This window comes from Eucyclogobius newberryi, unplaced genomic scaffold (assembly GCF_026437365.1).
Source record: "Eucyclogobius newberryi isolate DKJ021-1_F unplaced genomic scaffold, fEucNew1.0.hap1 SCAF_9, whole genome shotgun sequence".
Taxonomy (NCBI): domain Eukaryota; kingdom Metazoa; phylum Chordata; class Actinopteri; order Gobiiformes; family Gobiidae; genus Eucyclogobius; species Eucyclogobius newberryi.
The window spans coordinates 19,528,825-19,600,913 of NW_027316532.1; the positions used below are offsets into that span (position 1 = coordinate 19,528,825).

General features: G+C 41.0%; 2 protein-coding genes across 4 annotated transcripts; both read left to right on the plus strand.

The window, feature by feature from the left end:
* Positions 1-4,112: 4,112 nt before the first annotated feature.
* On the plus strand, positions 4,113-19,473 carry tm4sf18 (transmembrane 4 L six family member 18). Its single transcript, XM_072439415.1, has 4 exons — positions 4,113-4,330; positions 13,649-13,717; positions 15,942-16,084; positions 17,033-19,473. The coding sequence occupies exons 1-4, from the start codon at positions 4,151-4,153 to the stop codon at positions 17,229-17,231; spliced, it is 591 nt and encodes a 196-aa protein (XP_072295516.1). The 5' UTR covers positions 4,113-4,150; the 3' UTR covers positions 17,232-19,473.
* Positions 19,474-21,609: 2,136 nt separating this feature from the next.
* On the plus strand, positions 21,610-54,847 carry cp (ceruloplasmin). Of its 3 annotated transcripts, XM_072439412.1 has the most exons (24): positions 21,610-21,810; positions 29,124-29,368; positions 31,521-31,733; positions 32,490-32,663; positions 32,731-32,822; positions 33,669-33,831; positions 33,982-34,120; positions 39,801-39,940; positions 40,808-40,948; positions 41,019-41,063; positions 42,465-42,679; positions 44,196-44,346; positions 45,347-45,559; positions 46,427-46,631; positions 46,735-46,874; positions 47,160-47,288; positions 48,064-48,170; positions 48,244-48,299; positions 49,162-49,233; positions 49,495-49,586; positions 49,734-49,873; positions 51,564-51,620; positions 54,225-54,330; positions 54,720-54,847. In XM_072439412.1, exons 1-24 carry the CDS (start codon positions 21,644-21,646, stop codon positions 54,743-54,745), a joined length of 3,228 nt encoding a protein of 1,075 aa, XP_072295513.1. In that variant the 5' UTR covers positions 21,610-21,643; the 3' UTR covers positions 54,746-54,847. The 3 variants fall into 3 exon arrangements, with proteins under 3 accessions (XP_072295513.1, XP_072295514.1, XP_072295515.1); XM_072439413.1 differs by lacking the exon at positions 41,019-41,063; XM_072439414.1 differs by lacking the exons at positions 21,610-21,810; positions 29,124-29,368 and adding an exon at positions 31,396-31,436.
* The last annotated feature ends 17,242 nt before the right edge of the window (positions 54,848-72,089 follow it).

Consider the following 72,089-nt stretch of genomic DNA (forward strand, 5'->3'; position numbering starts at 1 on the left):
TTTAAGAAAGATAGATATAAAATGATAAAATGACACAAACCGCACCAACGATCAAGGACTTGACAGACATCAGGCAAATGGAAAGACCGACATTTGCTTGTTTAATTTCGCTCTCTGGTCTTGGTTTTGTGTCTGTTCTGTGTTTCAAGTTTTAAACTTGAAAAAGATGATTCATGCTTGTGCCGTTGTGTCGTCCACAGTCATAATCCATTCATAAATGTGTAAAACAGACATTTGCTCTGAATGTGAAAAACACTCTTTCAGAGCTGGACTCACATCACCGCTTCGTCGTCGTCGTGTTTCGACTCTTTCGTCTGAAAAGCTTTTCCACATCCTCCTCAAGACGAACACAAACTCTTTCTTATTGAGACCAGTCACTGCAGATAAATATGATCTGTTTACATTTAGAGATATTTGAAACTGGCATGTAAAAAAGGTTTTTCATCATGTAACGTTTTCATTAATGTAGAGAAATTGCACATATTTGAGACAATCTGAAGAAGAAAGAAATATACAGACTCAGGTTTAATTTCTTGTATCATTTGTTGAACATTTACTGGATATTTTATTTAATGTTTGTTGAGTAAACTACATTTAAAATTGGCAAAATTGGTTGTGTTTGGTCCCGACTCTGGCACCAGCAGGAGGCCGGTCCATGTTAAGTCCTGACTCTGGCACCAGCAGGAGGCCGGTCCATGTTAAGTCCCGACTCTGGCACCAGCAGGAGGCCGGTCCATGTTTAGTCCTGACTCTGGCACCAGCAGGAGGCCGGTCCATGTTTAGTCCTGACTCTGGCACCAGCAGGAGGCTGGTCCATGTTTAGGCAAGGCAAGGCAAGGCAAGTTTATTTGTAGAGCACATTTCATACACAAGGCAATTCAAAGTGCTTCACACAGCAGGAAAAATGCATTCAAATCACAAAGAAATTACAGAAATACAATAAAATTAACTAAATTAAAAAATATCAATCCAACTGATTTTCTAAACTAATAAAATCACAAACAAAAGAGAAGAGTGCAAAGAAAAAATCCCTTCAGTCATATGCACAGCTAAACAAAACTGTTTTTAGCTTAGATTTGAACATTGTCAGAGTAGAAGCCTGTCTCACATCTTCAGGAAGACTGTTCCAGGTTTTAGCTGCATAAAACTGAAACGCAGATTCCCCATGTTTTGTCCTGACTCTGGCACCAGCAGGAGGCCGGTCCCTGAGGTCCTCAGAGTCCGAGATGGTTCATATGGCACTAACATATCCAAGATGTACTTTGGTGCTAGGCCATGGAGAGACTTGTACACAAGCAGAGCTGCTTTAAAGTCTTTTCTCTGAGCCACAGGGAGCCAGTGCAGAGACCTGAGAACAGGACTAATGTGATCATACTTCCTGGTTCTAGTCAGGACCCGAGCAGCAGCGTTCTGGATGTACTGCAGCTGTTTTACAGCTCGTTTGGAGAGGCCAGTGAGCGGGCCGTTACAGTAGTCTAATCTACTGGAGACAAACGCATGGATAAGTCTCTCTAAATCTGGTTTTGACACTATATTTTTGATTTTGGCAATGTTTTTTAGATGGTAAAAAGCTGCTGATGTTATTGATTTGACGTGGCTATTAAAGTTCAAGTCTGAGTCCATTATTACCCCCAGATTTCTAATTTGGTTTGTAGGTTTTAGAGCGAGACTCTGGAGGTGACCGCTAACACTTTCTCTTTGTTTCTGTGGGCCAAAAACGATTATTTCAGTCTTGTCTGAGTTCAGCTGGAGAAAGTTGTTTTGCATCCACAAACTGATCTGTTGGATGCAGTGACAGAGTGAATCTACTGGTCCATAATATTCACCTGCCGACAGTGAAACATAGATCTGAGTGTCGTCTGCATAATAGTAATAGGACACATTTTCACTGCGTATCAACTGACCTAACGGCAGCATGTAGAGGTTGAACAGAAGGGGACCCAGGACTGACCCTTGGGGCACTCCACAGGTCAGGGTCATGTGGTCTGAGACACAGCTACCAATTTCAACAAAGTACTTCCTGTCTTCCAGATAGGACCTTAACCAGTTTAGGGCAGTGCCAGTGATGCCCACCCAGTCCTCTAGTCTCTGTAAGAGGATCCCATGATCGACAGTGTCAAAAGCAGCACTCAGATCTAACAGAATTAAGACTGAGGCTTTGCCCGTGTCAGTGTTCAGGCGGATGTCATTTGTCACCTTGACAAGAGCAGTCTCAGTGCTGTGATGAGGTCTAAAACCTGACTGAAAAACATCAAATGAGTTGTTTATTAAGAGGAAATCTGTGAGCTGTTGGTAAACAACCTTTTCAAGGACTTTGCCCAAAAATGGCAGATTAGAGATGGGCCGGTAATGACTCAGTACTGCGGCATCAAGACTGCTCTTCTTTAGGAGAGGCTTTATGACCGCAGTTTTCAAAGACATTGGGAATGTTCCAGATTGAAGCGACATGTTAACTATGTGAGTGAATGGTGCTAACAAACTGTTCAGCACAGACTTTAGAAATTTGGTGGGTAACACATCAAGGCAGCATGTAGATGAACTCAGACTGGTGATGATCTCATGGACAGTTTTGTCAGTTACTGGTGCAAAGTGAGTTAGCTCTAAGTGTCTTGGTGGTTTTAGGGTAATTTTTTGCATTGTGGGATTTATAGCATTTTTAATGCCCTGAACTTTGTCATTAAAGAATAATGCAAACTCATTACACTTGGATGTGGAAATGAGTTCTAACGGCAGCTGAGCTGGAGGGTTTGTTAATCTGTTTACTGTGGCAAACAGGACACGCGAGTTGTTACTGCAGCTTCCAATTATTTCAGAAAAATATCTTTCCCTAGTTCTACATAAGATTAGGTTGTACATGTTCAGCTTTTCTTTGTAAATCTCTTTTTGAACCTGGAGCTTTGACTTGCGCCATTTCCGTTCGGCCCTGCGGCACTCCCTTTTCTGTGCCCTGACCGAATCATCATTTCTCCACGGCGCCTTCTGCTTATTTTTATTTTATTTTATTTTAGTCCTGACTCTGTCACCAGCAGGAGGCTGGCCCATGTTTAGTCCTGACTCTGGCACCAGCAGGAGGCCGGTCCATGTTTAGTCCTGACTCTGGCACCAGCAGGAGGCCGGTCCATGTTTAGTCCTGACTCTGGGCATCAGCAGGAGGCCGGTCCATGTTTAGTCCTGACACCAGCAGGAGGCCGGTCCATGTTTAGTCCTGACTCTGGCACCAGCAGGAGGCCGGTCCATGTTTAGTCCTGACTCTGGCACCAGCAGGAGGCCGGTCCATGTTTAGTCCTGACTCTGGCACCAGCAGGAGGCCGGTCCATGTTTAGTCCTGACTCTGGCACCAGCAGGAGGCCGGTCCATGTTTAGTCCTGACTCTGACACCAGCAGGAGGCCGGTCCATGTTTAGTCCTGACTCTAGCACCAGCAGCTGCTGATGTAATTGATTTGACGTGGCTGTTAAAGTTATATCACCCCCAGATTTCTAACTTGATTTGTTGGTCTTCTTTAGGAAGTATCTCCCTTCCAAGCATCAAAAATACTCCATTCTGAATTTCCCAGATTCGTAATGTCACAGGTCGAGCTCTGAGATTTTCTGTGCTGTGTTTAAGTCCATAAATCATAACAGAAATCACGATTATTACAACTGCGTGGCTGCATTAGCATTTATCTCAGCTGTTATCCCCTCTGCAGCCAGTAGATGGAGCTCAGAGTTAATTCCTGCTGTGTGAAACGCCAGAGTGTCGTTTTGGGTTTTATAAGTTCTAAATTACATAAAGCACTTTTAAAGGCCAACAACAACAACAACAACAACAACAACAACAACAACAACAACAACAACACCACCACAAAGAATGCCTCATATTTGTCCTTTAAGTTCAGATGGGACAATTCGGTCTTTTCCACTTTGAACGCTCTTATGCCGAGAGAGCAGAATGACCAAAACGCAAAAGGTTGAGAGATTTTTCCTGTAGTTCTCAGTTCCAGGACCTTAAGCTCTTTCTCAGACCCTCCACCCACTGGTCCTCCTCCTCCCCCTGTGCGTTTCCTGTCCGTGCACTGACGGGGGGGCTCCCTCACAAGACCTCCTCCACTCTCTCTCCACTCCCTCTCTTCTCCCCAGTGCTGGTCGACGCTGACTCGCGGCCCCCCAGACATGTGCTGCTCTGTGGGATTCGCGCGCTCCCTCGGCCTGGCCCTGGTGCCCCTGGCCCTGTGCTCTGTCCTGGCCAACCTGCTGCTGCTGTTTCCCATGGGGGACGTCGCCTACGTCCAGCAGGACCGCCTGGCGCAGTATGTCTGGTACTTCGGGGGGCTCGGCGGCGGCGGGGTGCTGGTGAGTGACAGTTGGTTCCATTCCTCGCCGTTTTCATATTCTCAAATCAATGCATTTATAGAGCCGTGACTTCCTTAGATATTGAAACATTTGACTCTTAAAAACATAATTCAAATAGAGATTCACTCAACTACTGTAAAATAAATAAAGTATGGATGAAGTACGTATATTTCGCACACATTCATTGCTCGTTTTGGACATTCTTTTCTGTTATATTGATGTTATACTGTTTTTAAATCGCTTAAATAAAATAGATATATATATTTTGGGTGTAGACAGGGCTGCAACAAACTAAAATGTTAGCTGTCGACGAATCAAATGATTATTTCTCATGTTTTAAAGTACATTTTCCACCAAATAAAAGGTTGAACTATGGAGAGTGGAGTCTTATAGATGGAGAATATTTACGATGAAGTGTATCACTGCAACAGATGATTCTTTTTCGTGACTGTCTTTGTTATAAAAGCTCTTTCCGTACACGTTTTAGAGTCTGTAAGGTCTGGAAAACGATGATCAACAATTGACTCATCACTGTCTTTATTATTTTGACATTTACTTGCTTCACTAAAATGACAGTATACATTTCAGGTTATTACTTCTGTTTATCGCAGTTACAAAGCAGTTTACGCCCTTTTTTGGTGAGAGAATGTGAATGAAAAGTTGCTGTAGACGTCGAGCATCCTGTTCTTCGCAAACTCGTATGACGTCGTCGTTTTCAGGATCTACTCTATATTTTCATTCCTTCTGCACAATCTTGCGTTTTACAATGTTTCACGCTTTACAAAGAAAGGCGGGAAATGGCCGAGCACAATGCTTTGGAGAAGGATGTCCTGCCGCTGTTAAGGCTGACGTAACTTACTGCTGGTAACGGCACCTGTACTGCTCTATGGTGGATTTAAATAACTTCCAACAGTTCCCAAACAAACACAAAAGAACCTTGAAGTGACGAACTGATGACTTAATGGTGACTAATCGCTTGTTTCTGCTTTAACGTGTGATGAATGAGGCGTGTATTTCTTTCACAGTGTGGGATTTACACGGCAATAAAAGGTTAAACGTCAAAAATACTAAATCAAATCAGTTTGGACTTCATATTTAGACAGACATGATATTAAAAATCCAATTAAACGAGGACTCAACCCAGAACTAACCACAGACAGGACAAAATATAGACTACATCAGACTTAAACTGGGCTCAAACGGGGATCAAACGAGTACAAAAAGAAAAAAGACATGGGTGTAAAAGAAGTCCTGCACGTTGCTAGATAATATAGTAGTAATAACACAAATATAATGCTTATGGTTGTGTACAAAATGGTGTCGGACATCTTAAACGTGACGAAATTAAAAGATTGACGCAGTGTAATCCGGAACAAATCACCAACTTTATGTTTATCGGACATAAAGTTGTGGACTTCAGCTCTGCTCGAGGACAAACTCTCTGAGCTCAGTCTTGGACCATCAGCACAGGTGTTCCACAGGGCTGTGTTCTTTCCCCTCCGCTCTTGTCCTCGTACACCAACTGCTCCTCCAGCCACGACTCCGCAAAACCGATCAAGTTTGCAGACGACGCCCGCATTGAGCTCATCTCTGACGGTGATGGGTCAGTGCTGGGAGATGAACCGGCCGGTGACCTGCTGACCTGGAGCTCCACGCTCAGAGGACCTCAGCAGTGGAGCTGATGGAGCAGTTCTACGCGACCATCATGGGGTCCATCCTCGACTCCGCCCTCAGACCACAGCAGACCCTTTTTCACCCTGGACACGGACCATCTGAGCCGCTCCACTCAAGCAGAAGATCAGGTCCATTCAGATCAGAACGTTCCACCACAAGTACACGTTCTTCCCCTCTTGCCTTTACAAGATTGGTGGATTTTTCAACCTTCAACATATAATAACAACGGCTGGGCTATGTTTACCCACACACCGGAGGGTACCTACTTCAAACCTCGCCAAGGGGAAGACTGTTGTTCTTGGGCTAGATACTAAACCCTCAAAAACTCAAAAATTAAAACAATACGAATAACCCAAAAGATGAATCACTGACAACAAAACACTCCTCCCTCAGCGGCGTGTCCATCTTTCTAAATATAATGCATGCAAATCGATCATTCCATAGCATTTCTGAGCATTTGAGAGCGTTCAGTGTGCAGTTTGCAGCTCCATGTCCAGTGACACGCTAACGCCAGTTTATCTTTGCCAGCATCAAAGAACTTTATTATGTAAATGATGTTTAGCGCACACTTCCGGAGTCCCTGTTCGCCCGTCCAGCGCCGCATTCTTGTTTTGTCACAGAGAAACTTCCCTCCCTGCAGCTGTACTTGTTTGTCGTCTGTGAACAAAGGCGATCTGTGTGCGTAATCTGCCCGTTCCACGCCGCAGAGCTAACGACCTTAAGCCCGGGCAGAGTGAGTTGGAGGCGCGTTAGATAATGAATCGAACGCTGTGTGCTTTGAGTGGCAGGAGTTAGATGCAGTGGCAGTAATGTGATGTGTGATTGATGTATTTGTGTTGTTAATGTATGTTTTCTTCATCAGGGCTGAAGTGTGTCTGTTTGTTAGAGCATTGATGTGGCTCGGGACAAAAGCACAAATACATGGGCAAATACAGTCATTGGGGCCAAAATCGGTCTAATAATAATAACAATAAATATAGCCGCAAGCGGCAATGATCGGCCCTCGCCACACCGCCGCCACGCCGCAAGAGGAGGGGGCGCTAACGCGCCCCAATTGTCCTTTTATTACGCCTACTGCTGAATCTGTGACGCTGTCACATCTTCTCCCCTTTGTTTTACCATCAAAAAGCTATTTTATTTTGAATTCTTGGCAAAATGTGCGGCTTTGCCGCACAGACACCGTGACTCTTTGAATGAAAATGTGGATAACTTTTGATGGTCCACCCCTGAAGATGAGTCTCACCAAATTTCAGGTTAATAGGGCTGACGCCCTGGGAGGAGTTTGTGAAAGTCTAAAGTATAAACATGTTCTGGCGATTTCCCCATTGGAATAACATGGAAGGTTTCGGTCATCGTTACGGCAACGCCATAACAATTATGACATGGGTCTCATTGACTTTTTTGATGGGGATGCTAAAATTGAGTTGTGTGTCAAATTTCATATAATTTCGCAAAACTAAACATTTAACCTCCATATAAAATCTGTAGGGGGCGCTGTGGCGCCAAATGAATTTATTTCACTTCAAGTAGGTTTAGGGCAAAGAGTTTAACAACTGATTCTAATTTGACGCAATTCGGACTTTATCTGCGCAAACGGCAGAAATTTTAAATATGGGAGATTTCTGAAATTCTAGCTACAGTTTGCGGCTTCGCCGCACAGAGACCGTGAGAGGTATCAATGTAATTTGGATAACTTTTGATGTCCCACTCCTCAGTAGCATTTTCACCAAATTTCAGCTTTTTAGGGCCAACGCCCTGGGAGGAGTTCGTAAAAGTACGACGTTTGGAAAAACTCCGAAGTCATGTTTAGCCATTTTTGAAGCAATATGGCCGACATTTGGTTGGGCGGACGGCGTTGCCGTAATAATATTTTTTACTTCTCTTGTCACCATCTACCTCGGCGCCAAATTTCATGATTCTAGGATCAGATTTTTTTTGGGTCATTTCCCATCTCTCAATGCATTTTTGGTACATTTGGGGGCGCTGACGCGCCAATTTTTTTTATTTTAGAAAAGGGAAATAGCCAGAATGTAGAGAGGCACGATTTTTAGAGGTGTGAACATTTTTGTGACTTTTCGTCAATGTTCACTGGGTGAAAAATAGGGGGGTTGGTCCCGAGAAGAAGAAGAAGAAAGAATAATATTCCGATGCGAAAACAATGTTTCCCATTTTTCAAATATCATAAACTATACATTTTCGGAAAGCGCTCGCGCTTTCCTACCTCATGGTGTGGGTCCCTGGTCACTGACGGGTACTTTCGTTAATTTTGAGTGGGCTCCGCCCACTTTGTGTTTTTGGCCCTCTATACAGTAATAATGTTCAATTTTTGCATTACATGCTTATATGCACGGAACATGCAAGAGATGGGGAACGTATTCGTGAGCTACTTAGCGCAAATGAGTGCTTTATATGGGGATGACGACCGCTTCGCGGTCGTCATCTCAATGTAAAGTGCTCGTTTAGTGCGCACTTTTGCACGGGCTTCGCCCGTTTACAACGGTAATGTTCCATTTTCCTACTACTAATTAGTATGCACGGGGCGTGCATGAGTGAAGGAGTGCGTTAGTGAGTGTTTGGAAGTGGGCGAGCGCTTCGCGCTCGATTTCGTGCGCACTACGTGCGCACTTTCGCAGCCGTGCTTCGCACGGCCTTACGATATTAATAGGCCTCTCGCCAGCTTGTGGCGCTCGGGCCTAATAATAATTACATAATAAAAAATTTGATAATAACAAAAAAATACATAATAAAAATACATAATAAAAAATGAATACATAATTAAAAAAAACACAATACATAAATGAATAAATAAAAGCATAAAAAATGTTTTTTATGTTTTGTTTTTTAAATTAAAAAAACGTAATAAATAAAAATAAATACACGATAAATAGAACAATTAATAAATAAAATAAATAAAATAAATAAAATAAATAAAATAAATAAAATAAATAAAATAAATAAAATAAATAAAATAAATAAAATAAATAATAGTGCATTTGATTTATAGACATCTTTTGAGACTCTTAATGTCACCTTGAAGACATACAAAAAACAATACAAAAAAACAACAGTTGGAGATGGGCTCCTCCTGACAGGTCGCCCCAGCGGCATTGTGGGTCAAATGTGGGTCAAATATCCCATTGGTAGCCTAACCGTGACCTGAAACACGTGTAACAACATTTAAGACCGTTGTTTTTCATAACTGTGCTCCAATATTTTTATTATACATTTGAAAAATGTGGGGGAAAAAGGGCAGTGAGAGAAAGAGTGAGTGAGTGAGTGAGAGCCAGAGAGACAGAGAACAGGAAATGTCCAAACCAGGACCTCCCGTCACCAAGGGAACAACTCAGAACATGGAAAATGCAGGTGTTTTCTGAGTCTTCTGGTTGTTAGCTCTCCAGACTTCGTGGCATATTCTTGTTTTACGACACTTTGGGTTTTTGTGTTATGTTTTTCATATTTGAGGGAAGTTGTCCAAATGATTTAGTGTCAAAGAGAGATCCTTGGGGAAATCTATCTTTAGTTTTTCCCCTTCTTTTCCCCCTTTTGGTCTCCTCCCTAATGCTCTCTTCTCTCCTCTCCTCCTCCCTTTCCCTTATTCTCTTAATGCTGTACATTCTCTCATCCTCTTCTTTCTCTCCTCTCTTCCTCCACTTTCTTTCTCTTCCTCACCTTCTCCTTGCTTTCTCTCCTTGCCTCCTTCCCCCCTCTCCTCCTTTAGTTTCGTTTCCTTTCCACCTCAACTCCCTCCGTCCCTCTCGTCCTCATCCCCTCGTCCACTCCTTTCCTTCCCTCCTCCATCCCGTCCTTGTCCCCTCTTCTCCTCCCTCCCTCCATCCCTCCCTCTCGTCCTCATCCCCTCGTCCCCTCCTTTCCTTTCCTTCCCTCCTCTTCTCCTCCCTCCCTCTCGTCCTCATCCCCTCGTCCCCTCCTTTCCTTCCCTCCCTCCCGTCCTCGTCCCCTCTTCTCCTCCCTCCCTCCATCCCTCCCTCTCGTCCTCATCCCCTCGTCCCCTCCTTTCCTTCTCCTCCCTCCCTCCCTCCTTCTCGTCCTGTGCTTTATGATGTGGTGGACGCAGACAGGATGTGAGGAGGACATTTTGACCCACTGCCCGGCTGTGCATTTGTTTTGTTCAGTCCATTAGTTTGTGATTGGTTTTCTTCAATTTTCAGACAATATTTTCAACTAGATAATTAGCTAGAGTGTCTGCGTCTCTCCCTCTCTCTCTCCCTCTCTCCCCCTCTCCCTCCCCCTCTCTCCCTCTCTCCCTCTCCCCCTCTACCCCTCCCTCTCTCCCCCCTCTCTCTCTCTCTCTCTCTCTCTCTCTCTCTCTCACTCAGTCACAAAAGTCTATAGATTAAAGCCTATAGAATAAAGCCTAAAGAATAAAGCCTAAAGAATTACGCAGACACTCGTAATGCCCCATTTATTTCACTGGGGAAAAAGTACTAATACTTTTGAAAATGCTGCAAAAAGTACAAGTTGTTCAAATGTCAAAAGTAATAGCATAAGTACTACTGCAAAAGCGATCGTAATGAGGTATAACATGTTGAAATCGGTTGAAGCGTTAAGGAGTTGAAACTGGCTAAATGGAAAATCATGGAAAATATAATAATACAAAATACGTGAAATACAAGAACATATAGTGCCTGCGTGACATCACGCAGACACTCAAATATGAGTTCAATATCATTATGGACGCCCCTTTTTAAATGTTTCAGTTTTTAAACATCAGTGTCTTTCTTTAGAGAAATTCTTTACAATTCTAAAAATACTGTTTAAATACTTCTGCTGGACACAATAGCCCATTGTGCCGTGTCCAAGCGCAGCCGCATTGGAGGTGTCTGGGGAGAGGGTCAGAACACACACTGGTCAGATAATCAGTCGGCACTAAGGCCCCTGCAAAGTCCAGGAAGAACCTGACGCACTGACCCACTGACCAAGAGCCAGTTTTAACACTAAAGTTTTGGTTGAGTTTTGTTTGGGACAATTAGTTCAGTGAAAGTTAAATCTAGGGCGGGGCAGACGAGACTGTGTCTGTCTTAAAGATACAAAACCTCCACATATACGATGGAGGCGTCAACCAGAGAGTCGTGGTCAAAGATAAATACGCTCAGCACAGACGTGAGCAGAGGCAGATGAAGCGCTGACGTCTAGGGACGCTCGAGCATGGGAAAGAATCAATCTAAAAGCGATGTGCCCGTCCCGGAGACGCCTGTCACTATGGCAACGTCAAATAAATATGGGAAAGAGTGTCTGGACTGGCGGATCACTACGCACGGACAAAATATATGATTCATGTCAGCAAAACTGTTAAATTGAATGAATAGAAAGGAAGGGTTTGTGATTTCTGTCATGCCTTTGTGATTTTAATGCATTTTTGAATTTCCTTGTCAACGAATTGTGCACTACAAATAAACTTGCCTTGCCTTATTATTATTACTATGACCCAACTTTTTTCTAATAAATTTTCTGTAAAATTATATGTTGTTTTCTAATTGCTGTATTGTGACCCTGAGTGTTTTGAATAGTTCTTAAAATAACTATTGACTATTATTATTACTTCACAACGTTAAATACGTCCTGTTCAGTTCAAATCTGTTTATTCCAACATCAATCAACATTAACACTATAATATAAACAGAAACACCATCATGTCCACACAAGATAACAACTGAAAAGAGATGATGGCGTTCCTTATCCAAAATGTTCATGTTCACCTACCCCCTGTCTCCGCCCACAGCACTTGAAAAAAACACAACGCTGTAAAAAATAAGAAAAAAACTCGCTTCCAACCGTGTAACGTCACTAAGAGGCTGGGACAGCAGCAGAAGCACGTCCTCGTTCTCGGACACGTTATTATTAGATGCAGACAGCCACGGCAGTCTCATTTTGACCCCGGTATCTGCTGTCGCTGTTCATCTGTACTTCTGTCATTCTGTTATTAGAGCCCACGGCAACGGACAAACCATACCAAACATCTGATCGTTACAGAGTTTAGTTTGGACTCATCAGATGATTGAAACGCCTGTTGTGTACACAGTTATTTGTATTAACTGTGTACTTTGTCTTCCAATAATGAACTAAACATGTTGCCAGGTGTTAGAGTTATCACATAAATGTAATTATTGGGTCATCTGATGATTCTGTTACAGTTTTTCTAGCCGTCCTTCGCAGCCTTTCCCCCCTAAACTCACTGGTTTTGGTTTTGGACATGGTTTTGTTTTTACTCTACACAGGAAACGGCGCTGTCTGTGACCTCGGGGCCGGCCTCCCTGGGTTTGGCCTGAGTTACATTTCCTGTTGCTGGGAGACAGTTTAAATCATTGTAAACTATGTGGAAGGGCAAAAGAAGACAAAGTGGCAAAAGAAAGTTGAATTATGTTGAATGAACAATGTTTTTTCAACATGTCGGTAGTACTTTACAATAACTACACTCAACTTAAAGCGCCCCCTACAGGTTTGATGACTCATTGAAGCACATTTTTCAACTTTATAATTTCACTTCCTGTTTGTAATTGATCACATCACACTAGGAAATTACCCAGCAAACAAATGTCGGGCCAATGTCACAATTTGTCCCCCTTTTTTTTTTACTAAAACAAATATATGAGAGAGACTTTATTTTGTTGAATTCATGTTTAGAGCGTCAAAAAAGTAGTTTCTTTGTGTACATTCTACATAAACCTTGACTGGAATAAGTGTTCCTGGTGTGATGTCACTTCCTGTCATTTTCCACAGATTTGTTGACTTTTCTCCCCAAATACCTGCTCGACTGGTGTAAAACTATAATTTAAATGTACAACAGGTATAAATACACCAAATAAAGTCAGAAAATCGTAAAAACCTGTCATATGTCACTTCAACCTTAATTAAGTAGTTACTGAGCCTGAATCATGCTTAATAAACTATTTGTTCATTATGAATTGGGTCTTTGTTTAAGCTTTTTTAAGGCAAATTAAGGTGTAGTTTTTATAAAGAGTCATTACATTTCAGTTAGTTGTTTCCTTCAGTGTGATTTTGAATGTCTCAAACACATTATTATTATGACTGTTTCCGTATTACACATGGGTTATGACACATGGTTATTACACATGGGTTATTACACATGGGTTATGACACATGGTTATTATACATGGGTTATTACACATGGGTTATGACACATGGTTATTACACATGGGTTATTACACATGTGTTATGACACATGGTTATTACACATGGGTTATGACACATGGTTATTACACATGGGTTATTACACATGGGTTATGACACATGGTTATTACACATGGGTTATTACACATGTGTTATGACACATGGTTATTACACATGGGTTATGACACATGGTTATTACACATGGGTTATTACACATGGGTTATGACACATGGTTATTATACATGGGTTATGACACATGGTTATTACACATGGGTTATTACACAAGGGTTATGACACATGGTTATTATACATGGGTTATTACACATGGGTTATGACACATGGTTATTACACATGGGTTATTACACATGGGTTATGACACATGGTTATTACACATGGGTTATTACATATGGGTTATGACACATGGTTATTACACATGTGTTATGACACATGGTTATTACACATGGGTTCTTAGGTGTTTGTGTGTTTGTGTTGCAGATGCTGGTGCCCGCTGTGGTCTTCAGCACTTTGGGCAAGTGCGGCTGCTGCTGGAACGAGAGCCTCATGGTGAGAGACGCCACAAAACACCAAAGTACAACCACAAAACTGTTACAAACAAGGAAGGTTTGATTGTACAGACACTGAAAAGGCTTAACTTCACTTTCTCTTATGTATTATTATAGTACACATATACATACATATACATATATTCTAGTTATTTATTCATTTATTCTAGTTATTTATTCATTATTATAGTTATTTATTCATTATTATAGTTATTTATTCATTATTATTAGTTATTCATGTATTATAGCTATTTATTCATTATTGTAGTTATTTATACATTTATTATAGTTATTTATTCATTATTAAGTTATTTGTTCATTTATTATAGTTATTGCTTGTTCTGTTCGTTCTGTTCATTCCGCTCGTTCCGCTCATTCTGCTTGTTCTGCTCGTTCTGTTCGTTCTGCTCGTTCTCGTTCTGCTCATTCTGTTCGTTTTGCTCGTTCTGCTCATTCTCATTCTGTTCGTTCTGTTCGTTTTGGTCGTTCTGTTCGTTCTCTTCGTTCTGCCCGTTCTCTCTCATTCCCCGCTCAGACTAAAGCCTCATCAGTGTTTCGGAGCTGAATAATAATCCTCTTTTTGAACAGGCCGCTCTTTGTTTGGTCACAGAGTCCAGCTGCAGGAGCTGAGTGTCGCCTCTGTCCCGCCTCTGTCCCGTCCAAACACCTCACTCTGTCCCGCCCAAACACCGCACTCTGTCCCGTCCAAACACTGCACTCTGTCCCGCCCAACACCTCACTCTGTCCCGCCCAAACACCGCACTCTGTCCCGCCCAAACACCGCACTCTGTCCCTCCCAACACTGCACTCTGTCCCTCCCAACACTGCACTCTGTCCCGTCCAAACACCGCACTCTGTCCCGCCCAACACCGCACTCTGTCCCGCCCAAACACCGCACTCTGTCCCGCCCAACACCGCACTCTGTCCCGCCCAAACACCGCACTCTGTCCCGCCCAACACTGCACTCTGTCCCGCCCAAACACCGCACTCTGTCCCGCCCAAACACCGCACTCTGTCCCGCCCAACACCGCACTCTGTCCCGCCCGAACACTGCACTCTGTCCCGCCCAAACACCGCACTCTGTCCCGCCCAAACACCTCACTCTGTCCCGCCCAACACCGCACTCTGTCCCGTCCAAACACCGCACTCTGTCCCGCCCAAACACCGCCCTCTGTCCCGCCCAAACATCACCCTCTGTCCCGCCCTAACACCGCACTCTGATTTAGTCACATTTAAACGGTCGATCCCTGTCAAGTTGTTTGGCCCTTTCAAAGCTCAGAAATACTGTCTCGTGTCTCAGGTGTGTGTGTTGTGTCACAGATATGTGTGTTGTGTCACAGATGTGTGTGTCTCAGTTGTGTGTATTGTGTCACAGATATGTGTGTTGTGTCACAGATGTGTGTGTCTCAGTTGTGTGTCTTGTGTCACAGTTGTGTGTGTTGTGTCACAGTTGTGTGTGTTGTGTCACAGATGTGTGTATTGTGTCACAGATGTGTGTGTCTCAGTTGTGTGTCTTGTGTCTCAGTTGTGTGTCTTGTGTCACAGTTGTGTGTGTTGTGTCACAGATGTGTGTATTGTGTCACAGATGTGTGTGTCTCAGTTGTGTGTCTTGTGTCTCAGTTGTGTGTGTTGTGTCACAGATGTGTGTATTGTGTCACAGATGTGTGTGTCTCAGTTGTGTGTCTTGTGTCACAGTTGTGTGTGTTGTGTCACAGTTGTGTGTGTTGTGTCACAGATGTGTGTATTGTGTCACAGATGTGTGTGTCTCAGTTGTGTGTCTTGTGTCTCAGTTGTGTGTCTTGTGTCACAGTTGTGTGTGTTGTGTCACAGATGTGTGTATTGTGTCACAGATGTGTGTGTCTCAGTTGTGTGTCTTGTGTCTCAGTTGTGTGTGTTGTGTCACAGATGTGTGTATTGTGTCACAGATGTGTGTGTCTCAGTTGTGTGTCTTGTGTCACAGTTGTGTGTGTTGTGTCACAGTTGTGTGTCTTGTGTCACAGATGTGTGTCTTGTGTCACAGATGTGTGGGTCTCAGTTGTGTGTCTTGTGTCACAGTTGTGTGTGTTGTGTCACAGATGTGTGTCTTGTGTCACAGATGTGTGGGTCTCAGTTGTGTGTCTTGTGTCACAGATGTGTGTATTGTGTCACAGATGTGTGTGTCTCAGTTGTGTGTCTTGTGTCTCAGTTGTGTGTCTTGTGTCACAGATGTGTGTCTTGTGTCACAGATGTGTGGGTCGGTGCTGGCGGCTGTGGTCGGGCTCCTTGGTTCCTCTTACTCATTTGTGGTCTCGGGCTTTGCTCTGGTTCAGGGGCCGCAGTGTTTCACTGTGATGGGATGGACTTATCCTTTTGACGACCAGAACGCCAGGTAACCATGGAAACACACGCTTCATTCAGCTGATAATACTTTATACACTTTATACTTTGCATACTTTATACACTTTATATTTTATATGCTTTATACTTTATATGCTTTATACTTTATATACTTTATACTTTATATACTTTATACACTTTATACTTTATATGCTTTATACTTTATATGCTTTATACTTTATATACTTTATACTTTATATACTTTATACTTTATATACTTTATACATAGAGGTTATGTCCATGGAGCTATACTTCATATACCTTATACTTTATATGCTTTATACTTTATACTTTATATACTTTATACATGGAGGTTATGTCCATGGAGCTATACTTCAGATACCTTATACCTTATACTTTATATGCTTTATACTTTATACTTTATATACTTTATACATGGAGGTTATGTCCATGGAGCTATTGTCTCCATGAAACTTACTTAAGAGCAGAGTTGTTTATTCGGTCAGGACACGTTCATGAACACATGATGTAAACACACGTCTCTCGTTCACACTTGGACACTAGAGGCAAAGAGAGAAGTGTCTTGCCCAAGAGTTACCGACGGTGTTTACTAGCGCCCCCCCCCCCCCCCCTGTGGCATTCCAGCGGTCTTCCATCCAAGTACCAACCAGAGATGTGACGGGATCAGGCTTTGACACGTTGGCGTTGGCAACAGCAGGGGGAGATAAAGGACACTTTTCCAGTTCACTTCAGAAGGATCCTCTGGCCTTTTCTTAACCCAGTCCTTTGTGTCCACAGTCTGAAGTGTGTAGCTGCTACTTTAAGAGCTGGTCTTCATGTCTGTGGGAGAATAAATTACCTTTGAAGTCCAAGATAAATCCATAGATAAAAGTTGATGAAATGAAGTAATAAAACACTTTAGAGGTTGTTTCCAGGTGAAAGCTCATGTGCTCTCGTGACACGCTCTCGTGTGTTTCAGGTACGTCCTGGAGCCGGAGACGTGGTCGCAGTGTCTTCAGCCCGTGAACATCGTGGAGTGGAACGTGACCCTGCTGAGCGTGCTCCTGGGCCTGTCCGTCCTGGAGTTCATCATCTGCCTGTGTCAGCTCGGTAACGGTTTGGTGAACGCCGTGTGCCGGCCTTGCTGCTACAAACAGGAGTACAGCCTCAACGCGTAGGACCACGCCCTCTCTGGCCACGCCTTCTCTGGCTTTTTACTGCAGTACTTTACGATGACCGAAGTTGGCGCCGCGTCTACGTCCGGGCTGGACTCTGGTCGTGGGTTCCGGCGTCACCGTTCCACTCTAATGTTCCAGAAGATAAATTCCCATTCATTTTTCCTGCAGATCCTTTGAAATTAACAGTTTAAAAGCAATCTGGGGCTAAACGAGTTACAGTTTGTCTCTTGTTCCGTGTAGATGTGTAAATGTTTTATTCTGTGAACTGTAGATGATGCACTTTGCCCCAGGTCGGCCTCGGAAAATAGCGCTCGATCTCAGCGCGTTCTGTTTAAATAAAGGTTAATAAATACGTAATGAGCAGAGATAGGCAGCTATTTTTGCTATGATTTCCTCAAAATATCCTTATAATTCTGCATCTTTTTCAGTTATGTCAATTTGCGTCTAAATGTGAAGTTTTAACTGAATCCTAAACATTAAAACATCGATCAATAATCGAAATGCTTGTAACTGTAAAGCAGGATAATCAATAAACCCTTTTGTAAATGTATTTTTAAAAGTATTGTTAAAAAATACACTGTACAATGAAATACTTTATGACTTTCAACAGCTCAAATCTGATTTCACAACTCGCAACCCCCCAAAAAATAATAAATGAAATGAATAAAATTAAATAAATTAAAATAAATAAAATAAATGATATAAATACATACATACATGAATAATAGAAAAATTTGCCTTTAAATGATTGTTCTTTCGTCACATTTTCACATGTTTCTGAACGGTATAAACATTAAGACACACACATTTCAAGTTTTAAATGAGTTTCAGAATCACTTTTATTCATCCTCAAAGGGAATTATTTTTGTTACAGACGACAGCCGACCAGCAGAAGAAATAGAGTTATCAACAAACAAAAAAGAAAGAGCTCAAATTAAACATCACAGTGAAAATTGAATACGATAAATGTGTTTTTGTGAGAGTCTAGAACAACCTCCTGCAAAAGTGTCAAAACAACAACTCTGAACCGCTTTAAACTCTTCATCTTTACATTTTAAAACATTTGTCTTGTAAAAATGAATGGTAAATTTACTTCCAGGACTAAGGCCTTAGTTATTTTATTACTTGATTTACGGATCCGCCGCACTTAGATTATTGATTTATACAATATAAATAAAATAAATTATTATATTTTTAAATGTAAAAAGTGGTATTAAGTCAAAAGATAAGAGCGCGTGAAGCAATTTCTCGCCAAACTCCTGCGGGAGTCATTTATTTTGGAAAGCATTGTAGTGACGGAGCGGCGCCGTCCCTGCGCGCGGCCCCGGCGCGGCCCCGTTTCCCTGCTGCTGCGCGCCTTTATATCGCAAATACACATTTTAAACCCGTTTACCACATTTTCTTCAGCGCGTTTTGCCGTGACTGGGTGGGTGGGGGACGGTGCACACTTAAGCATCAGTTCTGTCTGTCTAAAACACGCTAAATCTACTGTTATACGCTCCTGCGTGCCGCGTCTCCCCCCCCCACTCCTCACGTGGTGAATTTTGGGCAAACCCGGAAGAAAACATCTTTTGAAATTGAAATTATATTTATATTTATATTTCGTCCGCCTGTGCAATATATTTCATTTAAAAATCCATAAACCAAGTAATAAAATAACTGCGGCCTAAGGCGGGACTTTTAGCTCCAGCAGGGCGGAGTTTAGTTCAGTTAAAATAAAAAATGACAATTTAAACAGTCGATGTAAGTTAAAGTGTCTAAACACACTTTTTAAATACATTTTCTAGAATCAAACAACGAGTTGATTGAAGTTTGTGATCGCGGACAAAAAAATTTTTTTTTCATTTTATGCACAAGAGAAAGAGTAAAGTCGGATGGTCGTCGTTTTAAACTTTATATCTTTTAAATCCTATTCCAAACGATTAGACTAGACTATGAATGATAAAAAACACAATTTAAAATGTGAAAAAGATGTTCCTGGTTTGGAACTTGTCTATTGTTTTTAGTTAAAATATTGTGTATTTGTTGTCGCGTTGTACAGTAGAACGTTGTTTTAATTGTTGAATTGTCGTGGCGCAGATCCAGATTACGTTTGGTTTCAGGTCTTTTAACGTTTGTTTCATGTCAGTTGTTATTTTGTGTCTTTGAGAGACGGTAGACGTTTTGTATACTGTAAGCACATACTGTATTTTTATATCCTCCATTTGTGTTTCAGTGAATTAAAAACACTTTATTTCTTTGACCATTGTTGTTGTTTTTTTACTAAGACATATCTTATTTATATTTATTTACTTTATCTATTTTTCACATTTTTAAAGAATATTGAAAAAAGAAAAAAACACTTTATTTCTTTAATTTTTTTTGATTTTTTTAATTAAGACATATTTTATTTTATTTACATTTATTTATTTTTTCAGATTTTTAAAGAACATTGAAAAAACTAAAAACTTAAATTAAGACATATTTGATTTATTCATATTTATTTAGGGAATTAATAAACAACAAACAAATAATTATTAAAATATTATTTTGATTTTCAAAATAAATTTATAATAGAATTTAGGTGTAAAAATTGCCAAAACGTTCCATATTAATAGGGATAAGACAAATAAATCTGAAAATGGATAAAGCCAGGTTTAAATGTCTTACTTTTATTGTCATCTCACGCACAAAAAACACATTTCTATTTAGGATTTGAATAAAACTTGATTTGACAGAAAATGTTCTCATTTATTTGAGTAAAAACTTTACTAAATCAGGTTTAAATCAGTACAAGATTGTAAAGTTTGGGAGGTAAATAAAATAAATAAATAAAATATGTTTTCTGTCTTACCTTAACATTTAAACAATAATAATACAAATCAAAAATCTAAATATGACTTTTACAGGGTCAAACGCCTTCAAAACACATATATTGTTGACGCTACACTAGAATAAGATAAATTGTTGACTCGACACTAAAATATGACAAGGAAAAAGAGTGAAATGAGCAGCAGAGAAAAAATAGAAAAAGCTGCTGTTGTGTAACGTGTCCAGACTCACTGACACGGGAGTTTCCAATGTCATGTTTATTTAGAGCAAACTCACAGTGAACTCTGGACCTGCACCCATCCGAATCACTCTGTTATTCCTCTTTAACTTTCATTTAAATCATTACATCCCAAATGATAAAGTAGATATTGCTCTGAAGTCGAACAATACTTCCACCAAATACATCTGGACCCTGCTTGAAGTGCATATTACAGGTTCCCATGTTCTTATTATTATTATTATTATTATTATCTTTTGTTTGTGATTTTATTAGTTTAGAAAATCAGTTGGATTGATAATTTTTAATTTAGTTAATTTTATTGTATTTCTGTAATTTCTTTGTGATTTGAATGTATTTTTCCTGCTGTGTGAAGCACTTTGAATTGCCTTGTGTATGAAATGTGCTCTACAAATAAACTTGCCTTGCCTTGCCTATGATTATTATGACTTAGATTAATGGAATTGAACCTGTGGTAAATATTTATTACACATTTACATAAGTCAAGTGGCAGTTTGTGAAGAAAATTTAAAAATAAAAGTTATAATATCATCCATGACCTTGTAAAATATCTTTATTATATTGCAATGTAATAAATAAGTCACAAACGACATAACTTTACTTCCTTATCGTCCTCAGGTTTATTATGTCTGAAGAAAGCAAACAGGAAGCTCAATACATTACACTACATGATGTTATTAATGAGCGATTGAATATGTTTTCTTTCATTATTACAGGTTTTTGTTCTTGCATTTGTGGTTTAACTCATTCAACTGTCAACAAGGATGTTATTTATGTTCCAATGTAGATAAAAACAACTCAAGATACATAAATAAAAATTAATAAATCACTTCAAAACCAAGGCTACAGATAAATATCTTATAAACAGCACCAAATTAGACTTTTTGCTCAACAGTTGTAGCATCTTTAAAGAGGGAATATTAAAGAATCTGCCATTTCAAAGAAGGTTTTTACAACAAAATCGAGTCTGAATCGTTGTTACGGCGACGCACATTGTCTCATCTTTCTCGTAAACACATTCTGAAACGTCCAAAGTTAACCGTGGGCTGTTTTTTAATTCAAACCCGGGTGTGAAATGTGGAGTCTTTACGTAACTCTGGGTCTCATTCTGTCCTGCGATTGGTCTGTTTATGCTTGTACCCGGTCAGTGACCCGCGTGTCCTCGCCGTCTGCTGCCGTGACCTGGACTCGTATAAAAGCGGTCTGGACTCGGACTGCGGTGGTCAGACCTCGCTCGGATCTCGCTCAGACCTCTCTTAGACCTCTCTCGGACCTCTCTCGGACCTCTCTCGGACCTCTCTCGAACCTCTCTCGGACCGTCCTCACGATCGTCTCATTTTCGCTCGTTCGTCGGTGGTTGAACATGTCGGCCCCGGCGCTGCTGTTGGTGCGGCTGGCGCTGCTTGGCTGCGCGGCGCTCCACGTGTCGGCCGTGACCAGGACGTACTTCCTGCGGATCGAGGAGACGTCGTGGAACTACGCGCCGAGCGGCATGAACGTCGTCCAGAACCGCACGCTGCCCGAGGACGAGTGAGTCCGGCGCGGCGTTTCATTTGTGCCATTTTGAACGTCGGCGTCAGAAGGACACGGTTTGGGGCCCGACCTTGACCTTTTGGTGTGACATGTTGACCTTTATCTCTCTGAGCAGTTTTGATCTCAGTCTGAATATTAAGAGAACTTTATTTTTCATTTCGATTACACTGATTATAATTATGTTTCCCTTCTTTCTTATGCCAGAGCCGGGCCCATTTTGTTGTGTTCCTCATGTTTATTCTCAAGTACCGTTTATTTTTAACTACTGTACTTTCTGGTGTACTATTGGAACAATTCTTATCGTCACAAAATGTTTTCCGTTTTGATAGTTTTGGCCGGGGTGCGACTTACTACTAAGTTATATTTATACTCATACTATTATAATATACATATTACTGTATTTTCCAAACTATAAGTCGCACCGGAGTATAAGTCGCACCTGCCAAAGAATGGATAATAGAGAAGAAAAAAACATATATAAGTCGCACTGGAGTATGAAATGCAGTTGCAAGTGTGAAAATAACAAATAATATCAAATATAAGTCGCTCCGGAGTATAAGTATAAGTATGAGTCGCACCCTGGCCAAAACTATGAAAAAAGGTGCGACTTATAGTCCGGAAAATACGGTATTTGTTATTTTCACACTTCTCACACTTTCACACGCGACTGCATTTCATACTCCTGTGCAAGTTGTATATGTTTTTTTCTACTCTATTATGCATTTTTTGGCTGAGTTGTATGTCCTGTAGTATGAGCTGTAGTATGTGCTGTAGTATGTGCTGTAGTATGAGCTGTAGTATGTGCTGTAGTATGTGCTGTAGTATGAGCTGTAGTATTAGCTGTAGTATGAGCTGTAGTATGTGCTGTAGTATGAGCTGTAGTATGTGCTGTAGTATGAGCTGTAGTATGTGCTGTAGTATGTGCTGTAGTATGAGCTGTAGTATGTGCTGTAGTATGAGCTGTAGTATGTGCTGTAGTATGTGCTGTAGTATGAGCTGTAGTATGAGCTGTAGTATGTGCTGTAGTATGAGCTGTAGTATGTGCTGTAGTATGTGCTGTAGTATGAGCTGTAGTATGTGCTGTAGTATGAGCTGTAGTATGTGCTGTAGTATGTGCTGTAGTATGTGCTGTAGTATTAGCTGTAGTAGGTACTGTAGTATGTGCTGTAGTATGAGCTGTAGTATGAGCTGTAGTATGTGCTGTAGTATGAGCTGTAGTATGAGCTGTAGTATGTGCTGTAGTATTAGCTGTAGTATGTGCTGTAGTATGAGCTGTAGTATGAGCTGTAGTATGTGCTGTAGTATGAGCTGTAGTATGAGCTGTAGTATGTGCTGTAGTATTAGCTGTAGTATGTGCTGTAGTATGACTTGTAGTATGAGCTGTAGTATGTGCTGTAGTATGTGCTGTAGTATGAGCTGTAGTATGAGCTGTAGTATATGCTGTAGTATGAGCTGTAGTATGAGCTGTAGTATGTGCTGTAGTATGAGCTGTAGTATGTGCTGTAGTATGAGCTGTAGTATGAGCTGTAGTATGAGCTGTAGTATGTGCTGTAGTATGAGCTGTAGTATGAGCTGTAGTATGTGCTGTAGTATGAGCTGTAGTATGAGCTGTAGTATGTGCTGTAGTATTAGCTGTAGTATGTGCTGTAGTATGACTTGTAGTATGTGCTGTAGTATATGCTGTAGTATGTGCTGTAGTATTAGCTGTAGTATGTGCTGTAGTATGACTTGTAGTATGTGCTGTAGTATGAGCTGTAGTATGTGCTGTAGTATGAGCTGTAGTATGTGCTGTAGTATGTGCTGTAGTATGAGCTGTAGTAAGTGCTGTAGTATGAGCTGTAGTATGACTTGTAGTATGAGCTGTAGTATGTGCTGTAGTATGAGCTGTAGTATGTGCTGCAGTATGTGCTGTAGTATGAGCTGTAGTATGAGCTGTAGTATGTGCTGTAGTATTAGCTGTAGTAAGTGCTGTAGTATGACTTGTAGTATGTGCTGTAGTATGACTTGTAGTATGTGCTGTAGTATGTGCTGTAGTATGACTTGTAGTATGAGCTGTAGTATGTGCTGTAGTATGTGCTGTAGTATGACTTGTAGTATGTGCTGTAGTATGAGCTGTATTATGAGCTGTAGTATGTGCTGTAGTATGAGCTGTAGTATGAGCTGTAGTATGTGCTGTAGTATGAGCTGTAGTATGTGCTGTAGTATGTGCTGTAGTATGTGCTGTAGTATTAGCTGTAGTAGGTACTGTAGTATGAGCTGTAGTATGAGCTGTAGTATGTGCTGTAGTATTAGCTGTAGTAAGTGCTGTAGTATGACTTGTAGTATGTGCTGTAGTATGACTTGTAGTATGTGCTGTAGTATGTGCTGTAGTATGACTTGTAGTGTGACTTGTAGTATGTGCTGTAGTATGTGCTGTAGTATGACTTGTAGTAAGTGCTGTAGTATGACTTGTAGTATGTGCTGTAGTATGACTTGTAGTATGAGCTGTAGTATGTGCTGTAGTATGAGCTGTAGTATGTGCTGTAGTATGTGCTGTAGTATGTGCTGTAGTATTAGCTGTAGTAGGTACTGTAGTATGAGCTGTAGTATGAGCTGTAGTATATGCTGTAGTATGAGCTGTAGTATGAGCTGTAGTATGAGCTGTAGTATGTGCTGTATTATGAGCTGTAGTATGTGCTGTAGTATGAGCTGTAGTATGAGCTGTAGTATGTGCTGTAGTATGAGCTGTAGTATGTGCTGTAGTATGAGCTGTAGTAAGTGCTGTAGTATGAGCTGTAGTATGAGCTGTAGTATGTGCTGTAGTATGTGCTGTAGTATGAGCTGTAGTATGTGCTGTAGTATGAGCTGTAGTATGTGCTGTAGTATGTGCTGTAGTATGAGCTGTAGTATGTGCTGTAGTATGAGCTGTAGTATGAGCTGTAGTATGAGCTGTAGTATGTGCTGTAGTATGTGCTGTAGTATGAGCTGTAGTATGAGCTGTAGTATGTGCTGTAGTATGAGCTGTAGTATGTGCTGTAGTATGAGCTGTAGTATGAGCTGTAGTATGTGCTGTAGTATGAGCTGTAGTATGAGCTGTAGTATGTGCTGTAGTATTAGCTGTAGTATGTGCTGTAGTATGTGCTGTAGTATGTGCTGTAGTATGAGCTGTAGTATTAGCTGTAGTATGTGCTGTAGTATGTGTTGTAGTATTAGCTGTAGTATGTGCTGTAGTATGTGCTGTAGTATGTGCTGTAGTATGAGCTGTAGTATAAGCTGTAGTATGAGCTGTAGTATGAGCTGTAGTATGTGCTGTAGTATGAGCTGTAGTATGTGCTGTAGTATGAGCTGTAGTATGAGCTGTAGTATGTGCTGTAGTATGTGCTGTAGTATTAGCTGTAGTATGTGCTGTAGTATGTGCTGTAGTATGAGCTGTAGTATGAGCTGTAGTATGTGCTGTAGTATTAGCTGTAGTATGTGCTGTAGTATGAGCTGTAGTATGAGCTGTAGTATGTGCTGTAGTATGAGCTGTAGTATGAGCTGTAGTATGTGCTGTAGTATTAGCTGTAGTATGTGCTGTAGTATGACTTGTAGTATGAGCTGTAGTATGTGCTGTAGTATGTGCTGTAGTATGAGCTGTAGTATGAGCTGTAGTATGTGCTGTAGTATGAGCTGTAGTATGAGCTGTAGTATGTGCTGTAGTATGAGCTGTAGTATGTGCTGTAGTATGAGCTGTAGTATGAGCTGTAGTATGAGCTGTAGTATGTGCTGTAGTATGAGCTGTAGTATGAGCTGTAGTATGTGCTGTAGTATGAGCTGTAGTATGAGCTGTAGTATGTGCTGTAGTATTAGCTGTAGTATGTGCTGTAGTATGACTTGTAGTATGTACTGTAGTATGTGCTGTAGTATGTGCTGTAGTATTAGCTGTAGTATGTGCTGTAGTATGACTTGTAGTATGTGCTGTAGTATGTGCTGTAGTATGAGCTGTAGTAAGTGCTGTAGTATGAGCTGTAGTATGACTTGTAGTATGAGCTGTAGTATGTGCTGTAGTATGAGCTGTAGTATGTGCTGTAGTATGAGCTGTAGTATGTGCTGTAGTATGTGCTGTAGTATGAGCTGTAGTAAGTGCTGTAGTATGAGCTGTAGTATGACTTGTAGTATGAGCTGTAGTATGTGCTGTAGTATGAGCTGTAGTATGTGCTGCAGTATGTGCTGTAGTATGAGCTGTAGTATGAGCTGCAGTATGTGCTGTAGTATTAGCTGTAGTAAGTGCTGTAGTATGACTTGTAGTATGTGCTGTAGTATGACTTGTAGTATGTGCTGTAGTATGTGCTGTAGTATGACTTGTAGTATGAGCTGTAGTATGTGCTGTAGTATGTGCTGTAGTATGAGCTGTAGTATGAGCTGTAGTATGTGCTGTAGTATTAGCTGTAGTAAGTGCTGTAGTATGACTTGTAGTATGACTTGTAGTATGTGCTGTAGTATGTGCTGTAGTATGACTTGTAGTGTGACTTGTAGTATGTGCTGTAGTATGTGCTGTAGTATGACTTGTAGTAAGTGCTGTAGTATGACTTGTAGTATGTGCTGTAGTATGACTTGTAGTATGAGCTGTAGTATGTGCTGTAGTATGAGCTGTAGTATGTGCTGTAGTATGTGCTGTAGTATGTGCTGTAGTATTAGCTGTAGTAGGTACTGTAGTATGAGCTGTAGTATGAGCTGTAGTATATGCTGTAGTATGAGCTGTAGTATGAGCTGTAGTATGAGCTGTAGTATGTGCTGTATTATGAGCTGTAGTATGTGCTGTAGTATGAGCTGTAGTATGAGCTGTAGTATGTGCTGTAGTATGAGCTGTAGTATGTGCTGTAGTATGAGCTGTAGTAAGTGCTGTAGTATGAGCTGTAGTATGAGCTGTAGTATGTGCTGTAGTATGTGCTGTAGTATGAGCTGTAGTATGTGCTGTAGTATGAGCTGTAGTATGTGCTGTAGTATGTGCTGTAGTATGAGCTGTAGTATGTGCTGTAGTATGAGCTGTAGTATGAGCTGTAGTATGAGCTGTAGTATGTGCTGTAGTATGTGCTGTAGTATGAGCTGTACTATGAGCTGTAGTATGTGCTGTAGTATGAGCTGTAGTATGTGCTGTAGTATGAGCTGTAGTATGAGCTGTAGTATGTGCTGTAGTATGAGCTGTAGTATGAGCTGTAGTATGTGCTGTAGTATTAGCTGTAGTATGTGCTGTAGTATGTGCTGTAGTATGTGCTGTAGTATGAGCTGTAGTATTAGCTGTAGTATGTGCTGTAGTATGTGCTGTAGTATTAGCTGTAGTATGTGCTGTAGTATGTGCTGTAGTATGTGCTGTAGTATGAGCTGTAGTATAAGCTGTAGTATGAGCTGTAGTATGAGCTGTAGTATGTGCTGTAGTATGAGCTGTAGTATGAGCTGTAGTATGTGCTGTAGTATTAGCTGTAGTATGTGCTGTAGTATGACTTGTAGTATGTGCTGTAGTATGTGCTGTAGTATGTGCTGTAGTATGAGCTGTAGTATGAGCTGTAGTATGAGCTGTAGTATGTGCTGTAGTATGTGCTGTATTATGAGCTGTAGTATGAGCTGTAGTATGATCTGTAGTATGAGCTGTAGTATTAGCTGTAGTATGTGCTGTAGTATGTGCTGTAGTTTGAGCTGTAGTATGAGCTGTAGTATGTGCTGTAGTATGTGCTGTAGTATGTGCTGTAGTATGAGCTGTAGTATGAGCTGTAGTATGTGCTGTAGTATGTGCTGTAGTATTAGCTGTAGTATGTGCTGTAGTATGTGCTGTAGTATGAGCTGTAGTATGAGCTGTAGTATGTGCTGTAGTATTAGCTGTAGTATGTGCTGTAGTATGAGCTGTAGTATGAGCTGTAGTATGTGCTGTAGTATGAACTGTAGTATGAGCTGTAGTATGTGCTGTAGTATTAGCTGTAGTATGTGCTGTAGTATGACTTGTAGTATGAGCTGTAGTATGTGCTGTAGTATGTGCTGTAGTATGAGCTGTAGTATGTGCTGTAGTATGAGCTGTAGTAAGTGCTGTAGTATGAGCTGTAGTATGAGCTGTAGTATGTGCTGTAGTATGAGCTGTAGTATGTGCTGTAGTATGTGCTGTAGTATGAGCTGTAGTATGTGCTGTAGTATGAGCTGTAGTATGAGCTGTAGTATGAGCTGTAGTATGTGCTGTAGTATGTGCTGTAGTATGAGCTGTAGTATGAGCTGTAGTATGTGCTGTAGTATGAGCTGTAGTATGTGCTGTAGTATGAGCTGTAGTATGAGCTGTAGTATGTGCTGTAGTATGAGCTGTAGTATGAGCTGTAGTATGTGCTGTAGTATTAGCTGTAGTATGTGCTGTAGTATGTGCTGTAGTATGTGCTGTAGTATGAGCTGTAGTATTAGCTGTAGTATGTGCTGTAGTATGTGCTGTAGTATTAGCTGTAGTATGTGCTGTAGTATGTGCTGTAGTATGTGCTGTAGTATGAGCTGTAGTATAAGCTGTAGTATGAGCTGTAGTATGAGCTGTAGTATGTGCTGTAGTATGAGCTGTAGTATGAGCTGTAGTATGTGCTGTAGTATTAGCTGTAGTATGTGCTGTAGTATGACCTGTAGTATGTGCTGTAGTATGTGCTGTAGTATGTGCTGTAGTATGAGCTGTAGTATGAGCTGTAGTATGAGCTGTAGTATGTGCTGTAGTATGTGCTGTATTATGAGCTGTAGTATGAGCTGTAGTATGACTTGTAGTATGAGCTGTAGTATTAGCTGTAGTAGGTGCTGTAGTATGTGCTGTAGTATGAGCTGTAGTATGTGCTGTAGTATGAGCTGTAGTATGAGCTGTAGTATGTGCTGTAGTATGTGCTGTAGTATTAGCTGTAGTATGTGCTGTAGTATGTGCTGTAGTATGAGCTGTAGTATGAGCTGCAGTATGAGCTGTAGTATGAGCTGTAGTATGTGCTGTAGTATTAGCTGTAGTATGAGCTGTAGTATGAGCTGTAGTATGAGCTGTAGTATGTGCTGTAGTATTAGCTGTAGTATGTGCTGTAGTAGGTGCTGTATTATGGGGTTCAAAGCGTGGGAAAAAGTAGCGGCTTAAAGTCCGAAAAGTACAATACATGCTACAAGTACAACAAATGTACTGCAAAAAATAACAATTACTCACAAAATGTTCTCAATTACAGTACGTGATATGAGTATTTGTAATTGTTACTTTCTTGTGATGGCCACTTAAACTTTCGATGATGATGTCACTGTTTACAGAGTGTGACTGAGAACAAGCCCCGCCTCCTCTAAAGTGCGTTTTGTTTGTCTGATTCCAGAGAAGCCTCGACGTTTCTCAAACGCGGCCCTCAGAGAATCGGCTCCATTTATAAAAAGGCCGTGTACAAGCAGTACACGGACGCCCTCTACAGGACAGAGATCACCAAACCAGAGTGGCTGGGGCTCCTGGGGCCCCTCATCATGGCAGAGGAGGGGGACACGATCACAGTGCAGCTCCGAAACGCAGCGTCGCGGCCCTACAGCATCCACCCACACGGACTCAACTACAGCAAGAGCAACGAGGGTGAGGCTAACAAACACACTGACTCAACTACAGCAAGAGCAACGAGGGTGAGGCCAACAAACACACTGACTCAACTACAGCAAGAGCAACGAGGGTGAGGCCAACAAACACACTGACTCAACTACAGCAAGAGCAACGAGGGTGAGGCCAACAAACACACTGACTCAACTACAGCAAGAGCAACGAGGATGAGGCCAACAAACACACTGACTTAACAACAGCAAGAGCAACGAGGGTGAGGCTAACAAACACACTGACTCAACTACAGCAAGAGCAACGAGGGTGAGGCCAACAAACACACTGACTCAACTACAGCAAGAGCAACGAGGGTGAGGCCAACAAACACACTGACTCAACTACAGCAAGAGCAACGAGGGTGAGGCTAACAAACACACTGACTCAACTACAGCAAGAGCAACGAGGATGAGGCCAACAAACACACTGACTCAACTACAGCAAGAGCAACGAGGGTGAGGCTAACAAACACACTGACTCAACTACAGCAAGAGCAACGAGGGTGAGGCCAACAAACACACTGACTCAACTACAGCAGGAGCAACGAGGATGAAGCTAACAAACACACTGACTCAACTACAGCAGGAGCAACGAGGATGAGGCTAACAAACACACTGACTCAACTACAGCAGGAGCAACGAGGATGAGGCTAACAAACACACTGACTCAACTACAGCAGGAGCAACGAGGATGAGGCCAACAAACACACTGACTCAACTACAGCAAGAGCAACGAGGATGAGGCCAACAAACACACTGACTCAACTACAGCAAGAGCAACGAGGATGAGGCCAACAAACACACTGACTCAACTACAGCAGGAGCAACGAGGGTGAGGCCAACAAACACACTGACTCAACTACAGCAAGAGCAACGAGGGTGAGGCCAACAAACACACTGACTCAACTACAGCAAGAGCAACGAGGGTGAGGCCAACAAACACACTGACTCAACTACAGCAAGAGCAACGAGGGTGAGGCCAACAAACACACTGACTCAACTACAGCAAGAGCAACGAGGGTGAGGCTAACAAACACACTGACTCAACTACAGCAAGAGCAACGAGGGTGAGGCCAACAAACACACTGACTCAACTACAGCAAGAGCAACGAGGATGAGGCCAACAAACACACTGACTCAACTACAGCAAGAGCAACGAGGATGAGGCCAACAAACACACTGACTCAACTACAGCAAGCGCAACGAGGATGAGGCCAACAAACACACTGACTCAACTACAGCAGGAGCAACGAGGGTGAGGCCAACAAACACACTGACTCAACTACAGCAAGAGCAACGAGGGTGAGGCCAACAAACACACTGACTCAACTACAGCAAGAGCAACGAGGGTGAGGCTAACAAACACACTGACTCAACTACAGCAAGAGCAACGAGGGTGAGGCTAACAAACACACTGACTCAACTACAGCAAGAGCAACGAGGGTGAGGCCAACAAACACACTGACTCAACTAAAGCAAGAGCAACGAGGGTGAGGCTAACAAACACACTGACTCAACTACAGCAAGAGCAACGAGGGTGAGGCCAACAAACACACTGACTCAACTACAGCAAGAGCAACGAGGATGAGGCCAACAAACACACTGACTCAACTACAGCAAGAGCAACGAGGATGAGGCCAACAAACACACTGACTCAACTACAGCAGGAGCAACGAGGATGAGGCCAACAAACACACTGACTCAACTACAGCAAGAGCAACGAGGGTGAGGCCAACAAACACACTGACTCAACTACAGCAAGAGCAACGAGGATGAGGCCAACAAACACACTGACTCAACTACAGCAAGAGCAACGAGGGTGAGGCCAACAAACACACTGACTCAACTACAGCAAGAGCAACGAGGGTGAGGCCAACAAACACACTGACTCAACTACAGCAAGAGCAACGAGGATGAGGCCAACAAACACACTGACTCAACTACAGCAAGAGCAACGAGGGTGAGGCTAACAAACACACTGACTCAACTACAGCAAGAGCAACGAGGGTGAGGCTAACAAACACACTGACTCAACTACAGCAAGAGCAACGAGGGTGAGGCCAACAAACACACTGACTCAACTCCAGCAACTCTCCAACCTAATCTCTGATCTAACCTCTGGACTAATCTCTGTCCAGGAGCGTTCTACCCTGACGGGACGGATGCTGGGATGAAGCGGGACGACGCGGTGGCCCCTGGTGGTACGCACGTGTATGAGTGGACTCTCCCTGAGGAGCACAGTCCCACAAGAGACGACCCGAACTGCCTGACCCGCTTCTACCACTCTCACACCTCCGCCCCCCGGGACATCGCCTCCGGGCTCGTCGGGCCCCTCGTCATCTGCAAGAAAGGTCTGGAGGTCAAAGCAGCATTACGGAACAATATTTAGTCTCTCAGAAGCTGTGGTGGAAAGTGCAGAGGAAAAAGTACAATCTGCACCTAAAGGTTTTTATTATTGAACTTAATTCACTTCATCCATAAAACTTTAGATATATCATTCCAAGTCTAATTTTTAAAGTTTAAAATCTAAAATCTGAGGTGAAAAATGGGGCAAAATTAGATGTTTTGTGGCAAATTTTCAGTCAGATCAAGTTTACTCAAAAACTGATTAAGAAATTCAAAATCCCTTCTGTAAATGTTTTTGTGTCTAAAATGCCAACAAAATGATCCAAGTCATTTAAATCTGGTTCCGCCCATTTTTTCAGATTTAAATATGTGCAATTTTGTCAATTTTCAAACATTAAAATGCCTTATTAGAAGTTTCAAATTCAAAATCTTTAGATTTTTTTTCCTATTCCTTTGGCAACTTTTACAGTGTATACTTTTTACTTTTATGTCAATACATTTTAGAGCAGCAATCAGTACTTTCTACTCCACTGTATGTTTGAACTGGACTGAAAAGCAGAAAGTACTTTTGGTTTGAGGGGTTTGTTTTAGTACCAACTTTTAGCAAAAAAAAAAATCAAATAACCAACACTTTAATAGTTCTCAAAATCTGTCTGAAATACTTGAAGTACGCTGAGATTCAATCCAAACTGCCCGGTCAGGTTGGTGCCCCTCGGAGCACTTGACGCCCTCTGACTGTAATGACACTGCTGCTCCTGTAGGAAAGTTGGATCTTCATGGAGACAGTTCAGGGGACTACGTGTACTCGCTGCTCTTCATGGTCCTGGACGAGAACTTGAGCTGGTACGTGGACGAGAACATCCGGACGTACATCACGTATCCGGCCAAGGGTCTGAAGGAGGACGAGGGCTTCATGGAGAGCAACATGATGCACGGTGAGAAGAAGGAACTCTGAAAAAACGCTGGTGTTTCAAGCGTGGTTCTCATGTCTTTGTGACGCAGCGATCAACGGTTATGTGTTTGGGAACCTGCCCGGACTGAGCATGTGCCAAGGGAACAAGATCTTCTGGCATCTGATGACGCTGGGCAACGAGGTAAAGTAAACAATCTGATATTTTGTGATTTACACGTGTTTCTAATCAGCGCTCTGAAGTCTGCGAGAGGCACCATCACACCTCGCTTTTCTCACGCTGAAAACGAATGGATTAATAGTGATTGAGGTGTTTTTTTTTATCAGCCGCCAGCTTCTGTTCACACATTTAGAACTTTTCTGGTTCCAGCAAAAGAACATCGCAACATCTTTTCCATAATCTACTAAAGCCACGACTCAGTGTGTTGTCGAGAGTGAAGCGCGTTTTTCACAACAAAAGCTTCACTTCAGGAATGTTTATGTTCCTGATCTTTCATTTTTATATATATATCTTCTTTTTTTCCGATTCTATAAACAGAATAGAACAAAACACAAAACAACCAGGGAGAATAAAGTGAAAGAAAAACACAATTAAACATCGACTAAAGTTCCATTTGGTCCAAAGTCGGTCAAATTTGTCCATTTCCAAATCAAGTCCAAATGTCATTTTTTTCCATTTGTCTGATGCCTGCCACGATCTCGGCCCAGTCCTCGATCATTGGTGCAGTTTGTGTCATCCACTTCCTTGTTACGGCCTTTTTTCCTGCCCCAAAACCATACTCCAAAGGTATCCATTGATCGTGTCCACGGCAGGAGTTTTGGTTCCTGCATTTTCCACACCGGATTCATTTTGTTGTTAATCGTAACTTGACTTCACAGACACGTTCAAACGTTTCTGCGGTTTCTGAAAAGATCAACCTCAGCAGAACGACATCTCGGAGGGAAAGCGCTCACGTCGTTCTCGCGGATAAAGAGCCACGAGACTGTAACAGATGTAAATGTCTCTTCTGCGCTGGTCCTGTTCTTGCAGGTGGACATGCACTCGGTCCACTTCCACGGGCAGGTGCTGACCACAGAGGGGCGCCACACGGACACCATCAGCCTGTTCCCCGGCGCCACGTCTATGGCCGAGATGGATGCGGACAACGAGGGGCACTGGCTGCTCTCCTGCAGCGTCAACGACCACCTCATGGGTAGGACGCCTCAAACATCCAGTGGGAAGTGGACGGAACAGCTGAAAATGAAGAGCCTAAATCCATTTCACTGATCACACCAAAATCATAATTGTTTATTAGACAGTACAATCTTGCAGATGTTACTTAACGTTTCTCTCGGTGTTGTAGCTGGGATGCAGGCCATGTTTGAGATAAAGAAGTGTTTCCCGAACGTGCACAAGCCCCGCCCCCACGGCGAGACCCGAGAAATTTTCATCGCAGCAGAAGAAGAAGTTTGGGACTACGCCCCGAACCAGCCGGCCGAGGGGTGAGACAAACATACCTGCGTTTAGTACACCACAGACAGAAGATGCACTCACACGGTCCACTCGCCTGATCTCGCCTGACCTCTGACCTCTGGAGCTACGCCTGGCTAGTTTAAATCTGATTCCGAGGTGCTTTGCTCAGTACAAAGTGAGGAGAGGAGTGGGACGGATCAGAAGCCTCATTTCTGTTAGAACTAATACCAAGAGTTTAAACGTAGTGAAAATAAGACCTGGAGTCACAGATTTCTCTTCATAGTTTTATACTGACTTTAGAGTTATTCAACATTTTATCTGGCCCACAACCCATCGTAAAAAAAATAAAAATCTTGTTCACTGGTTTAATTCTGGTTTAGCACAATTTTAGACCTGGTTTGGTCTTGTTTAGTCGTTTAGGCCTGTTTTGCCTCTGAGTCAGTCCTGGTTCAGACCTGGTCAGTTCGGGTCTAGTTCTACTTAAATTCTGGTTCAGTTCGGGATAGGCAATTTAGGCAAGGCAAGGCAAGGCAAGTTTATTTGTAGAGCACATTTCATACACAAGGCAATTCAAAGTGCTTCACACAGCAGGAAAAATGCATTCAAATCACAAAGAAATTACAGAAATACAATAAAATTAACTAAATTAAAAATTATCAATCCAACTGATTTTCTAAACTAATAAAATCACAAACAAAAGAGAAGAGTGCAACGATAAAAATTAACTACAATAAAATTAACTAAATTAAAAATTATCAATCCAACTGATTTTCTAAACTAATAAAATCACAAACAAAAGAGAAGAGTGCAAAGAAAAAATCCCTTCAGTCATATGCGCAGCTAAACAAAACTGTTTTTAGCTTAGATTTGAACATTGTCAGAGTAGAAGCCTGTCTCACATCTTCAGGAAGACTGTTCCAGATTTTAGCTGCATAAAACTGAAACGCAGATTCCCCATGTTTTGTCCTGACTCTGGGCACCCGCAGGAGGCCGGTCCCCGAGGTCCTCAGAGTCCGAGATGGTTCATATGGCACTAACATATCCAAGATGTACTTTGGTGCTAGGCCATGGAGAGACTTGTACACAAGCAGAGCTGCTTTAAAGTCTATTCTCTGAGCCACAGGGAGCCAGTGCAGAGACCTGAGAACAGGACTAATGTGATCATACTTCCTGGTTCTAGTCAGGACCCGAGCAGCAGCGTTCTGGATGTACTGCAGCTGTTTTACAGCTCGTTTGGAGAGGCCAGTGAGCAGGCCATTACAGTAGTCTAATCTACTGGAGACAAACGCGTGGATAAGTCTCTCTAAATCTGGTTTTGACACTATATTTTTGATTTTGGCAATGTTTTTTAGATGGTAAAAAGCTGCTGATGTTATTGATTTGACGTGGCTATTAAAGTTCAAGTCTGAGTCCATTATTACCCCCAGATTTCTAATTTGGTTTGTAGGTTTTAGAGCGAGACTCTGGAGGTGACCGCTAACACTTTCTCTTTGTTTCTGTGGGCCAAAAACGATTATTTCAGTCTTGTCTGAGTTCAGCTGGAGAAAGTTGTTTTGCATCCACACACTGATCTGTTGGATGCAGTGACAGAGTGAATCTACTGGTCCATAGTCACCTGCCGATAGTGAAACATAGATCTGAGTGTCGTCTGCATAATTGTGATAGGACACATTTTCACTGCGTATCAACTGACCCAACGGCAGCATGTAGAGGTTGAACAGAAGGGGACCCAGGACTGACCCTTGGGGCACTCCACAGGTCAGGGTCATGTGGTCTGAGACACAGCTACCAATTTCAACAAAGTACTTCCTGTCTTCCAGATAGGACCTTAACCAGTTTAGGGCAGTGCCAGTGATGCCCACCCAGTCCTCTAGTCTCTGTAAGAGGATCCCATGATCGACAGTGTCAAAAGCAGCACTCAGATCCAACAGAATTAAGACTGAGGCTTTGCCCGTGTCAGTGTTCAGGCGGATGTCATTTGTCACCTTGACAAGAGCAGTCTCAGTGCTGTGATGAGGTCTAAAACCTGACTGAAAAACATCTAATGAGTTGTTTATTAAGAGGAAATCTGTGAGCTGTTGGTAAACAACCTTTTCAAGGACTTTGCCCCAAAATGGTAGATTAGAGATGGGCCGGTAATGACTCAGTACTGCGGCATCAAGACTGCTCTTCTTTAGGAGAGGCTTTATGACCGCAGTTTTCAAAGACATTGGGAATGTTCCAGATTGAAGCGACATGTTAACTATGTGAGTGAGTGGTGCTAACAAACTGTTCAGCACAGACTTTAGAAATTTGGTGGGTAACACATCAAGGCAGCATGTAGATGAACTCAGACTGGTGACGATCTCATGGACAGTTTTGTCAGTTACTGGTGCAAAGTGAGTTAGCTCTAAGTGTCTTGGTGGTTTTAGGGTAATTTTTTGCATTGTGGGATTTATAGCATTTTTAATGCCCTGAACTTTGTCATTAAAGAATAATGCAAACTCATTACACTTGGATGTGGAAATGAGTTCTAATGGCAGCTGAGCTGGAGGGTTTGTTAATCTGTTTACTGTGGCAAACAGGACACGCGAGTTGTTACTGCAGCTTCCAATTATTTCAGAAAAATATCTTTCCCTAGTTCTACATAAGATTAGGTTGTACATGTTCAGCTTTTCTTTGTAAATCTCTCTTTGAACCTGGAGCTTTGACTTGCGCCATTTCCGTTCGGCCCTGCGGCACTCCCTTTTCTGTGCCCTGACCGAATCATCATTTCTCCACGGCGCCTTCTGCTTATTTTTAACCATTTTAGCCTTTATAGGGGCGATGGTGTCCAGAACATTCAAAACACTAGATGTAACAGAGTTCAACAAATCATTTACATTAGAACATGAGACATTTTCAAAGTTTATCATTTCCATAAACAGTGCACCTGTGCCATCACTTATGTGTCTCCTCTGAACAACTGCAGGACCAACCGGAGGTTTGGGAGAAACAGACAGGTCAAAGAAGACACAGAAATGATCAGACAGAGCAACATCGATCACATTAACATTTGAAATATTTACCCCCTTTGTAATTATGAGATCTAGAGTGTGTCCTTTGCTGTGGGTGGGGCCTCTCACATGCTGAGTAAGACTGAAGGTTTCAAGGACAGCATCAAGCTCTTTAGCGTTTCTGTCACAAATATTATCAACATGCACATTGAAATCACCTGTAATGACCAAACCATCAAAGTCTGTGCATATGACTGAAAGCATCTCAGTAAAATCATCAATAAAACTTTGGCAGTGCTGGGGAGGCTTGTATAAAACAATGAAGAGAATGGATGGAGACCGTTTTAGCTCCATTTTAAAGGATACATACTCAAATGATGAAAACACCCCAAAAGACAACCTGCGGGTAATTATTTCATCTCTAAAGACAGCACAGACTCCACCCCCTTTTTTGTTTTCTCGTGTTTCAGATTCAAACTTAAAGTTGGGTGGAGCAGATTCTACCAGAACTACATTTCCTGTGTTTTTGCCAAGCCATGTTTCAGTTAAAAACATAAAATCAAGATTATAAGAAGAAATACAATTATTAATTAAGAGAGATTTGTTACATAAGGATCTGACATTTAGCACAGCAAGTTTCAGACTAGTTTCAGTGGGACTGGGCTTTATCTTTTCACAGGGAATATGAATCACATTTCTCAGATTGGGCCTGACTCGCATTTTGTTTTTCCATCTGTGTGATGATGTGACTACAGAAATAGCACTAGGGGGGGCTCTTTTTACATAGGGCCCCGGGTTGGTTTGATTTTTAATGTGACAATAAGTCCCGGCAACGCTGAGACCCAGTGCATCCTAGCTATGGGAGATACCAGGTAAAAGGCGAGGTTGGATGGGTGGTGGGGCTTTTGTAGCCAAGGAGAGTTTGGGACCAGGTGAGAGGCGAGGGGGGATGGGTGGTGGGGCTTTTGTTGGTGTAGTCGGCATAGCCCTTGCTATATTGGGCGTGAGTGGAGCCATCTTAATGCCTGATTTGATCAGACTTTCAAAATGGCTGGGAAGGCCCATGGGTGAGAGTGGAGATGAGAAGGAGAATGATGAATCTTTAGTGGGAGTATATGTTGCAGGGGGAACCCAGGGCTGGTGTGAAGGCAGGGGCGATGACAGGGATGTTGTTGGGCTTGTCACAGATGGGTCCAAGGCCTTTGAAGATTGTTCCTTTGCTGGAGGCGGTGGAGGTGAATGTGGAGCAGCTGGAGCTGAATCCTTTGCTGGTGGTGGTGGAGCAGCTGCTGATGAATCCTTTGGTGGAGGCTGAGGTTGTGGTGCTTATGATGTTGAAACATTGGCTCGGTCTCTGGCTGATGGAGCAGGAATTCTTCTCTCATTCCTCTCTTCTCTAACTATCTGCTCAGGACCCTGTCCAGGCCCAGTCCAATGCCTCAGAGCGTGGAGCAGGTTCTCTGTCAGCACCCTCACTCCACCTCTGCATAGGTGGGGGCCATTTCTCTTAAACAGGTCCTCTCGTTTCCAGAATAGATAGAAGTTCTCAATATAGTGTAGTCCTCTCGGGGAACACTCTTTGGACAGCCATGTGTTCAGCTGAAGAAGCCGGCTAAACTTGTTTATCCTCCTGTCGATGTTTGGAAGAGGTCCACTTATGAATGTTTTGATTTCCATTTTATCAAGCACGTCGAATAACTTCAAGAAGTCTTTTTTCAAAACTTCAGTCTGTTCCCGCCGCATGTCCACTGCACCCACGTGCACAATCAGCTGTTTAGCTCCTCCATGCTTAGCCATAATATTTGGAAGGAGTGACGTTATCTCAGAAACAGTGGCGCTTGGAAAAGAATGTGTGTTTATCTTTTCATGCGTCACGTGACTTATCGCGCCGTTCCCAACTAAAACAATCTCTGTGACCTTGGCTTGTGGCACAGTTCCTCCTTGCTGTATTTTGGCCACGTCATCTTTCCTTTTTTCATTTAATTCCATCTCTGAAAGTGGTAAAAATCTGTTGGTGAGCTGTATTTTAGGTGACTTCACGTTATCTTTGTATCGTTTAGGCTTTGCTCCAAGTTTGTTCCAAGAAACAGCCTGGTCTTTCTGGTTTTTAGACAGTTTTGGAAACGACACAGAGTCACTGCGGTTTAGGTTGAAAGTAGCAGTTTTTCTTGTAAAAAGTGTGCTCTTCTTACCGTCGGTTGACACAGGAATTGTATCGTGAAGAACTTTTTCAGATTCCAAAACAAATATCCGTGTTTTCAGCTCATTAATTTCTTGTTGATATTTCCGACAGCGTTCACAGTCTTTCTCCCTTCTTCTCACGGACATGTCGCTGGCGTCAGATATGTCGTTAAAACTGGAAAAATGTTCTTAAAATCCTTGGTTTACTTGAAAAAGTCTAAAGCAAAAATGTTTGGAAGACAAAAACTGATTAAAAAGCAAAATAAATAAGGAAAGCAGCGATAGCAAGCGGAGCGAGCAAAAAAGCGTGTGCACTCTTCGGAAGCAGGATGCTATGTCTTTAGCAAAGCGATGTTGGTAAATCATGTAATTTCACACACAAATCTAATCCATCAGTAGTTATTCTATCAACTCAATTGATTGAAATAGTGTTGGGGATATTTTGTTGTTGTTTGTCTGTTGTTACAGTGGTTAGAAGCCTTGGTCCTCGTGAAAATAAAGTGTAATAGTGTAAAAAGACAGAGTTGCAGTGTGACTGTTGTTGTTTGCGCAGCGAGGCCGAGGCGTTCGTGACCTCAGGAGCCCAGAGGATCGGGAGTCGATACAAAAAGGCCCGTTACGTGGAATACACCGACAACAGTTTCATGACCAAGATGTTACGCAGTCCAGAGGAGCAGCATCTGGGGATTCTGGGTAATTTACACAACATTTACAGAAAATGTCTCCCATTTGTGTAATTTTTCCAGTATTGATACTTGTTTTAGTATCATGTAGTATCTGAGGCTGGGTGTAAATGTTTTTGACGATGCCAAACGGCCCCACAATTTTGGAAAAAAAAGTTGAATTGCAATTTTTCTGACAAGTTTGGCATTAATGAATAATTAACCAATCGCAACAAATAATCATTATGTTATTTATCTATTGACACCAACCACACATGTGCAATGTCCCTAACCACTGCGCCACCGACCAACAAACTTTATTAAATCAAATAGGCAAAAAATATAGCATTTTCATTTTTATTTGCATCATACACTTTATTCTCTCTCTAGAAGTCTGTAGTCACTATATTTTATTTAACCATTATTTATAGTTGGCGTATTTAAAAAGTCTCAATGTTTTTGACAATTGTGATAAGATTTGTTATAAAATAAGAATTTGTTCTGACATTTTAAACACATTTTTAAAATTATATTATGTATTATATTATCATTTTATTTCATATTATATATATTTTACCTAGTTATTTTATTACTTTTTAAAATGTTGTATAGTTTTTATTCTATTTGTTGTTTTTAGCAACTATTTATTCTTTTAGATTATTTATTTACAGATTTTTTATTATTTTACTATTTTATTGTACTTGATATCATTGTATAGTATTTATTTATTTATTTATTTGTTTTTATCATTTTGGTGATGAGCACAGGTAGAGCATGTGTATTTAATGTTTCGCCTGCAGTGTATAAAACGTGCTGTAAAAACATGTATAAATAAAGTGTATTTGACATGTATAAAGTGTATTTGAGGTGGATAAACGTGTGGTTCGTGGCTCTGCAGGGCCCGTGATCCGAGCCCAGGAGAGGGACACGATCCGGGTGGTGTTCAAGAACAAAGCCAGTCGCCCGTACAGCGTCCAGCCTCACGGAGTCCAGTACAGCGTGGAGCAGGACGGCACGCTCTACCACAACGAGCTGGAGGGTGCGTCGCCGAGCAGGTCGCCCACGTCTCCGTCTGAAATATTAACCCTGTTTGTGTTTGGAACGTGCAGAGAGTCACACTGAGAAGAGGCTGAGGGAGCTGAAGAAACAACCGCGTAAGTGTCAAACGCCGGGGAGTCTAGTCTATATTTACTATGTTTTTCCGCTGCATTCAATAGTGAGATCAAAAGGATCTTACCATTGTAAACAAAACCAAACAAAACAGAAATAAACATCAAGTGCCCCCTACAGGTCGGACGACTCATTGAACTAAAATGCAGTAAGGGATCATCTCAAAATGGGTGGAAGCTGAAAAGACTTAATATTTTTCGTCTTGGGGGGAGGGGAGGTTGAACCTGCATTTCGTCTTTTTGTTGCTTTGAAGCTTCAATACATCGTTGTGGCAGTCATTGTTTTGAAATGCTAAAAAACTCTTATCGGCAACAAGCATTAGGCCAACATTAGGTGGCGAGTGCGTGCGCGGAGCACAGCGGGTGCGTGCGGGGGATCACGGCGCGCCTTGGCCGGCGCGAGGGGCGGGGCGTCGCCATCGCCAACGCGGCTGGTGCAGAAAAGTTGGAAAAGCTTTTTTGCGGCAAGACACGGTGCAGCAAATGATCAAGAGATTTGGCTCTAGTAACGTGCTACGCACTGCCCTGAAAAACGACCAACACAAACCCCACATGAGGTTTCGGCCAATCACAGAAGACGTGAGATTCTCACTGAGACAAAAGCGCATGTACTGCTTCTGTCATTCTGACATGTCTAAGGTCTAAACATTACAGGTTTTGACAAGAAACATTAGTTTCTCACTCTCTCATCCTCTTGAGACTATCTCAATGTGGTCATCTCACAGTTTGAGTTGAATGGGATGTGCCGTAGGGCCCCTAGGGCCCGTGGACCATGTGGATTGAGTAAACAAACATGCGCGACAGGTGACATTATTTGGAGAGTTCATAACTTCTAAATATAAACTTACCAAAGGATGTTCAGGGATGTTCACTAGAGGTGAGCAGGGTCCATCAAGCTACTATCGTTTTATCAACACGTAACATTTTGGTGAAGCCAGACAAAGTCTTTTGGGGGGGAGGGGGTCAAGAGAGAGAGATGAAACAAATTAAGTCTTTTCAGCTTCAACCCATTTTGAGATGATCCCTAAAGATCAATACATGTTATCACAGATCAGCCCACTTTTAGGTTCATAATTTCACTTTCTGTTTGTAATTGATGACATCACACTAGTTTCAGCCCCTCCTCCAGGAAGCATTCTACTTGAAACAATATACAGTACATACAATAATACTTTTAATATTATGTCATAGACCTAGCAAACTCAACCTTTGTACACTTAACAGACTTTAAAGCTGCACAGTGTAACTGTTCAGGTGCATTTGAAGCTATAAACCTCTGATAAAACAGATTGTGAGCTGTGGGGCTCGTCTCCATGGAGATGTATACACATTTAATGACGCGCAGTGGAACATTCAAAGCATTAACACGTTCATGTCATCGTTCAGGAGTGGTGACCCCTCTGGCGGCCGCTCAGGTGCGTCCCGGGACGGTGCACACGTATGAGTGGAGCGTGCCCGACGGAGCGGGTCCCGTGGAGGGCGAGGGGGACTGCCTCACATACATGTACTACTCTGGTGTGGACCCCGTCAAAGACACCAGCTCCGGACTGGTGGGGCCGATGCTCATCTGCAGAGACAACACGCTCAAGAAGGGGCTGCAGGTACTTCATGTCACCACTTCTGCTATTAAAGGGGACACACTGTACAAACTCAACTTTAAAAAGCTTGTTACACCGGTGTTTCCTCTAGGGCAGCGCAATTTTGATTAGATTTATGTTTTAATAAGAATCAGAATCTTTATTTATGGCCACACGTGGATTTTGCTTTCGGTACAAACACGTCAACTGTGACATCACAAACAGAAAACAAGCAAACAAACAAACAAACAAACAATCAGAAAAAAGTCATAAATAAAAAATAGGATTCTGTCAAACGTTCTCATTCAAATCATACAGACAAAAATACTGAAGACTCACTTGTATTTCAGAGCGTTTGTTCAGTTCTAAACTTAGCTTAGCAGTTAGCAGTTTTTATACAGAATTAGACATTATATTTTGTTATTTGTGTCGGAAATGATTTGATGATGATTATTTGATTTGCTAATCTGTTCAAAGTGAGATCTCGCAGCTCTAGTTTACCCAAAGTTGGATTTTGATTGATTCATGCACGCTTTAGTTAATCCTGCTTGAGTGCTCATAAAAGTCCTGTTTTCACCTTCCCCCTATCCCCTCTCACATCTCCGTTCTTTGATGTGATTCGCTGAAAAGTTGAGAGTGGTTCTAAAATGTCCACTTTTCAAAAATGAAAACACGTACATGACAATCCGCCGCTTGTTAAGGGGGAACGTCACTGTGAAGAGGCGGGACTTATCAGTATAAAGGGGTTGGGCTTATAGGATCTGCAGTTTTGAACAGGAAGTCAATGGACCTGTTTCTACTTCTGGGCCATTTTAGACCAAATATTTTGCGATTATGAATGAACTAAATGTAAAATGATGGTCTACAGTTACCTGGAAAAAAGGCATGATACGTCTCCTTTAACTATCATTGTTATATCGTTTCACAGGTTTATTTGTTTGTGTTTTCTGTCTGTCGCCTCACAACGGAAGATTAACTTTGCCCTTCACGTGTGCCGTCCCTGTTCAGAGAAATACATAAATCATCCAGGGGCGTAAAATAAGCTTTCATTGATTGTTTCGTAGCTTTGAGGAAGTCTCGCTCTCAGATGGAGACGGGAGCTTTTGTTTTCGTTTGATTTTCTTTCCTTTTTCATTTAAGTCCCGCACGTGACATTTTCAGCTGGTAAAGTACGCTCTGTCTAGCTTTTCTTTCTTGTAGCAATTTAACACGTGCCTGAAAGGTGAGGCCCCGTCAAATCAGATAAACCAATATTTCGATCTGATTTTTGGCGTGGATTTTTGGAGTGGTAAAAGTACAATTCCGTCTTTCAATCGTTGCCATTTTCGTTTTTGTTTTTGTCTTTTGCCACATTAGTTCATTACTTTTACCATTTGCCAATAATCGGATTCTCCAGAAAGACAATAAAAAAGTGAATCGGAGGCAGTTACAAGCGGTGCCATGTCAGATTAGCTCAAATATCTGACCCACCAGCACGTTGTCGTTGCTGGTGTAAGACAGAAGGAGCTTTTGATCGTGTTTGTTTTTTGTTTCCGGCCAGAAAAACTACGACAAAGAGTTCCACCTTTTGGCCTCGATCTTCGACGAGAACCTGAGCTGGTACCTGGACGACAACATCAAGAGCTTCACTCGGACGCCAGCGACGGTGAGGAAGGACGACGAGGGCTTCGTGGAGAGCAACAAGATGCACGGTGAGGGTCCCGCCTTCTGCTCAGACGGGCCGCGGCAAAAATATAGTCCACCACGTACTAAAAAGTTGAATTTCCTTTGTTTTTAGCCGCCAACTGCTCTTGTTGGCGGCTTAAAAAGTCCGCTCCGAAATTGTTTTACGCCCGGATGTCTCGAGACCGTCATCGTACACTGCATGTTTTTACGTCAGTGTGGTTCGGTAATGGTTTTTATCATTTTAGATAAAAAACATTACACAGAATCCATACTTCGTATGAACATTTACACAGAAAACACAGAAAAGGTTATTAACTCATTATGAAAATCACGCTTGCGATGGTGAACCACTTTGTAAACACAACTAGTATTTTGCTTAATCGTGGTACATTTTGCGGCAGAACTCTTTCCAAACACGTGATTTCATGTTTATTTCATTTCATTATCTTTTATTTGGACACATTTATTTTATTTAAACCAAATTAAAGTTAGATGTGCACAAAAGGAGGAAGGACAATACTTTGTACTCTCAACCCTTATTACGAACATTTGCCAAAAAAAGAGTCTTGTCCAGTTCCGGTTCAGTTACTTCTCAACCTTTGTAAAGACATATTAAATACATTTACATCCCAATACATTCCATTCGTGTTTTTCTTTAAACAAACACTTTTTATTAATGAATGACTTGTGGTTTGTCATACGTTTTTGAGAAAAACGAGTCAAGTTGATGACATTTTCAATCAATAAAGTGTAGGTTTAATGAGAACGAAACAGTGTTTTTGTTTTAGTGTTGATTATTTTTCTAGCAGAGACAAATATCATACATACATATATCAAACATATCAAACACAATTATAAGTATGAAGTATTTTGCGACAATACAACTTTCAGAAGCACGCTATATTAAGAGAAGAAACATATGAAGAGAGACACTCAACCCGCTGTAAATAACCTGCTATTTATTGAAAAAGCCAGTTTCTTCTTGAACGTTGTCATTGAATTCCCCTTTGTTGGTCCCGTCTCCAGCCATAAACGGCTTCGTGTACCGGAACGTGCCGGGGCTGAGCATGTGCAAGGGGGACAAGGTGTCGTGGCATCTGTCCGGCCTGGGCTCCGAGGCCGACCTGAACAGTCTGCACTTTGAGGGAAACCGCTTCCTTTTCCGACAGAACCGCAGAGACAGCATCAGCGTGTTTCCTCACGTGTCCCACACCGTCACCATGGAGCCCGACAGCATGGGTAACTATGGGCATTACCCTCGAGCAAAGCCGGGCCCCGAAAGATGCCATACGGGGCCGCAAGATGTATTGAAATCAACTCGAAATCACAAAGACTGCAGTTTATTTGAGTGACATAATTTCCTCTACGTCGGTTTTTAGTCATGTCTAAAACCCACAACACCTGTCAATTTAGATGTTCTTAGATTAGTTTAGCAGTTGGCATTGCAGTCTTCTCTCAAGCTCCCGTACGAGTTTAAAATGTGGACGTCAAACAGAATCTCTCAAAATACGAATCGCAATTGCAAAGTTTGTCTGAAAAAAATCCTAAATGGATTTTTATACAGAAGCCCGAGAAACACAATGTTCTTCAGTTTCCTCAGTTTTCTAGCCCTCTTAGACTCAGACACATTTGATTTATTTACTACAAGTGACACGGCAGTTCACATGTTACAAAAGTTAATAATAAATAACAAATGAATTAGAAAAATATACATATTATTTCCAGTTGCAAAAGACTAGTTTTTGTCAATGTCATAGTTTGCTAACCTAAAACGAAATAAAACGTACTGATATTTTTGTCAAATTAATAAAAACTAAACATAAATGGATGAACGGGACATTGACTAGATTTAGACCCTTAAACCAGAGCAGAAACGCGACGCAACACAGTCGTAAACTAAAATATATCTGTTCGGATTGACCAAAACTATTGACCACAACTAAATGAACGTGACATTTTCATCAACTAAAACTAGACAAACTAAAAACACTGGTGAACACTGGGTCAGGCTCCCCAAAATCAACAACAATATAGCCAGTGCGCTCCTTTGTTTACCAGTAAACATGACATTTACATGTGTGCGATGTCCTGTTGCGCCCCCGTCAGGCGAGTTCGAGGTGGTGTCTCCCACAGTCAGTAACTACCACGGTGGAATGAGGGCCAACTACACTGTGAAGAAGTGCAGCATTTTCCAGCGGCAGGGCGAGGTCATGCTGCATTCAAAGGCCTACTACATCGCTGCGGTGGAGCTGGACTGGAACTACGCCCCCAACAGGACCTGGGAGGAACAGCAATTCCAAAACAACGACAGGTAAATGCCAACGTCATTGATAGCGCATTGATATCTTGAAAATACTTGCAATTTTGGATTAAAAGTTGGATTTGAAAACATTTCTTCTTCTTTACAAATGTAGTCCAGCGACAGCTTTTCTGGACAAAGATGGAGGATACATCGGCTCGACATACAAGAAAGTAGTTTATCGCCAGTACACCAACGACAAGTTCACCAAGCCAGTGGCAAGAACGCCGGATATGGAACACCTCGGCATCATGGGTAACTTAAGAAATCAAAACGATGCCATCGTGATTATGCACATGAGCTGAAATGATTGTTTATCTTGTTTTGGGAAGTTCTGGCTGTAGTTTAAGTCACTTTTTCCAGCATATTTCTTACAGGTTTCATTATTTTGTCTATATTTTAATCAAAAATAATGAGGACAAAATAAATATGTTGAAACTACACAATGAATATATTCTGAATGAACCAATTTATACAGATTTTTAGATGATTTGAATAGCATAAAACCGTTGCGTGTTGACTTTACTCGTGTACTCTTAGGTCCCATGATTCACGCAGACGTTGGAGACAAAGTGAAGGTGGTTTTCAAAAACATGGCATCTCGGCCGTACTCCATTCATGCTTACGGAGTGAAGACAGAGACGCCGGAGGTCCACGCCACGGCACCAGGTACAAAACCAACAGCTGGAGGACGGTAGTTTAAACCACTGTTTCCTAACCTTTTTCAGTCTCGAGCCCGCTAAAATCAACTGTTGGCGTTCGCGACGGCCGAACACAGAACAATTAGCTGCCCATATAAAGAAGTTATGTTTCATTTTCAGGAATTAGGCCAAGATACATTTATTTGGTTGGCCAACAAATGGAAATCTACATATCCCACTGCATTTGTAAGACTGTTTTCATGAGAAACGCTGGTTTAAATTGTAAATTGTAAATTGGTCTAACGTGTTAAAGGACATATAATTATCTCTCATTTAACCATGTTTTAACATTGTTCCTCATCACAAACACAGCTGGAGCAACATTAAGCTTCATTCACACTTGTTTGAATCCTAGTTATAAGGTCCTCTCCCTCTAAGCCACAAAAACACTGAAAAACACTGAATCTCCTCCGTGAGAATCTTCTGCTGTTTTTAACTCCATAAATCATCTCCAGACTCATTCTGTGAATTCCTCCCGTCTAATCACAATCAGTACAACTGTGTGCTGAGACCCGGAAGTGAGTGAAAAATACCTCCAACTGTGTGTAAATCCCTCTGCAGCCAGTAGATGGCGCCAAATCAAAGGTAGTCCTCTAGCCTCTGAGTCCAGATGACTACAACTGAGGTTTTTAGTCTTTATGCCCTTTTAGAAGTTCAAATACCTCTCCTCCATTGCTTTAATCCCACCACTATTGATCATTTTGGATATTCCCGCGTGTCAAGTGTGCTCTTTGTGTTTCCAGGCGAAACTCACTCTTACTACTGGTACGTGACCAAAAACACTGGCCCTACGAATTTTCAGGAGGACTGTTCCGTGTCCGCGTACTACTCCACCGTGGACGTCATTAAAGTACGACTACACGTGGGTTAAATACGTCCTGTGTGTGTGAAACTGTCGTGTTAAATGTGTGTGTTTCTTTAAGGACATGTACAGTGGCCTGGTGGGGCCTTTGGTCATCTGCCGCCGCAGCTGGGGCAGGTCAGAGCAGCTTTCATCATTTAAACGCACCAATTGTTCTGCGCTGTTTGAAAAGCGTCCAAACTACAGTGGCTTTAAACACCAAACATTACTTATAAATGATGATAAACTCCATGTTCCCTGTGCAGTTCACATACAATTGTTTCACATTTTAACCACGACCTAAATAAATCAGATTTTTTCATTTCATTTTTTTCCATAACCGAGCAACCCTGCAAGATCATGAGAGTAAGTTCAGAAGAGTTAATTGCATTCAACAAAGTATAAGCTCTATTTTAAGGTTGTTTTAGCAGTTTAGTTGATTAATCGTCGATGGTGTCTTATTTTCTTGGAGCTTTTGTATAAAAAATAGGGCTGCAACCAACGATCATTTGGCAAATCAATTAGTCTAGAGATTATTCTTTCGATTAATTGACTAGTTGTTTATAAAGAAAAGTTTTTAATCACATTTTCCCCAGATGAAGCTGAAGTGAAGCGTTTGAGGATCTGGACACAGGATTCATGGACAAAAGAGTGTCTTCATCAAATACACTGAATTTACACATTTTTCGTGTCATTTTCAGGCAATTGTGGCTCAATTTGAGTCATAGAACTTCTTTTTTCAGCTCATGACATGTTTTAGAACCCAAGTATGGACCAGTTAACAATTATTTAATTACTAAATTAGTTGGGATTAACTTGTTGCAGCCCTAATAAATAAATAGTTGCTTTTGTGGTTTGCTTTCCTTAAGTATTTCTTGAGTCGACTACATTTGTACTTGTACTTTGTAAATGCATGATGTAAAGTAAAAGCTTGGACCTGTTTTCTAATGTTATGTTTGGCCATGTGACTGGATAATGGACTCAGATTGTGTTTTTACAGGAGTTTGGGTATGAAGAAGGAAGTGGAAGAGTTTGCAACGCTTTTCCTGATCTTTGATGAGAATGAAAGCTGGTATTTCTTTTCTTATTTTATTTATTTTATTCGTTTTATTAATTTTATTCTATTTATTTATTTTATTTATTTTATTTATTTTATTTATTTTATTTATTTTATTTATTTTATTTATTTTATTTTATTTTATTTTTTGCATTTTATTTATTTTTTGAATTTTGTATTTATTTATTTAATTATTTCATGTATTTATTTCATTTATTTTATTTCGCTCTTTATGTTTCTCCTTATTCTAATTATTTTATATTTTTTAAATTCCAGGTATTTGGATGAAAACATCAGGACCCACGTCAGAAATCCAAGACCAAACCTGAAGAGCGAAGAAGGATTTATAGAAAGCAACACGATGCACGGTCAGATCCTTTTAAATATCGAGGAATTACCGTGAAATACTATAGAACAGAGCTTAATTTAACTGTAATTCTAGCTGTTTTTCAGATATATTTTCAGCCTGGATGTCTCGAGATGTCTCATTGAAATGTGTCCGTTCTGTTTGGCAGCGATTAACGGTTACATGTACGCCAACGTGCCCGGCCTGAACATGGAGGTGGGCGATAAAGTGTACTGGTATCTGATGGGCATGGGCACCGCCACGGACATCCACACGGCGCACTGGCACGGGCACAGCGTCGAGTACAAGGTGTGGACCAAGACTCTACAGTCAGAACATAATCAATCTTTACAGAAAAACAGAACAGAAGTTTACTGAAAAAGCACTTTTAAGTTTGGTGTGTCGATGATTTGTGTTTATGGATACGTTATGTACGGAAGCCCTGAGAGGCCCAAAAAATAATAATAAAATAAAATAAAAAGCCAGGTTAGTTTGAGAGCGTCAAAAAAATAAAAATAATAGACTTATAAATGTATTGATGATAAAAATAAATCAGTACCAAGACAACGCAGCCCAAAAACAAAAAAAACTAAAAATCATGATGTTTTCGTTTTTTTCTCTCAATGGGCTGTTTTTTTTTTTGCTTTTGGACGCAATCAAAAAGTAAAGGTACATGGTGCGTATATTTTTTCTACCTGCAAGCTCAAACCAGAAAGAGAGGTAAAAAAAGAATTTAGAAAAAATTGATAAACACCTGAAAATCATTGGTCAATAATATCGATCAATCATGCTAATGCTGTTTTTAAATCTCATTTGGGATCATTTCTCTTTAAACCTCTCTCTCACTCACTTAATTAGCAGATCAATAATTTATAAAATTGTCAGTTCACAATCTCGACAAAGATTTTGAATCGTTATGAGATGATGATCAAAACTTTCCCAAAATAAAACCCCAAATGAGCGCCTTGACTCACTACAGTTCATGTAATTACAGAAATCCACTTTTTTGTCGATCTGGAGCTTTTGACAATCTAGTAAAATGTTCCGTCTTTCTTTTGTCATCGATAATACGTCCATCACGGATAATTTTGGCCGGCATCATTAGTTTCAATTAAAATTTTGTGACGCCGACACGTGCATGAGCTCTTTAGTTGTGTTTGTCTGTGCGCTAAAGGTGCTCCGTACATCCCGTGTCCGTACATCCTGTGTCCGTACATCCTGTCCGTACATCCTGTGTCTGTACATCCCGTGTCCGTACATCCTGTCCGTACATCCTGTGTCCGTACATCCTGTCCGTACATCCCGTGTCCGTACATCCCGTGTCCGTACATCCTGTCCGTACATCCTGTGTCCGTACATCCTGTCCGTACATCCTGTCCCCGTACATCCCGTGTCCGTACATCCCGTGTCCGTACATCCTGTGTCCGTACATCCTGTCCGTACATCCCGTGTCCGTACATCCCGTGTCCGTACATCCCGTCTCCGTACATCCCGTGTCCGTACATCCCGTGTCCGTACATCCTGTCCGTACATCCCGTGTCCGTACATCCCGTGTCCGTACATCCTGTCCGTACATCCCGTGTCTGTACATCCCGTGTCCGTACATACTGTCCGTACATCCTGTGTCCGTACATCCCGTGTCCGTACATCCCGTGTCCGTACATCCTGTCCGTACATCCCGTGTCCGTACATCCCGTGTCCGTACATCCCGTGTCCGTACATCCCGTGTCCGTACATCCTGTCCGTACATCCCGTGTCCGTACATCCCGTGTCCGTACATCCCGTCCGTACATCCCGTGTCCGTACATCCCGTGTCCGTACATACTGTCCGTACATCCTGTGTCCGTACATCCTGTGTCCGTACATCCTGTCCGTACATCCTGTGTCCGTACATCCTGTGTCCGTACATCCCGTGTCCGTACATCCCGTGTCCGTACATCCTGTGTCCGTACAAAAGGAGAATGTGGTGAGTTGACTCTGCTGTTGTGTATCTGCTTAGCTCTTAGGAGGACCTCATCGCACCGACGTCTACGAGCTGTTCCCTGCCACCTTTCAGGTAAACAAACACTTGAGGAAGTTAAAACACTCAAAGGACATAGTATGCAAAATATGTTGACATTGTTCCATCATCAAAAACACACCGGGAGCTGCATTTAACTTCAGTTCCTCACTAAAACGCTCAGATTTCCCAGATTTGTCAAGTCAAAAGTAGAGGTGCAGTGTTTTTCTGTGTGCTTACATGTCGGGGCCAGTAGATTATTATTATTATGATTTTTTTTTTTTTAATTCATTGAATTCCATCCATTTTCTACCTCTTGTTCCCTTTCGGGGTCACGGGTGACTGGAGCCAATCCCAGTGACTTCGGGCCTTAGGCGGGGTACACCCTGGACAGTGGCCAACTGGTCGCAGGGCCAACACAGAGACATAGACATTAACCCAGCCATTCACTCCCTCTCATTTCCATTCGGTAGGGCCAATTTAGAGTCACCAATTATTTATTTCATTTATTTCATTTATTTCATTTATTTCATTTATTTCATTTATTGTATTTATTGTATTTATTGTATTTATTTTATTTCATTTATTTATTTTATTTATTTTATTTATTTTATTTATTTTATTTATTTTATTTATTTTATTTATTTTATTTATTTTATTTTATTCAGTTCCTCACTAAAACGGTCAGATTTCCCAGATCTGTCAAGTCAGAAGTAGCGGTGCGGTGTTTTTCTGTGTGCTTACATGTCGGGGCCAGTAGAGGAAGCGCTAACACCAAATCCGGATGAAGGAACGTCGGGCCAAGAGAGAGTCACGTGTGTTTAAAGCAGAACTAAGCATCTCTGCAGCTCCCTTGTGAAAAAAAGAGAATAAGTCGGTATAATCACGTACAAAAACATTACGTGTCGCCAAATATAAAAAAGGGGCCAGGGTTTCTCAGGAGGGTCGTCTTAGGGTCGATGTCGGCAACTGTTGCAAGGCTGGTTTTCCCGCCCGGAGACAGCCGGGGGCGACGACGGGCACCAAAAATACATATTGACCGTCACAGTGACATACAAAGACATTTAATAAGGTGGAAATGTGACTTAGTTCTTTAAAGGCCAACATCTGTCAGTATTTATAAAGTATTATTAGGCTACCCCAAATAAATTGTCTGTTTGCTGTAACCCGAGTCAACATTTTTCAAGTGGGTCGGACGGTAGGCAAATTCTTATTTTTTATACTTTGAAGGCAAAAAAAAAATATCAAAATTTTAGCATTTTTTGACTCGGAGTGACCGCCAGGGGTCAGGCTTCAACAGTCAATGACGGAAAACGTCTCTATCAATCCGATCGGGAGACTAATTCTCACAATTTTAAGATATTTCAATCGACCTTTTGTACGCTGCTATCCTTTATTTTGGTAGCGAAGGCGAGCGGGGGGAACATGCGGGGGACCATACATCCATGATGACGCTGCTGGGCGTGTTTTAATCCCAGAATGCATTGTGTAAGTCAAATTTCACACCGTGATAGAGAAACACATGCACTATGGACACTTCAGTGGCGCCGACAGAGGCAAACTAACATGTAAAAAGAAATATAACGACACTCATGCGCAATCAGTTTTGTTACAGATGTATGTGGAGGACTGGATATGAATTCGCATATGTGTTACGTAATGCGTTATCAGTCCTTTGGGAGGAAAGATGGTTTAAGAAAGACAGGTTGGTGAGTCGGTGAAATAATTGAAACATAATTTTGAAGTTTTTTCAACAAAATTCTGATTTTTTTTCTTCTGTCGGCTAGTTTCATACCGGGACAGTCGGGTTACGGCAAACAGACATTTTTTTTTTTTTTTTATTGTCTGTAATTCACTATTTGCACTATTTATACAAACACCATTATCTTAACGAGCATTCATAAGCACTGTATGAATAATCATTAACTACCATCCAAAAAGCACACAACTGGTCACTTTACTGCCCTCTTCAGGTCAAACAGAGCGGTGCAGTCAGATTTACTTATCTAAGTTCAATGGTCGTTGTCATTTAGTCGCAACAAAGTCGACTGATCCACCCGTCAATCACATCTGAACTCGCGCAGACTAATACCGTGAACAGACTTGTATCAATCTGTTATTAAAGTGCAGAGAAATATCATTGTGGATTTTCTCGGCAAACCATTAGATTAGACTTGACCAACTTCAACACCACATTTATGATTCAAAAAATGCTTTGTTTTCAACCGTTTGGAGTCAAAAGCATCCGAGGCAAACTAAAACACTGACCAAATCACACCTTTTAGCTATAAATGTGGTGAATTATGTCCGTGCTACTGTCTTTTTCTGGTAAATGTGGCTGTGTTGATTGTGTTGTGTTTTTCCAAATGGCTAAAATATTCAACTCAATCCATTTGTGCATCTGTTCACGAGACACACTGGTTTAAAGTACAAAATAACAGCGTTTTCTTTCTCTAAACATGTGGCCTCCAACTCAAAATCCAACCCAAATCATTCTAAAACTGTTCAGGAACAAGGAAAGTTTGTCCTGTTTCTGCGCCGATTCTTCCTCAAATGTGTCTTTGTTTCTTCTTCTTGTTTTAGTGACGACTCATATCTCATGTGTTTTACCTTCACCTGACAGCGTTCCTGCTCGTTGACTTATGCTTTTGCTGTTTTCAGACGGTGAAGATGCGTCCTCAGGTCGCCGGGACGTGGCTGTTCCACTGTCACGTGTCGGATCATCTGATGGGAGGGATGGAGGCTCTCTACACCATCCGGGAAAAGGGTAAAAGTCACTCGGAAACAAAGTACAAATACTACAACTAGGGATGTCACCATTTCTAATTTTACTGTAACGACTACTGTGAGAATAAACATCAACAATTTATTTTTATTTATTTTATTTATTTTATTTATTTTATTTATTTTATTTATTTTATTTATTTTATTTATTTTATTTATTTTATTTATTTTATTTATTTTATTTATATAAATTCAATCTAAAACCCACACACAACATTTTTCATCTAAAAATGTCACAATTTCAATTTTTTTGTCTTTACTATTACATCATGTCTCAAATAATCACGATCATCGATTAACCTAACAATCTTGACATCCCTAATTACAACATCGAACATTTGTGTCTAATTTATTCATTTTCCCCCGAAACAGCAAAGAAGAAAGGCATTTTTGGATAAATTGTGGACAAACAGCGACAGAGAATTTACCCAAATTTGAAGATGTTTTATATTTAAACACATTTGTAATTAATTAAAATAATAAAACATGGTTAAACTGTTCCTTGGTCTTTTGAGTATTATTTGTATAATTTCTACTGACACAGATTTGACACTGGAGGGCGGCCAAACTACACACGAAACATAATTAATCAGGGCACTTTTGCTTATTGTGCTTTAAACAGTAAAAGAATACCACAAAATCGGTGCAAGAACGAGAATACTTTGTGTATTCACTTACAAAATACTGAAAACCTGCAATAAAATGTACTTTGTAACACGTTCTGTTACTTCGTCTTATGTATTCTGAATATCAAGGGTGGAAAGTCACAGTTTTTGAGTACATTTTTTGAGTATTTGTCCTTTTTTGACTAGATTTTCAAACACGTATACTTGCACTTGTACTTGAGTGAAATATTAGCATGTCATTGGGTTGGTAATCATGTGAGTATTGTGTACAAATCTACTTCTTTCCACGTCTACAAACGCAAAACGACACCTGTAAATACAATATTGATCAAAAATGCTGCGAAAATTGTGTACGGAATTACTTTTTACTGCAGTACTTTTTCTTGTAAGTGAGGAGATTTTTAGCCACATATCTGTACTTTTACTTGAATACACATGTGCAGTACTCTTTCCACTGCCTTTTGTCTTTGTTTCACAGTTTGTTCTGCGTTTAGAGAAACTTAAACACAAATTCGAGAGGTAAAAATGGCTTACTGTCGCTTTAAGAGCCGTGTTTTTGACTTCTCTCAACGCTCTACACAATATTCTTCTGATTATAGAAAAGTAACTGCACAAGAATACAGTTACTCACATTTATATTCCGAACATACAACTTATTTTCAGTACATGTATTCAGTTACCTCTCTTTACGTTACAGATAAAGCTCCGGATCATTCCAAAACGGTTAAGGAAATCTCACATTTTGTTCTGTTAAAGTTTTTTTCTTTTAGTATTTGTACTTGTTCAAATGAGTAGTTTCCATACTCATTTTAATATGAATGAGCGTCTGATTTGGGATCACACCAGTCCAGACCATAGAATTAAACTTTCTTTTGAGCAAATGTTGTAGCTACACTGAAGTAAATGAACACTAGGTGGCAGTGTTGTCATTAAATAGAAGTCGTGAGGCAGAACTTAAACACGTCTTTATTTGTGACTGAATTGCATTTGCAAAATTAGTAAAAGACTAAGTTAATTTAAATCTTCCTTCTTAGACAAATACTAACTTAAAAGAAAAAAGACAATTGTCAACAGGAATAAAGCTGTATTTTCGTATTTCCTTGGGAATACAGACTTATAACTGAAACAAAACTGTATATTTCTTTTGTATCATTCTCCAAATTTAGGCTATTTTACACAAACGCAGAAACATATTTAACACATTTCACGCCGTCTCTGTTCACAGTTTAGACACGTGACCTGTGACACCGGCGGCCATCTTGGCTCCAGACGCTAACGTAAACAGACGTAAACTCCAAATGAAATCTGCATAAACGGCTCAAATACCGGAACAGTTGTAGTATTTACCGTCAGCCGTGGTTCTGACATTCATACAACAACAAATGACATCTCACAAAAGCATAGCTGCAATTTAAAACGCCAATGTGGCGTTGTTGTAGTGAGTATGTAGAAAATGCTAATAAAATAATTGGCATCGGTGATTGGCACAGGTCAAATATCTTCTGACGACTGAAACGTGCCTTGTAAGTGTCTGAAACGTTCCCTGTGCATGGTCAAAGTGCCACACTTAATATAAATTATGTTTTTAAATGATTTTGAGCTTTTAGTGCTCACATTTAAGAACGTTTAAGTCGTGAAAAAGTGGTTTGAAAGCCAGATATCTGCTCCGATCGCCCTGTGAAACGTTAGCAAAACCTTTCAGGCGACATTTACAAACCAATTTTGTGTTTATAAGAAGAGAAAGTACAAAAAGTGTGATTATAGATGATGATCATTGTTGTTATTATACGATTGCAGGACAGGATTTGACAGGTGAAAATCTGCCAGGGCCACAATAATAAAACTCAAAATGTCAAATCCATTTTCAGTGAGAGTGATCGACAAACAACACACAACCTGGACCTGAACCTACAATAACAAAAGTGTAGTTGGAGATGTTAAGCGTCAACTTGGGTTCAGGAGCAGGACCACGCCTCAACCTCTACTCCTCCAGTAACCACGCCCCACGATTTAACCACACCTCTAATTACCCAGAAGCCCTATTTATAAGGCCTATTCACATCTCTTGTCGTCTCTGCTCTCTCAACCCCGCCCTCTCACCCCATGTCTCTATCATCTCCACCTTAACACATCACCATCTATGGAGGGGGCGGGGCTAATTACCCGAGACAGAGCCCCCATCCTGAGTCTCTACCCAGCCAACTCTCGTCGCTCCATCGTCGCTCCATCGCCGCGCCATCGTCGATGAATCGTCGCTCCACCGTTGCTCCACCGTCGCGCCATCGTCAATCCACCGTCACTCCACCATCGCTCCACCGTCGCTCCACCGTCACTCCACCATCGCTCCACCGTCGCTCCACCGTCGCTCCATCGTCGCTCCACCGTCGCTCCATCGTCGCTCCATTGTCGGTTCATCGTCGCTCCATCGTCGCTCCATCGTCGCTCCATTGTCGCTCCATCGTCGCTCCATCGTCGCTCCATCGTAGCTCCATCGTTGATCCATCGTCGATCCATCATCACTTATCAATAATCTTCTTTCATATTCCATTGTTGTGGCCTGGTCCTTGCTAGTGAAGACATATTAGCCTTTCATCATTCTGGCAGATTGTCCCTAAAATGCCGGACATAAAGTAAATAGAATAGAGTTTTTGTGAAGCTGCCTCTGTCGTTTTTGCCCTTGTTGTTTAGATTTCTTGTGTAAATTTAATGAGGGCTGGAGTAAAGCTGCCGTCGGAGGAATGAGCTGACAGACAGTAGATTGAACATTTCTTATGCCTTGACAACTCTTATTTAAAAGTTGAAGCCAATATAACCAAAAATTTGATTTCTAGGCTTGTTCTCAAGTGAAAAGAATAAAAAAAAAACTCCAGGTGGAATGTAAATGAAAAGTATATTAAAGTCTTTGAAAAAATAGAGAGTTTATTACTGTCTATTTATTACTAATACTATATGTATATATGCACTGTATGTTCTTGTATTTCACGTATTTTTTATTATTATATTTTCCATGATTTTCCATTTAGCCAGTTTCAACTCCTTAACGCTTCAACTGATTTCAACATGTTATACCTCATTACGATCACTTTCACAGTAGTACGTGTGCTAGTACTTTTGACATTTGAACAACCTCTACTTTTTGCAGAATTGTCGAATTTTCAAAAGTATTAGTTTTCCCCATTTAAATGAATTTGGGCATTGAGTGTCTGCGGAATTCTTTAGACTTTATTCTTTAGAATTTTGTGACGGAGCCAGTCGAGCGAGAGAGAGAGAGAGAGAGAGAGAGAGAGGGAGGGGGGAGAGAGAGGGAGAGAGAGAGGGGGGAGGGAGAGAGGGAGAGAGAGGGGGGAGGGAGAGAGAGAGAGAGAGGGGGGAGGGAGGGAGAGAGAGAGAGAGAGAGGGGGGGAGAGAGAGGGAGAGAGAGGGGGGAGAGAGAGGGAGAGAGAGGGGGGGAGGGAGAGAGAGAGAGAGAGGGGGGAGGGGGAGGGAGAGAGAGAGAGAGAGGGGGGAGGGGGAGGGAGAGAGAGAGAGCGAGGGGGGTGAGGGAGAGAGAGAGGGAGGGAGAGACACAAGCAAGAAAGTCTTAAATCCTTCATTTATCAGAGTTTGTGTGGTAAATACAGGACTTTAGAGTTTATGTGGTAAATACAGGACTTTAGAGTTTGTGTGGTAAATACAGGACTTTAGAGTTTGTGTGGTAAATACAGGACTTTAGAGTTTATGTGGTAAATACAGGACTTTAGAGTTTATGTGGTAAATACAGGACTTTAGAGTTTGTGTGGTAAATACAGGACTTTAGAGTTTGAGTGGTAAATATAGGACTTTAGAGTGTGTGTGATAATTATTAGACTTTAGAGTTTGTGTGGTAAATACAGGACTTTAGAGTTTGTGTGGTAAATATTAGACTTTAGAGTTTGTGTGGTAAATACAGGACTTTAGAGTTTGTGTGGTAAATATAGGACTTTAGAGTTTGTGTGGTAAATACAGGACTTTAGAGTTTGTGTGGTAAATATAGGACTTTAGAGTTTGTGTGGTAAATACAGGACTTTAGAGTTTGTGTGGTAAATACAGGACTTTAGAGTTTGTGTGGTAAATATAGGACTTTAGAGTTTGTGTGGTAAATACAGGACTTTAGAGTTTGTGTGGTAAATACAGGACTTTAGAGTTTGTGTGGTAAATATAGGACTTTAGAGTTTGTGTGGTAAATACAGGACTTTAGAGTTTGAGTGGTAAATACAGGACTTTAGAGTTTGTGTGATAAAAATATTAGACTTCAGAGTTTGTGTGGTAAATATAGGACTTTAGAGTTTGTGTGGTAAATATAGGACTTTAGAGTTTGTGTGGTAAATATAGGACTTTAGAGTTTGTGTGGTAAATATAGGACTTTAGAGTTTGAGTGGTAAATACAGGACTTTAGAGTTTGTGTGATAAAAATATTAGACTTCAGAGTTTGTGTGGTAAATATAGGACTTTAGAGTTTGTGTGGTAAATATAGGACTTTAGAGTTTGTGTGGTAAATATAGGACTTTAGAGTTTGTGTGGTAAATATAGGACTTTAGAGTTTGTGTGGTAAATACAGGACTTTAGAGTTTGTGTGGTAAATATAGGACTTTAGAGTTTGTGTGTTAGAAATACAGTAGTGAGTGTAATTGTGCTTCCAAACAAATGAGTCTTAAGGAAAAAGCACATAATGAGATATGATATAATATTAATATAGTGTTAATATTATATTCTGAATTTAATGACTTATGAATTATGAGTTGTGAACTAATGAGCTTTGTGATTCCTGCTGTGTGCTCGGTCTGTGATTATGTGTGTGTTTGTGGAGTCGTAATGTGTTTTATTTGTTGTTCTGTTGTTGTTGTGTGTTGTTGTTGTTGTGTGTTGTATTGTGTAACCTTTAATGTTCCATAACCCTGTCCAGGGACGACAGATGGAATCCAGCCTGTGGCAAAAACCTGCCAGATTTACATATGAATCATGTGTTCATTAATATGCACCGCACCTTCTCTAAATAAATAAACACACTCAGTTTGTGGTCAGGCTCATGTGAAAGCTCCAGTTCGAGGTGTGCACGAGTCGGCTCCGGGCAGAGGCGCGCATGAGTCGGATCCAGGAAGAGGCGCGCACGGGTCACAACATTGATGACTTGACTTGATAAAATGGACAAAGACCTGGGACTTGACTTGGACTTGGAGCCATGTGAATTGGGACGACTTAAAGCATAACTGAGCAGTAACATTAGTGATATAGCTCCCCCTGCAGCGCCCTTTTGGAACTACACTGTCAGAGAACCGACCCAAACGTCTGTTCTTCCTCCGTTTCCCCTCGTTCTTTTCTTTATTGAAATGAGTCAGTATAATCACACAGAAACACATTTAACGCTGCCAAATATATAAAAAGAAGATTTCTCAGGAGAATTGTCTTCAGGTCGAGGTCGGAAAATGTTGCAAGGCTGTTTTTCCGCCCAGAGACAGCAGGGGGCTGTACATACAGCATACAGCTCATGCTGTAATTTGGTATAACGACTTAAACCGAACTTGAAACTCAAAGCAGAGGACTTAGACGTGTGGGACTTGACTTTGACATGAGGTTAAGACTTAAAAAAATATAAATAAATAAATGTGTGAGCTCTAACAGGAACACGTGGTAGATAAAAATGAATGAATGTATAAATAAATAAATAAATAAAATGTCTAGAGAACCAAAAGACTAAAGGATGACATAATAAACAACTTGGCCATCATGTTGAATGTATTCGTTATTAGAATACATCGACATTATAATTGTAATCAGTAAAAAAGCTTTGTTTGGTGCACAACGAGGAGTTTATGCAATTTAAAACACAAATTTGACACGTGAATTCTGTCCACTGAGCGGCCAAACATCTTTAATCATGAAGTCATTTTCCATCATGTCCTATTTTCATTGATAAGCAGACAACGTGTGACAGCTGGTGTGATGCTGAACATAATTGGTGACCTGTCAATCATAAAATAAATAACTAATTTATCTGGCAGCCGATTGAATCTGATTGAAGTGAACGCATAGGCTCGTTATTATGGTTCCACACACAAACGTTATGGCTTTTATCTAAGCTTTTACTCACTTTGGTTTTCAATAATAGTCCATTTAAATCTCAGGCATTAACAATCTGAATAATAAATGTAAACAAGATGATAAATCCATATACCGTATTTTTATTAGTTTATATATAACTAACACTGCTAGCCCTGAACACGTGCAATACTGACTTAACCATGTGAAATACTGACCTAATGTGCAATACCGTCATATTCATGTGCAATTACTGTCGCACTCACACGCAATAATGTCACATTCATGTGCATATAACTGATGAAAATTGAGTGTTTATTTTACCATTATTATTAGTATTATTTTGTCTTACACTAGCTATTTTTATTTTATTTTATCTTTATTTATTTTTCCCCTCCATTCCTTATTAAGAAATGAGAGGTTATGTCTATAGGAGTTTTTGTTTATAAGAGTTTTTGTTTATAAGAGTTCTTCTATTAAGAGTGTTTTTTAAATTTCCTATAAGTTATCTGTCCTTCTCCTCTGTATCTACCTGCGTTGCAACAATGAAATTTTCCCATCTGTGGACAATAAAGGAATATCTTATCTTATCTTATATAAGTATACATATAAGTATAAGTCGCACCCCGGGCCAAAACTATAAAAAAGATGCGACTTATAGTCTGGAAAATACGGTGAATTACACAATAGTTATGACTTGACAAATAACACCTGATCACACCTTGTATTGTGTTATCTGTTTAAACGGTCAGAAAATTGTGTCCGCCGAGTGTAAAATCTCTGCATTTGCGATGGACTGTCACTTAATGATGACATTACAGCGCGATTCCGCTTTAGAACTACAGGCATTAACCCACCAAACTAAGTACTAATCAGAAAAAACACGATAAGCTGACATATATGCACTTTAATTTGGTATCGCATTAAAATACTGTGCGCTATCGTCCGGTCACTTAAGCAATGGTTGATTTTTAAGTTTTGCTTGTACCGCTTTACATTTAAAACCTCTACTCTACACAGTAATAACTATGTCAAAAGACAGATGAATTAGTTTTGTCTGCAGTTTTATTTTTTTTTGATTTTGCATTTAAAAGACACCACATAGTGCACTCAAAACATCAAAGCAAGTATAATCATAAGTTACATAAACATATACATATCAATATACACATATACTGGTACATGTACATGTATATACACATCAGGTGCTGTAACATTGGTACCCACCACTTGACCGAGGAACCTAGCATCCCAAACTGAGGACCACCCCAACTGGAAGCAGTGCCGAGGGCAAACGCACGGGCAAGCCAACACAGGACCCCCCCCAATTAACTTCAGGGCGGCCCCGACCCATGCCGGAGCCAGTACTGATCCACAATGCGGAGCTCACAAGGCCACCTTCATCCCGTGTCCAGGAATCCACTCGACCGTCCAAGAGAAGGCACGGAAATTGGGATCAAGCCTCTTACCCCGCGCCAAGCCGAAGCTGGGACTCCAGCACCGCACTATACATATACCTGTACATATACACATACACACATACATACCTACGCACCTACACCCCTACACCCTTACACCCCTACACCCTTACACCCCTACACCCTTACACCCCTACACCCCTACACCCCTACACCCCTACACCCCTACACCCTTACACCCCTACACCCTTACACCCCTACACCCCTACCCCCTACACCCTTACACCCCTACACCCCTACACCCTTACACCCCTACACCCCTACACCCCTACACCCTTACACCCCTACACCCTTACACCCCTACACCCCCCCTAAAAAGAGAGGAGAGGAGAAAGGGGGGGAAATAATAATAATTAAAAATAATAATAATAGTAGAAAAAGCTTCAGTTGTAGTCATCTGGACTCAGTTAGAAAAAATAAGATGACTACAACTGAAGCTTTTTCTACTATGGAACACGCCTGGACGAATGAGGGATTACACCGAAATAATAATAATACAAATAATAAAATATAATCATAATCATCATAATAATAATAAATAAATAAATACAAATAATAATAGTAAGTACTGTATTTTTGTGTAAACTTCTATAAGAGGTTTTGGAGCGGCACCAATTATGTTCTTTACGTTGAGTTCCATATCTACAGTAATATCTGCTCACCATGATCCCTTCAATTTATCAAGTTATAGCATATCTACTTTAATGATGAATAAGTTTATCCCGTAAATTTAGTGATAGTTTTTTTAATCTGAAAAGCCCATGGTAATCACCTTATTCCATTCCTCTCCAAAGAAGGAGGCTAGTGGGGACCAGTTTTTAACAAATGGTCCTACAGAGCCTTTCAGGACGTGTGAGAGCCTCTCCAGTGGCATTAAGGACATGATCTTCTCCCTCCACATACGAAGATCTGGAGGTTCATCGTCTAGCCATCTTTGTAGGATTGTTAAGCGGGCTGCAAATAATAAAATTCTCAAAATACATTTATGTTTCTTCTCGGAATGTGTGTTTAGTCCTAAAACAAAACAATAAGGATCTGCTGGGATATTTATGAGTAGGAGGCGTTTAATTTCTGTTCGGACACATTGCCAAAAATGTTGAACTTGGGGACAAAACCATATTAGATGAGAGTATGTTCCCAAACTGGCTTTACATTTCCGACACTGTGGAGAGCTTATAGAATCATATTTACTGTGAATAACTGGTGTCACATGAAGTCTATGGATTATTTTGTATTGGGTTTCATAAGATCTATTAGAACATGTAATTTTCTTTGCATTTAATAATTCTTGTTTCCATTTTGACTCGTCCAAATGGGTTCCAAAGTCATCGGTCCAAAGATTTTTACTTTTTATCAAAATGGGTTTGACAAACATACATTTATACAAATAGCCTAAGCTTTTCTTTTTTAATTGAGCTGCCTTAAGTAAAATAGTTTCAAGTTCATTATTATAAGGGCCATTTTTATAGAATGGAATTGAAAAGATATAGCTTCTTATCTGTAAATATCGATAGAAATGTGTCTGTGGGAGATTATATTCTAACTTAAGTTGAGAAAAAGATTTTAGGTTTCCACCAGAGAAGAGGTCTTGGATCTTATATATACCGGCGTCCCTCCACATTTTAAAGCCTGCATCTGTGCATGATACTGGAAAATCGGGATTATCATAAATGGGTGCTAAAAATGAATATTGCTCCACTATTCTGAAGTGTCTGTGCACATTTTGCCAAGTTTTGAGGGTATTTTTCACAACAACATTATCATTTAGCCCTTTTATCAAGGAATTGTTATTAATAAATGGTATGGCTGAGAGTGCTGTATTTAGTCCCAGCGCTTCAAGATCCAAATATGAAGAGTCAGTATCATTTCTAATCTATTCTAGTATATATTTAATTTGGGCAGCCCAGAAGTAGTATTTTATGTTTGGTAATGCTAAGCCTCCTTTGTCAACTGGTAATTGTAGTTTTTCTAATTTCAGTCTCGGGCGTTTCCCTTTCCAAAGAAATTTCCTGATTAGTTGGTGAATTGACTTAAAAAATATTTCAGGAACATGATTAGGTAAAAGCTGCATTGGATATAGCAATCTTGGCAAGATGTTGTTGTGATTTTGGGCCTTACAAAAATAAATTGATTTGATTTGATTTGATGTTCATTTTAATGACGGCAACTCTCCCGGTCAATGATAATGGAAGAGGAGTCCATCTTTGTAAGTCTTTCTTAATTTTAGTCAAGGCTTGATTTAGATTTAACTCTGCTATATCATTGATTTTGGGGGAGATATTTAGACCAAGATACTTAAAGCCTTCAGATGATAATTTAAAGGGTATATATTTAGTTAGTTCGGAATAATTATACTTTCCCAAGGGTAGTGCAGTAGATTTCTCGTAGTTAACCTTATAGCCTGATTACGCTCCAAATGTGTTTATAATGTTGATTAGTGGAGGAACAGAACCTATAGGATCATTTAAGAATAAAAGGACGTCATCTGCATAGAGCGAGATCTTGTGTGTTTTGACTTCAGTTTGAATTATTTTCACTAAAGAGGAGATTCTTATCATTTTGGCCATTGCTAAGACGAAAAGTAATGGTGACAGAGGGCAGCCTTGTTTACTGCCTTTACTTATTGAAAATGGAGATGATGTCACTCCGTTAATACATATTGAGGCTTGAGGTTTGGAGTACAGAAGTCTTACCCAATCAGTAAACACTTCTCCAAAAGAGAATTCTTTTAAAGTGTAAAACAAATAAGGCCATTCAACATTGTCAAATGCCTTTTCAGCGTCCAATGTTACTATCATAGCATCTGATTGTTTCATCTTAATATATTGTAATATGTTAATTAGGCGCCTTATGTTGGTATATGAATTCCTATTAGCCACAAATCCTGTCTGGTCATTATTAATAATTTTAGGTACTATATTGTTAATTCTGGCTGCAAGCAGTTTGGCCAATATTTTACAGTCTATATTTTGACTGCTAATGGGCCGATACGAGGCGGGGTTGTTGGGGTCTTTATTTTCCTTCAAAATCACTTTTATAGTAGCCTGTTGCAGAGAAGGAGGAAGTGTTTTAATCGAAAAGGAGTGAATATACATTTTAGTTAATAAAGGGGCAAAAATATCTTTAAATATTTTATACATTTCAGATGGTAGACCATCTGGCCCACATGCCTTCCCTGATGGAAGGTTGTCTATCATCTTCTCAACTTCCTCACAAGTCATGTCCTTCTCACAGCTCTGTTTGTCCACCTCTGAGATTTTAGTTAACTTTATTTGTTGAAAAAAATTGAGCATTTTTAATTGTGTGCCTGAAAATTTAGATGAATACAGTATAGAATAATATTCACAAAATACTTTTGCAATTTCCATATTTGCATAACAGATCTTACCCTTTGGATCTTTAATTTGGGTAACTAGCTTTGTTGAGAACAGTGTTATTAATGAGATTAGAAAGATACTTTCCAGATCTATTAGCTTGTTCATATACTTTATGTTTTTGTTTAAATAAGGCTTTTTCTGCATTTTGAGTTATTAGGACATTTAAAGCTGTCCTTATTCTTAATAATTTAGCCCAATTTGCTTCGTTAACATTGTGTTTATGGTCAAGCTCTGCTTGTTTTAGTTCCTCTTCGAGGCGAGTTTGTTCATTCAGTTTCTTTTTCTTTTTAGCTGAGCAATAAGCAATTATTAATCCTCTTAAATAGGCCTTAGTTGTTTCCCACAAGTTTGAAGGGTTTGTATATTCATTGTCATTCTCTTGTATAAAAAAATGTAGTGTAGTTCTTTACGAATCATAGAGCAAAACTCAGAGTCCGATAGTATGGATCGATTACAATTCCATGTACATCTACCTGAATAGTTGTGGGACATATTCATATACAAAATGATCGGAGCATGGTCTGAGATGTGAATAGAACCGATAGTACATTTGTCAATCTTTTCAATTAGGTTTTGTGGAACTAGAAAATAGTCAATACGTGAATAGGTCTTATGAGGGCTTGAATAAAATGTGAAATTCTTATCAAGTGGGTTTTGTCTACGCCAGATATCAATTATGCCCGTTTCCTGAAGCATTTGACGAATAGATTTCTGTCTGGGGTTTAAAGGGGTTTTACAGCTGGGGAGTTTATCTACATTACCATCTAAGAAACAATTCCAATCACCCCCTATAATAGTATTTGGAGTTCCAAATTCCACAATCAATGATGTCAATTTAGAAAAAATATTCTATTTGATTTTTGGAGCTGTATAGACATTCAGGATGGTCACCGTGTACTAAAACAAAACATCCCCCTGGATCTGATTCAATGTGTTCAACTTTAAGTGGAAGATTTTTGTGGATCAAAATTGCAACTCCTCTGCTTGTGCTATTATAAGAGGAAAAATATATTTGGCCGACCCAGTCTCTTTTCAGTTTTAAATGCTCCGATTTCATCAAATGGGTCTCTTGTAGCAGTCCAATGGCTACCCTTTCCTTTTTCATAAATGTTAATATTTTATTCCTTTTTGTCGAGTTATTGCACCCTTTAATATTCCAAGAACATGTTATGACTGTTTTGACATTTACCATGAAGTTATTCTAAAACATGTGAGCTTGTTCCATCTTTTCAGAAGCCACAAATTGCTCAGTAGATCATTGGATGCCGCTTTAATAATAAAGAAGGTTAAAATAATCCAAATATATTTAAAAAAAAGAGTAAACACAAAATTAGAAAAAAATAAATAAAATGAAAAGTGAACACCTACACCAACCCATCCCATTCCCTCCCTCCCTTCTCCCCAAGCACCAAATACAGCACAAACTATCTCCATGCTGTTGTGCTAAAATATTCCCTAACATTTAGAAGAGGCTCTTGTCGACCTTTTATACTTTAAGAGTATTAGTCCAAGAACGTTTCCATTTGTTTTATTAGTATAGGCATAAGTATAAGGCCTGAATGGTAAATACGCCTACGGTAGTTGGTATTTAATATCCTTTAGTTTGTTCTAATATTGTCAGTGGAGAACTAAAATCCCAGCCCGACCTCGACACACAGGAAGAGGCCCGATGTCCGAGACCAGCACTTCCCTGGACAGCAGAATGAAACCCTCAACACTAAACAGCAGAAGCCCCACTCACACCGCTCTGAGGTCCATAGAAGCTCCAACAAGTATCAGGAAAACAGTTTTTTTTAATCTTGGAAAGAATCCCCAGTGACCCATCACAAACTACAACATAGTCCATTCCGATTTGATCACTCAGAATTGAGCTCCTCCTCCAGTAACAGATCATCATCACAGACTTAAGATCATCACTCAATCAATCAATCAATCACTCAATCAACTAACTCAACTAAACTAAATCAATTAACCTTCATTTATAGAGCCTTTTACAACACTTAAAATGACCAAAGTGCTTTACAATAAAATCAAGGCACACAACATATAAAACTAAATAAAAAACAAACTTTACTCAATAAAGTGCCATTACATTACAGAGTGTTAAATGCAAGTCTGAATAAATAAGTTTTTAGCCTGGATTTAAAAAGGTTAAAATCTGTGATGGTGCTCATGTCGGGGGGGAGGGGCATGTCGGGGGGAGGGGCATGTCGGGAGGGAGGGGCATGTCAGGGGGCAGTTTGTTTCAGAGTCTGGGACCAGCGACAGAGAAGGCTCAATCACCCCAGTTCTTAAGTCTGGCTCTGGGGACGTCCAGCAGAAGCTGACTTGACGACCTTAGAGCCGTGCTTGGGTTTCGGACAGACAGGAGCTCAGCCAGATAAGGTGGTGCCAGGCCATTTAGAGTTTTAAAAACAAATAGTAAAGTTTTAAAATCAGTTCTAAAAGAAACGGGAAGCCAGTGAAGAGAAAAAAGAACCGTCATAACCATCATCACACTCGTGAGGTCGGACAGAGGGAAACCATCATCGGTCACGCAATAACTAATCACACCCTGAAGAGATTGCACCCGTTCGCACCCGTCCTATGCCCAAATCTCTGAGCACCTATAAGACTTTTCCATGAGCTCTTGATTACGCCTATAAATTTCTGGATGGGAATTTACAAGAGATAATTTCAGGGGTCATTTCAGTTATTATTACGGGTCTGGTCGATCTGGACTCACTGCAGGTGCTGCCCCCCCCCAACCCCCCCGCTCGGTGAGATAATGGTTTAACCCGCTAATGCTGTGTGCAACAATGTGAGGCGTGAGTCTGGACTGTTTCAAATCATTGAGTTTCTTCTGCTTCTGGACCTAACCTTTACTCGTGTAGTTACAGGGCGACCGCTCAGCCCCCCCCCGCGTCCGCCGCCTGTGTCGGGGACGCTTTGCTGCTTTACCAGGCGCTGACGGTCCTCGCCCGAGTCCCCGCAGTGAGGGCTGATGGGAAGCAAACTGCATTACGTTGCGCCTTTGGGAGAGTCGTAAAAGTCATAAAAGAAGACGAACAAGACGCGGAAGAATCACCACTCTGCCCAAGTTTGAGCCGCGCCGTTCCATGTGACAAAATAAAAGACGTTAATGAGAAATACGGCGAACATAATACGAGTCACGGCGGATCAGAACGTAAAAGCGAATGGGAAGTTGGCGTTTGTGGTCTTTGTGTATATGAAACAAGTAAATAAGCGTCAGAATTTCATTGTGCATTTTGAGGTATTCGCCAACTGAACGTATAAATCTGTCTATATAGAATACTACAACAAGAATGGGAAGAATAATACACTTTCAGCTCGGAAATATAGAAGAATATAGGCTTATTCAAACATGGGCGAAAGAAACAACACACTTATTTCTTTATTTAAACCGGGAGTCTGCTTTAGCAGAATATCGGCTCTTTACGATCTTGATTTTCACAGAATGCCATTAGCGCACCGTTATCGCGCCTCTAATTTAAGCGCCAACACTTCAAAACAGCAGTAATGAGGTCAGAGGTGATTTGCATATCAGTGTGTTTAAAGTTGCAGCAAATAACATTCGATTATTTACAAGAAACCTGAAAAGAATGTCTAATACATCTCAAACGTTAACTTACAAATGTGCTAACAGTGTCTGGGTTGATAAAATAACTTGATTTATTCCACATTTCGGCTGCTTTCCTTGTTTTTATGACTTGTTCTGCGTCATTACGGAACATAAACTGTGATGTGCTGTTCATATTTTTTGTTGTTTGTTTGTTGCAAAAGACGCTATTAAACCTATCGCCATGGAGACATGCTGGTGACGCCACAGGCCGAGTTACGGGTCAGATATGAAAAACAAACACACTTCAATACATGCAAAATACAAAAATCAATCGTATGTGAACTCATTCCTGGCAAAGGAAAAGCTTCTTCTCCATGGAGCGAACACAGCACCAGAAAAGTTACACTGGGCGCCTTTAAAGTGAACACAGTCCGCATTCGTATGGCTTAAACGCACTTTTAAACCTGCTTTTTGGTCATTGTGGGATTAGAAATTCACGTTTTCTATTGACGGAAAGCGTGTTTCAAACCACGCCTCTCTGCCCTGTGAAGTATTTAGCAGTAGTTTGAGTTCCCTCTGTTGTCAGCGGTGAGAACGAACTGGGAAAACACAAACGAATGAAGCCAACAGCGCCTTTTGTTCGCCGTAAACACAATTTGCCCAGAGCACGAGGCTAGTGATGGTTCATGGGCTGATTGAACTCGACTAAACTGACCAGGCAGAGTCCAGATTTTGTACCTGTGATGTGTGATGGTAAACTGTGATGCCATTCTATCTATGCTGTCACTGTGTGCAGATAACATGAGAATATGGGCTCCTGATCTGATCTGTATCGATCATGAAGTCGTGCGTCAGGACATGTCTTGAGGGTCAGGCCACCTTCGAAAGAGATAGCGTGAATCTTTGCACCCGTGAGCGTGAATCTTTGCACCCGTGATGGTTGTTCTGTCTCTTTTGGAGCTGATTTGAGTGTGATGATGTGCATACGTGTCAGTTTATGTCACTGCTTTTAAAAGGATGTGTGTTGTCATCGTTCTGGAGGATGAGGGACATACCTTTGTCAGGGAAAGTGCTTATTTAGAATAGTTGATGATATTATGTCATTAACTGGGGTTTGGGAGCAGGTCCACGCCTCAACCTCTTCACTCCCCAGCTAGCCACGCCTCCTAACTAACGCCCCTTTTCCCCCCAGCAACCTATTTCTACCTGGCCATTCTAGCATCACTGTTTGTCCCCCCCCAAAATTAACTGTTTGTCTTTCAGCCCTAAGACACTTCAACATCTCCATCGGGGTGGGGGGTCCCGAATCGGCTGGAACGACCGCCAGAGATGGAGCCCCCATCCCGAGTCTCCGCATCCAACCTCGTCACCTTCCTTCGTCTTCTTTATCCATCATTATAATAAATAACATAGTTGTTGTGGCGTGGACCTTGTTGGTGAACTGTGCATGAGTAAATAAACATCCACCTTTTGAGAAAGACAAACTCTGTTCAATTTCATCATTTCTCGGTAATTGTTTGCAGAAATTCCACAGCAGATGCAACAATCCTGGGGAAATTCCAATGTAATTTCTGAGGCTCAGAGAAGACGACCTCGCAAACAGGATTAACGAAACAAGCGTGAACGAAGCCGTAATCGACTCCAATGTATGTCTTTGATGAAGGAACAAAATGAGCTCAATAAAGTAAATTATGTGTCCTTTAATACTTGATTACGTCCATAATTTAAAATGGTCAAATACATCCTGCCAAACTGCTCCGGCCGTCCACCGATGCCATCGCAGTCGTCCGCCGTTAGCTCTGCGGAAATGGAATTTAGAAGAGCTAGACCATGAAATGTGTCCACTAACGTCTGGAAAGCCCCGACTCGCCCTGAATCCCAATGACGCGCTAACTGCCCCGTCAAATTCAACTACAGGGCCATGATGCTCCACTGCCCTCCCCCTCCCCGGACGCCTCCTCCTCCTCCACCGCAGAAAACCTCCTAGAATCAGAGGGATGAGCGCTGTGTGTCGCTCCAGCGGTGGACTCGAATGTGAATGAGGTGTTAAGGCCCTGGAATGTCTCCGCTGCTTGATCATTCAGTCCAGGAACAGCTCGGAGACTAAATGTTGTCATTTTGGATCAGCTGCATGTGTCAAAGTAGATAGGTGAAAGCTGTCCTGTGCAGAAAGTGTTGTGTTTGACATGACAAGGGCTGGATATCGCTTGAAGGTGCATATGCTGCGTTCATGTGGTCCGAAGTTGAGCTGTCTGGATTCTGAACTTTTTTTTTTCTTTTTTTCGAAAAGTAGTACTTCTGTTGTCAGTTTTGTCTTTAACAGCGTTTCATGGTGTGAACCAATGAGACCAAGGCTGTGTTCTGTCCCAGTGCCACACACAAGGTGGAGGCGTCGACCAGAGAGTCGTGGTGGCACAGACGTGTGCAGAGGCAGATGTCTAGGGACAATCAAACAAAAAGATCAATCTAAAAGCGATGTGCCCGTCCCAGAAACGCCTGTCACGCTGGCAACGTCAAATAAATATGGTAAAGAGGGTCTGGAGTGGTGGATCACTAAGCACGGACAAAATGTATGATTCACGTCAGCAAAACCGTTAAATTGAATGAATAGAAATGAAGGTTTTGTGATTTCTGTCATGTCTATG

What these genes read in the sequence shown, in the direction of transcription:
- tm4sf18 (XM_072439415.1), top strand. Translation starts at nt 4,151, where the DNA reads ATGTGCTGCTCTGTGGGATTCGCGCGCTCCCTCGGCCTGGCCCTGGTG. An exon ending in TCGGCGGCGGCGGGGTGCTG is followed by an intron (nt 4,331 to 13,648) that starts GTGAGTGACAGT and finishes TTTGTGTTGCAG; the next exon opens with ATGCTGGTGCCCGCTGTGGT. An exon ending in TTTGACGACCAGAACGCCAG is followed by an intron (nt 16,085 to 17,032) that starts GTAACCATGGAA and finishes CGTGTGTTTCAG; the next exon opens with GTACGTCCTGGAGCCGGAGA.
- cp (XM_072439412.1), top strand. Translation starts at nt 21,644, where the DNA reads ATGTCGGCCCCGGCGCTGCTGTTGGTGCGGCTGGCGCTGCTTGGCTGC. An exon ending in CGCTCAAGAAGGGGCTGCAG is followed by an intron (nt 42,680 to 44,195) that starts GTACTTCATGTC and finishes GTTTCCGGCCAG; the next exon opens with AAAAACTACGACAAAGAGTT. An exon ending in GGTCCACGCCACGGCACCAG is followed by an intron (nt 47,289 to 48,063) that starts GTACAAAACCAA and finishes TTGTGTTTCCAG; the next exon opens with GCGAAACTCACTCTTACTAC.